This window comes from Salvia splendens, chromosome 15 (assembly GCF_004379255.2).
Source record: "Salvia splendens isolate huo1 chromosome 15, SspV2, whole genome shotgun sequence".
Classification (NCBI taxonomy): Eukaryota; Viridiplantae; Streptophyta; class Magnoliopsida; order Lamiales; family Lamiaceae; genus Salvia; species Salvia splendens.
This window is the reverse complement of record NC_056046.1, coordinates 21,860,136-21,932,224: the sequence shown is the minus strand read 5'-3', so window position 1 is coordinate 21,932,224 and position 72,089 is coordinate 21,860,136. Positions and strand designations below refer to the sequence as shown.

The 72,089-nt window shown below is 41.8% G+C and overlaps 2 protein-coding genes across 2 annotated transcripts; one reads left to right on the top strand and one right to left on the bottom strand.

Annotated features, from left to right (window-relative positions):
* Positions 1-31,904: 31,904 nt before the first annotated feature.
* LOC121767609 (transcription-associated protein 1-like) lies at positions 31,905-55,461 on the bottom strand. The gene is made up of 35 exons (XM_042163928.1): positions 55,129-55,461; positions 54,263-55,032; positions 53,878-54,003; positions 53,714-53,799; positions 52,856-52,964; positions 52,562-52,657; positions 52,379-52,441; positions 52,157-52,216; positions 51,521-51,589; positions 48,881-48,962; positions 48,724-48,776; positions 48,545-48,643; positions 47,238-48,470; positions 45,878-46,873; positions 45,471-45,806; positions 44,202-44,460; positions 43,869-44,091; positions 43,403-43,787; positions 42,711-42,860; positions 42,387-42,608; positions 41,188-41,409; positions 40,122-40,775; positions 39,148-39,408; positions 38,710-39,057; positions 38,116-38,528; positions 37,609-38,038; positions 35,957-37,255; positions 35,516-35,776; positions 35,146-35,436; positions 34,607-35,059; positions 33,957-34,388; positions 33,437-33,715; positions 32,621-33,172; positions 32,332-32,538; positions 31,905-32,236 (listed from the first exon to the last, which is right to left on the bottom strand). Exons 1-35 carry the CDS (start codon positions 55,184-55,186, stop codon positions 32,117-32,119), a joined length of 11,697 nt encoding a protein of 3,898 aa, XP_042019862.1. The 5' UTR covers positions 55,187-55,461; the 3' UTR covers positions 31,905-32,116.
* LOC121767610 lies at positions 49,962-50,658 on the top strand. Its single transcript, XM_042163930.1, has 2 exons — positions 49,962-50,336; positions 50,406-50,658. The coding sequence occupies exons 1-2, from the start codon at positions 50,013-50,015 to the stop codon at positions 50,532-50,534; spliced, it is 453 nt and encodes a 150-aa protein (XP_042019864.1). The 5' UTR covers positions 49,962-50,012; the 3' UTR covers positions 50,535-50,658.
* Positions 55,462-72,089: the final 16,628 nt, after the last annotated feature.

Genomic DNA, 72,089 nt, shown 5'->3' with positions numbered 1-72,089 from the left:
CGACTCTTTCTTCGACATGAGGTATTTGATATCCGCATGGTCCGTGTAGACAATCACCTTTGCACCCAGCAGGTAAGGCATGAACTTCTCGAAGGCATGGACTACTGACAGCATCTCCTTCTCGGTCGTATTGTAATTCTTCTGTGCTTGATTAAGAGTCTTTGAAGCGTAAAAGATAACATAACTCTTCCCATCGATATTTTGACCCAAGACCACCCCCACTGCGTAATCACTTGCATCGCACATCACCTCGAAGGGGTGACTCCAGTCGGGGGCGCGTATGATCGGAGAGCTGATCAGTCTGTCCTTCAGTAGCTGGAAAATGGCCTTGCAGGCATCAGAAAACTGGAACTCCACATCATTCTGGAGTAGCCTTGTCAAGGGTTGGGGTATCTTTGCAAAATCCTTGATTAATCGCCTGTAAAATCCCGCATGACCCAGGAAGGCTCGGATCTCCTTTTGATTCGTCGGGTATGGGAGCTTCGCTATAACTGCCACCTTGGCTTGATCCACTTCTATCCCTCTGCTTGACACCACGTGGCCTAGGACTATGCCTTCAGTGACCATGAAATGGCACTTCTCAAAATTTAGAACCAAGTCCTTCTGCCGGCACCTTTCTAGCACTCTATTCAGGGTATGCAGCCCTTGATCAAATGTGTCCCCATAGACGGTAAAATCGTCCATGAAGATCTCTATGCAGTCCTCCAACAAATCAGAGAAGATGCTCATCATGCTTCTTTGGAAAGTGTCTGGGGCATTGCAGAGGCGAAACGGCATCCTTCTGTAGGCGTAGGTGCCGACAGGGTAGGTGAAAGTGGTCTTCTCTTGGTCCTCTGGATTCACCGCGATCTGGAAGTAGCCACTGTACCCATCAAGGAAACTGAAATATTGCTTCCCCGCCAATTTCTCAAGCATCTGGTCAATGAATGGCAGAGGAAAGTGATCCTTCTTTGTGGCCGCGTTCAGCTTCCTGTAATCAATACACATTCTCCACCCAGTGACTGGTCGTGTCGGAATCAGCTCATTCTTTTCGTTCTTTACAACTTGGATTCCGCCCTTCTTCGGCACCATATGTACTGGGCTGACCCAGTTGCTATCAGGGATGGAGTAGATGATTCCTATGGAGACCAACTTGACTATCTCTTTGAGTACCTCTTCCCTCATATTGGGGTTGAGTTTGCGTTGCTGGTCACGATGGGGCTTAGCTCCTTCCAGTGTGATATGGTGCATGCATAAATCAGGGTTGATGCCCACCAGATCGGTCAGCTTCCATCCGATGGCCTTCTGATTCCGCCTCAGTACTTCCAGTAATTTGTCTTTCTGCCCCTGGGTCAACTGACTGTTGATGATAACGGGCTTTGTTTCGTCTTCCCCCAGATAGGCGTACTTCAATGTGCTGGAAGGGGCTTTAACTCCTTCGCGGGTTTCGGCACTTCAGTAGGCAGATGATTTTCTTCTGTTTCTCTTTTCAGTGGTTTTCCTTGATTAGGCAGCTTCTCGATGCTATACACTTGAGCGATCCTGCTTGACCCAGCTGGTCGCGGTCGCTCGCAAAAATCCATCACCGCTTTCGCGATGGCTTGATCATCCATTTCATCGACGTTCACGGCTTCATACCATTCGGCGACTCGGTCATATCCTCGTCCGCGGCGGAGTCTGTGAACTGCCTTTGTAAGAACTCCTCTTCCAGATACTCCTGCACCAGCGGCTCGGTCATATCCACTGAATACACATTTTCACTGTCTGTCGGCCTCTTCATTGCTTTGTCGATGTTGAACGTGAATTGCTCTCCGTTGAAATCCAAACTGATCGTCCCATTACGGATGTCTATTATAGTGCTGGCCGTTGACAGGAACGGTCTTCCCAACAGGACTCCACTTGACTCCTTCGTCGTTGGCTCTGTCATCTTGATGAAGAAGAAGTTGGCTGGGTATAGAAAGTTGTTCACCTTCACGATTACATCTTCCAAGATTCCCTCCGGGTGAATGCAAGATCTGACGGCTAGCTGTATCATGATGTCGGTATCGACCAGCTTAGCCTCCCCCAGCTTCTTATAGATAGCATACGGCATAACGTTGATGGATGCCCCTAAATCGCACATTGCGTGCTTCACTTGAATATCTCCAATCGAAATTGGGAGTGTGAACATCCCTGGGTCGGTTTTCTTTGATGGGAGGTCACTTCGCTGGATCACTGCGGAGACATTCTCTTCTGTAATAATTCTTCCTTCTTCATTTACCTTGCCCGCTAGGTAGTCCTTAATGACTTTGCTGACGGGGGCATCTTTAATGCCGTCAAGAGTGGCACCTTGACTTCCACGTCTTTAAATAGACTGGCCACATCGATCGTGGCGTCTTTCTTCCTGGTAACCATTCTGCGGTATGGATATGGCTTGACCTTCTCGGCTTCTTCTTCTCGACATTCTCCCGAGGTCTCGCCTCCCGTTTTCACTTTGCCTTTATCTCTTCCTTTAGCCTGATCAGCTCCACTGGACTCTTCTTCCTATTGGTGGCTCGGTCTAGACAAAGATACTGGAGACACCGCAGGTGGGCTGGGGCTCAGGTATACCTTCCCTGACCTCAGGGAGACTACGCTTATATTCTCACGCCCAGGCTGCTGCACCGTGGCAGGAATTTTCCCTTCGCTGCTTCTCAGCTCTCCCAGCGACATGGCAACTTGAGATAACTGCTTTGTAAGCATGTCCAGCACCGCCCTCTGCTCCTCTGAGCCTCCTGAATTTCTCGCATCGCATCATTAGGCTGGTGTGGAACCATCATTTCTCTCGGGCCTTCATTGGGGTGTCGGTTATATCTTTGGTTTGAAGGCCCCCCACCGTTGTTTGGCTGAGCGTAGTCGGACGGCCCATAGTGCTCTGGCTGGTACTGTGGCTGGCTGTGCTGTTGATTCCCTTAGTGGTGCTGATTTCCCCGTTGATGTGGCGGAACGTAGCTAACCACCTGGTTGTTTGGTTGTCTCCCCTGGTTGTTTGACTGAGGGCCTTGATGTCTGTACCCCCAGTTACCTTCCTGTTGTCTTCCTGACCAATTAGGTAGTCCTCCACTGGACCAGTTACCCTGGTGACCGCTTGACCAATTGCCTTGTGGTCCACCTGACCAGTTTGCTTGACCACCTTGCATTCTGTTCCCTCCGTTGTTTGATCTTTCCTGGTTCCGAGAGGGCCAATTGGGCTGCCCTTCAGAGGGTTGTATCTGCTGTGTCGATGGTTGAGGCAGTTGGTTTTGGTTCTGATCACTCCACCTGAAGTTAGGATGATCTCTCCACGGAGCATCCATCTGCTTTCCCTGGATCCAGTTGCCACTTGCGTTCCAATAGCCGACGGCATTCACCTGAGGTTGCGGTTCCACCTCAGGAGGGAACTCGCAATAATAGTAGTGGTGCTCTTCCGGTGGTGGTGGCACATATGGTTTCTCCTTGGGTGCAGGCGGTGAAGGCGCTCTGGACTTCTCCACTGCCTCTAGCAGCTTCTTCTACATTTGCTCGAATCGAGCCTCCAGCTTCTCATCACTTCTTGGCTTCGATTAGCCTCTCCAGAATACTCTTTGCTTGACTGAATGGGGTTTTTGAGAAATCCCCTTGGGCTGCTAAGTTGAGATCATTTTTGCTGTCCACCGTGAGTCCGCCATAGAAGGTTGAGTAAATCTCCCGCTCTCCCATCTTGTGGTTGGGGAATGCTTGAAGCAGTCCTTGAAATCTATCCCAGTATTGACCCAGAGGCTCATCATACTCCTGCCTCGCCTCTGTGATCTCCCTCTTCAGGGCGCTCGTCTTCGACGCTGGGAAGAAGTGGTCTAAGAATGTCATGCGAAACTCGGCCCAGGTTCTAATCGAGCCTTCTGGCAGCCTTCTCAACCAGATTCTTGCATTACCTTCCAAAACAAAGGGTATCGCCTTGATCCTGTAATCTTCTGACGTGGATCCAGCTGGTACTGGTTGAATGTCACAATATCTGCAAAAATTCCTCCAAAAACTCATAAGGGCATTCCTTCGAGAGTCCATAGAAATTTGACAACACCGCGAGCACCCCCGATTTGATTGCGATTGCCCGTATCCCTAGGGTAACTGTGATCGCATGAGTGGGCTCCTTCTCGTCATGAGCGTGTAGGGAGCCAATTCCCCAATCGCTGTCTATACGGCCGTCTGCTTTTCTGCTTCCTCGAGTAGTGGTGGTTTAGGCGGCATGGTCTGTTCTCCCTCTTCCTCGCTGGTCAGTTATTCAGCGGCTACTGCTTCTAACGTGGCTCTGTAACGAGTGGTTACTACACCGGCCTCCTAAACTCGCCACTGAGCGTTTGTGTTTTTTTAGATGAGAGGATGATTTCAGTCTCCTCCGCGGTGGTACCTTCTCATAAAAGGAAAGAAAAACAAATTAGAAAAGAAGGAAATAAAATATTTACACCTATGCGCTAAACACATCCATGTAATAACACCATGCTTCCGCGGCAACGGCGCCATTTTTTGATGGAGGTCAAGAGAGCGATACGCGCAGATTGGATCAAGTTATATGGAAGATGACCGTCCAGGTGGATCAGTTAACAAATGTCGTTGCCACTTGATCAAGGCGTTCTCTCTCGATTCATCGAAATATATTTATAACTCCCATACGTGCACTACTTTAACAATAAAGCGGCAAGTACGGGGTCAATCCCACAGAGAAGCTGGTGCGTTGAATGTGTGAATAGTGAATAGGGGTCGGCTGCTGCCACACTTTAAATTGGGAGTTTTAACTATTGTATTAAGCTAGGTGGAATGTAAACTAACTACTGGATCAAGTAACTCATCATGCTGGAAAACAACTGACGGATCAAGTAAGCGATAATCTCAAATAAAGACCTAACTACCTAAACATGCTTCGGAACTACAAATCACTTTGTCATTCAACATAGTTAAACACATGATCGAAAATTTTAAAGTTGAAGCTAAACTGGAACAGTAGACAAGATGCCGAAAATAAAATAACTACGGTTTTTATACTCAGAACTAAGAACAGTACTGTGAACATGTGGAATACAAAAAAGATCGATTCTTTAACTACGGAACAACACGGAATTAAACTTAAACAACCAAAACTGGAAAGTAGGAAAGCGAATAAAGCTGAGAAGCTCTCGGTCGGAACTCGAGACAACGCCGAAGAGATATTGATTTCTCTGTCGCGCTCCCTTCGGTCGCTCTCTTCTAACTAACTGATAAGTCGCATTCTAGGCCTTGGTTACTGGTCAGTATAACGTGCGTAATTGGATTATATCTGCAAAACAGTTGCTAAAGTGTATAGGAAAAAGGTCCCAGTCAGTACGAGAGGGTTCAGATAACTCAGGTGAAAAGAGTGCCAGAAGGGTGCAATAATGACCAGGATGCATGCCAAAAAGGCTCGAGATGGAGAAGAAGGATTACTGGGAAGGATCAACCACAAACGAGGGCAAAAGAGTCATTTCACGCAGAGAGTCTATCCTAAAAAGCGAGGGTATGCCTCCCTATAAAAGGAAGCCACTTGGAGAGAAAAAAAAAGGAGGATCATCGACATTCACACTTAGTTAGAGTATTCTCTCTCGGTAGATTAGTTCCTTCAGCATCGTCCAAATCTTCTCATTCCTCGCCACAACCATGGTCACCTGAAGTTCCATCAGTCCACCTGAGATTCGCATTCCATCGTTCCAGCCAATTCATTTCGTAGTTATAGCAGTTTCATCGCCCGGAGTGGCAAAACAATCTTTATTTGCTTTCCTAGTTAATCTTTACTTGTTTTCCTTTCATTGGATCTGTTGCGTTTTCAGTACTTGCTATCATTTTGAAGTGTTTTGTTGTGATCCAAACGTTCTATGCAATGAAGTTATTTTTATGCATCTCTTTCGGTTTGAATATATTTCATTCTGCCTATGTAGATTAGATCTAGTTGTTGCGGTAATTTCCAAGTATTGAAAGCATGATTTCATTTGGAGTTGCTTGATCCGAGATTGTTAGTTAAGTTGCTGTTTAGATTTAATTTCTGAAGTGATTAAGTGCAAAATCTGAATTTACGTAATTCTGCCACCTTGCATGTCGTCCAGTATGTGTAGTTCTTGATTTCACTCGTTTAATCTTTAAATTCTAGTGAGTTAATTGTGGATCTGATTTGTGAAGTTGTTGATCTGCAAATGTTAACCATGGAATCTGAGTTTGTTTGATTTTCTGCATTCTTGTTGAAGAAGATAACATCCACATCCAAGTTTGGGACCACCTTTACTTTTTAGTTACTTTTTGCTTTTGTCCTTTGCTTTTCATGCTGATACCTTACAGACCTGACAGTGCAGACACCAAACCACCACTTATTTTCTGATATTCCGTTTAGCCTTTTATAGTAACTATCTACTTTCCACATGTCCCTGAAACACCTTGTCCCACACTCTCACGTTCACAGCCACATGTCGTTCACTTTCACACCACCCAGTCAGTAGAGTACCACCTTTAATTCCTGTCTAGGTAGAATCTCAACCCAAGCGTGGTAGCTAATCAACCCCCTCCAAACTATCACCACAATTACCCAAAGCGCATCAATCTCTGTGGGATTCGACCCTTACCTCCACTATACTAGCCAGTAGAAGTGGGTTGAGGAATTTCTTTGATGCCAGGTTCAGGTTAGCTGGGACTTCTATCCTGATAAGGAGGATACACCCTTGATTAACACGACACCTGCAAGCCTGTGAGCTTTATTCATCAAATTGGCGCCGTTGTCGGGGATGGATGGCGTTATTAACTGTTATTGTGTTTGATATTTTGGCGTATATATTGTGCATAATTTTTTTCTTTTCTTTTTATTTCAGTTTATTAGAAGCAGTTCGGCTCCTGACCATTGGAAGCCGAAGATACTCCAACGAGGGACTATACTCGTGACCACTTGTTCTGGCCTGTCGACAGCCCTGTCTGACCTAGGCACGAGTAGTGACGAAGAGCAAGACACCGTAGAAGGAAGAATACCATAACCGGTGCTATAATTGGAAGGTAACCCAAGGAGGATGGCTGCCAACGTAGACGATGACCCAGTGATCAGATTGTTGAATGCTCATGCCGACGGAGAACCGCCGTAAGCCATAGTTGTCACTCCGGGATAGACAGTTTGTGATGTGAAGCCCCATGTTATCGCAATTCTACCCACGTACTGTGGAAAGAGCTATGAAGGGCCCTACGAATTCCTTCATGAGTTTTGTAAGATTTGTAAGGCACAGAGAAGGCCAACGGGGGCGACTGAGGATGACTACATATTGAAGGCCTTGCCGTTCGTCCTAAAGGGGGAGGCCAACACATGGTTCATGTGCCTGCCACCCAACTCCATTGAGAGTTGGGCTGATTTCAAGTCAGCCTTCCTAGGCAAATTTTTCCCGTCATCGAAGACGAGTGCGCTGAAGAGAGAGATAACCAGTGTGAGGCAAGGGTACGACGAACCCTTGAGTGATTATTGGGCGAAGTATATGAGCATTTTGGATGCATGTCCAAACCATCGCATGGCAGACATAGAGATACATTACACCTTTTATGAGGGGATGAATAAGGCAACATAGGATCTGGCAAACTCGTTGTCAAAAGGAAGCTTCACGCAATTAAGGGTCAGCGAAGCGAAAAAGGTCCTAGGGAAGCTTCTGAGCGCGAAGAAGGAGTACGATAATTCGAGAGATGGATACAGCAGAGAAAGGATTGCAAGTGCTTCATCCACTGACCATGAGCAGAAGATAGAGCAGAAGATGGACTTGAAGATGGAAGAGCTGAAAAAGGCGCTCCTGAGCGCGATTGAGAAGAACACGCCATCACCTTCCCCAACTGGGGGCAACAAGGGTGCAGAGCAGGGAAATCAAGGGCAAACCTACGATCAGTCGAGTTACTTGGTCAATATAGAGCAAGTCAATGCTGTAGGATACTATAACTCCAGTGGGAATTGGATTCCGGGGAGACAGTGAGACGCACCATGGAGGGACCATCCAAATTTTCGATGGGGCGATGGGAACCAAAACCAAAACCAAAACCAAGGTCAAGGTCAGAACCAATACAACCCCCACCCGAACCAAAACCACAACCGTGGCCCAGCAAATCCCGACCACCAATCCAACTGGTCAGGAAGGAACCAACAACCCCACAACCAAAACCCACAGAACCAAAACTCAAATCATATTTATATACCACCCCACCAGAGGAACTACTAAAATTACCAGAATCAGCATAGTCAAGGTCCCCAACACCAACAAAACCAGAACCAGTTCCAAAACTAGAACTAGAATCAATATCACCTAGACCAATACAACCCTCCTGCCCAATATAACCAACACCCTCCTAACCAGAACAAGCAAAACTTCGAGAATTACCAACCCAACCAAAACCCCCAGTATAACCAGCACCAAGGTCCGAATCAGTTCCAATATCCTAACAGGTCAAAGAGATCTATGGAGGACATAATGGGAGAAATGCTAGCTTCGCAGCAGAATATCAAGGGTGAATTGCAGTCCAATAATGATGTAGTGCAGGGGATGCAGAATGCCCAGAAGGAGCATAAGGAAAACATAGATATGATGAATAGGCAATTAGCCCAGCTGGCGAATTCGATGGGTGAATTGAAAGGGAATTCAGAGAAACTCCCTTCTACAGTCCATGTACCTGAAAAGGCAAACGTGAGCAAGGTCACATTGCGGTCCGGTACTGCCTATGATGGACCCCAACCGAAGAAGCCCAGTGGAGAGCCCAGTAAAACGAAGGTACTGAGCGACATCGTCTCGGAGAGAGAGCTCAACAGACCTTTGCCTCAAATGCAAGATCCATTTTTCTTGGGCGAAGCACCATTGGAAAAAGATGAAGCTAAGGGCGTACCACCCAGGGGAGACCCTCCTAAAGAAACAGAACCCATGAAAGAGACTCAAGCCCAGAATGTGCCCAAGAGAGACTCCGGAAAGGCTATTGAAGAACCGGTGGACGAGGCGAAAGGAAAAAAACCCTTCCCTTACCGTTTCGTGACTAGAAGGAAGAAGGAGAACCCAGTGGATTACATGTCACATTTTGGGAAGCTGGATGTCACCATACCATTCCTCCAAGCCGTAAAGCTACCCCCGCTTGGGAAATTCATCAAGGAGTTCATAGCCGGAAAAGCCCAGGAGGATGGAAAAATCATGGTGGAAGGGCTCGCGTCAGCAATTGTGCAGGAGAAGCTACCGCTCAAGAGAGCCGACCCAGGTATGTTCACTTTACCTATAACTATAGGAGATGTAAAAGTCAAGCATGCGATGTGTGATTTGGGAGCATCTATAAATGTTATGCCATTAGCAATCTATAATCAGTTGAAGGGAGTAAAGTTGTCAAACACTAGGGTGTTAATCCAACTGGCTGATAGGTCATACACAAATCCTGAGGGCGTGCTAGAAAATCTATTGGTAAGAGTGTATGATTTTACTTACCTTGCTGACTTCTATGTGATCAAGATGAATGAGTCTGAAGCTAGGGAGTCTAGAGGTATATTGTTAGGGAGACCGTTTTTTAGAACATCTAAGACAATCGTGGACATGGCTGAGGGGACAATTTGCATTGATTTTCATGGAGAGAAATTCACCGTTGACATCAATGAGGCCATGAAGAAGCCTATCGATTCTGAAAATCTATGCTATGTTGATGTAATTGACCCCCTAGTCCAAGATTTTCTTGAGACCGAATTATTGCAGGAAAAACTCCAAACATTGGATGTATATGGACAGGCTGATGTAGAAGCAGCTGCATGGTGCGACCTAATCAGTAGCCAAGGATTGACCGATGAAGAGATAGAAGGAGCAATTAAGGACTTTTGTCAGAAATCAGAATTTATTAGAGCCGCGGGGGCTCAGCTACCAGCTAGTACAGAGGGACTCTCATATGATGAGTTAGAAGAGGAGGGGGATGCTGCAAAAAGCTTTCTACCCGCAGACACACTTCCCCCACAAGTCGAATTGAAGAAACTACCAGCAAACCTGAAGTATGCCTTCCTCGGGGAAGAAGACTCATATCCTGTGATTATCAGCAGCAGCCTTACGGAATAGCAAGAGGCAAGGCTACTGACTGTGTTGAGCAAGAACAAAAGAGCGATTGGGTGGAGCCTTACAGATTTGGTGGGAATAAGCCCCGATGTCTGTATGCACCACATCAGGCTGGAGGAAGGAGCAAAAGCACATCGAGACTCGCAAAGGAAGGTGAACCCTGACATGCGGGAGGAGATATTGAAGGAAATTTTGAAATTGCTATCATTGGAAATTATCTATTCGGTGCCCGACATCGAGTGGGTCAGCCCCATTCACATGGTCCCCAAGAAGTCAGGGATCCAAGTGGTTAAAATGAGAGGAATGAGCTAATACCAACAAGGCTAGTCACTGGTTGGCGGATGTTCATTGACTACCGCAAACTGAATGAAGCAACCAGGAAGGATCACTTTCCCTTGCCGTTCATCGATCAGATGTTGGAGTGACTGGCTGGGAAGAAGTACTTCTGTTTTTTAGATGGGTACAGCGGATATTTCCAAATCTACGTGGATCCTGAAGACCAGGACAAAACCACCTTCACCTGCCCATTCGGAACCTACGCGTAAAGACGCATGACGTTCGGTCTGTGCAACGCTCCGGGTACATTTCAACAATGCATGATGAGCATTTTTTCCGATCTGATCGGGGAGTGTATAGAAATATTCATGGATGACTTTACAGTCTATGGAGACTCTTTCGACTCGTGCCTTCATCACTTGGACGTAGTTCTGGAAAGGTGTCAAGCAAAGAGTCTAGTCTTGAATTTCGAGAAGTGTCATTTCATGGTCACAGAAGGAATCATCCTAGGACACGTGGTGTCGGAGAGAGGTATTCAGGTGAATCAAGCCAGGGTGGATGTCATATCCAAGCTGCCATTCCCTACTGACCAGAAGGAAATAAGGGGTTTTCTGGGGCATGCAGGATTTTATCGATGATTTATTAAGGACTTCACCAAAATTACCCAACCCCTTACTAGACTCCTTCAAACCGAGGTGGATTTCATTTTTGATGAACAGTGCAAAGCCGCTTTCAACCTTCTCAAAGAAAAGCTGATATCCGCACCAATCATCCGGGCTCCTGACTGGGATCATCCTTTCGAGGTGATGTGTGATGCCAGCGACTATGCAGTGGGAGCTGTTCTGGGTCAGAAAATCGAAGGAAAAAGGTATGTGATTTTCTATGCATCCAAGACCTTGAATCAGGCTCAACGGAATTATGACACCACTGAGAAAGAGATGCTGGCCGTGGTGTATTCATTCGAGAAGTTTCGGCAGTACTTGTTAGGATCCAAAGTCATCGTCTATACTGACCATGCGGCCATTAAGTACCTGATTGCGATGAATGAATCAAAGCCTCGACTATTCTGATGGGTACTCCTGCTACAAGAATTCGATTGGGAAGTGGAAGACAAAAAATGAGTCGAGAATAAGGTAGCGGATCATTTGAGCAGAATAATGCAAGATGGGAGCAGCGAGGAGGTGCACAACCGGTTCCCGGAGGAACACTTGTGTGAAGTGATTTTTACCGTCAGAAAAATTTATTTGCAAGAGGTAATGAAGCTCACTGGCCAGGATACAACAGCAAAAGGGAAAGAAAAAGTAGGGCAGGAGCCATGGTTAGCGGACCTAGCCAACTACCTAGTGACAGGAGAACTTCCAGAAGTGCAAACGTCACCAAGGCTCAAAGAATGAAGATCAAAAGTGAAGCAAAGTACTATTTTTGGGACAACCCATACCTGTGGAAAGTAGGAGCAGATCAAGTGATAAGAAGATGTGTTCCTGACTGGGAGCAGAGGGACGTACTGACACATTGCCATTCCTTGGCATGTGGAGGACACTTCGGGCCCAAGAAAACGGCAAGAAAGATTTTGGACAGTGGATTCTACTGGCCAACTCTCAACAAAGATGCTTATGAATTCTGTAGAAGTTGTGAACGTTTCCAACTGACCGGTGGGATCTCTGCACGAGATGAAATGCCACAAGTACCGGTTATTGTTTGTGAGCTGTTCGACATTTGGGGGATGGACTTCATGGGTCCCTTTCCCTCGTCCTATGGGAACCTGTATATTTTAGTCGCAGTTGACTACATCTCTAAGTGGGTAGAAGCCAAGGCCATGAACACCTGTGAGGCGAAAGAGGTGGCCAAGTTTCTCAAGAGTAATATTTTCAGTCGGTTCGGAGTACCAAGGGCCATCATATCCGATCAGGGAACCCACTTCTGTATCCGCACTATCGAAGCCTTGGTGAAGAATAAGGTGTTCACCACAGATTATCTAGCCCCTACCACCCACAAGCGAATGGCCAAGCAGAGATCTCTAACCGAGAGATAAAGAACATTCTGGAAAAAACTGTCAACCCTTCCAGGAAGGACTGGAGTGTGAGGCTAGAGGATGCTATGTGGTCGTATCGGACAGCCTACAAAACTCCCATAGGAATGTCCCCATACCGAATCGTTTTTGGGAAGATGTGCCACTTACCAGTGGGGATCGAACATCGAGCATACTGGGCAGTACAACAAGTTAATATGGATGCTAAAGACTGTGAGGAGGAAAGGAAGCTGCAGCTACAGGAGTTAGAGGAACTTAGATTGGAGTCGTTCGATTATGCCATGTGGTATAAAGAGAGAACTAAATTGTGGCACGACAGAAATCTAAGGACCAATGACCTCCATGTTGGCCAGAAAGTACTACTCTTCCAGTCCAGATTGAAGCTAATGCCTGGGAAGCTCAAGTTTAAGTGGACCGGACCATATGTCATAACTGCACTCCGTTCTAATGGAGCAGTGGAGATTTCAGGGAGTACTCCTAACTCTGAACCCTTTTATCGTAAATAGACATAGGTTGAAAGTGTTTAGGGACAATACTGATATGTGTGTAGTGGAAGAGATTCCACTACAATCACATATTTAGGTCTCGTAATGACCAGTAGGATGGGAATTTGGAGTTCCACTGGGTTAGTTTTCTTTTTGGCAAGGTTTGCATATGCTGGCCAAGTAGAATTCCAAATTACCTAGAGTAAAATGTAAATATTGTAAATACTTGGTAGTTAATAGTTTAATTTCTACATCCAATTAGAAATTAAAATTCAAAAAAAAATATTTTTCGGACCTCAAATATTAATTTGGAGAATGTACTGACCATAAGAATATCAATTCGGTGAAACTCCAAATTGTATTTAAGTGTCCTTTTTACTTTGTTTCCATACTTAGAAAATATGGGGGGGGGGAAATGATAAGGGGGAGATTTGAAAAGGATAGGGTGAAATTTGAATTTAGTGTTTGGTGCAGCTTTGCAGGAGAGGACAGCGACTGGGAGGGCGCGTGGTGCAGAGACCGGGCAGGCGACGTCCAATCAGAAGGCAGCACTCCCAACCGTCTCCCACACGAAGCGGCACGACCTGGAAACCGCCTATTGCCGGTTAAAACCCTCAACTGCTCCATTCCACTCTAAAACGCCAACCGTCCATTCCCCTTCACCTCACAAACCCTTACCTGCATTCTCTCTTCCAAAATACCCACCATTAATCACGAAATCAACACCCACACTACCACCAAAATTCACCAAAAACCACCGACTCAAACCATGGGGAAGAAGAAGATGGCCAGAAAACAAGCCGTGGAGAAACCCCCTTCAATCCTCCGAGATGAAACCCCTGAGTTACAACCGCCGGCTGAAGAGCGGCCGCCAAGCCCACAACCACAACCACAAGAGCCGATTCCTCAGGCTCCGGCGATGGTTCCCTTGAACGTACTGGCGGAGTTCCTCAGGCAACAGGACCCGAATAAAGATTGGACGGCACCGTTGGCGGGTTTTAGCCAAATCGGAGGTGGATCGAGCATGACCGGAAGAACCCCGGTAGTACCAAACCCAGAAACAAATGTTCATCCCACGGTGCACCCACCAACCTCCATTCCGACTTCCTCAACAACCCCACCAGAAAATAAATCTCCCTCGACGACCGCACCATCAGAATCCTCGAAACCCTCCCCAACTCACCAACAAATCGAACCAATGGATGTTGACCCCCTTTCCGCCTATTATGACTCGGGCCTAGAGGAAACCGAAGGGAAAGAAAGCGAAGGGAAGAAGAGCCGGGAGGATGGAGATGAATCGGAGAGAACACCGGTAGCGGAACCCGTTCCCCAAGGAATGGGAAGAGAGGAGATAGATCTGAACGAAATGGCTAGAAAGCATGGCCTTATGACTGATGAGGAGTTTGAGGCGCTTTTAGATGAGGTGATCAGGATGGAAGATGGCACTGCCGAGATGGCTGAGGGTCTGGACCTAGTACAGTAAGTGACTCAGAAGGCATAGCCCACCAACCAGGAGACAAGGTGGAAGAGAAACAGACCGAAGATGAAGAGTCGAAGTCAGTGACTCCCCAGCCAAAAGCAGGGGAGAGTGATACACACATCGAGGAGAAGGAGACCGAGGTACAACCAGCGGAACCAGAGCAGGTGGTACCACCAGTATTGAAACCGAAAGCAGTTAAAAGAAAATTGGTGTTGAAGGATGATCCGAAGACAGAACGGTCGAAGCCAAAGAGAGTATCGCAAAGATGCCTCGGGAAATGGACATCCAGCAAGGCAGGAGCAAACACGGTAGCAAGTGCAGTGGAGATCTCTAGGGAAGAATAAAGGACTACTCCTACAAAACCTAGGGAGGAATCCTTGTCAGCTACCAACTTGAAAGATGCCTCGACAGCAATCGAAGTGGTCTCACCCACGCCGAGTGACCAGAGAGAGGAAACTGACAAGATGACTGAGGGTCTGGAACTCGCATCGGAGTCAGTAGGTCACGCAGAGCCAGTAGATGACAATACCCATATCCGCGTGGAGACCCAGCCTGCTGCCCAGAAGGAGCTTTAGACACCAATAGAGGAGAAACTAGAGGAAGACGAAGACGGAGATGAAGATAGGTACCTCCATGAGAGGAAAAGGAAGGGGAAAGCCCCTGTTACAAAGAGGCCAAGCAGCAAGAAGCAACGCACGGTCAACACCGGCATCGTCATCACAGAGTCAGATCAGAGAGCCCCACCACGCCGAAGGGAGCCGAGTGACAGTGAGTATACTGCCAGCGAAGAATCGGGGTCAGAAAGCGACGTCTCCCTAGAGGACGAGGAGTATGGCGAAAAGCAGCTCCCACACAACCATCGTGAGTTGATGCATCCTCCGGTGGAAAGATTGAAGTACCGGCGTTGGAAAGTGGAGCTCACTGACGAGCTAATAGAAGACATGAAGCATTTCAACACCAAAAAGCTTCAGGATGCGTTTGATGAAAAAGACGATGGCAGCAAGCAGGTTAAGAGCAGGAAGGTACTCTATTTTCCCTCTCTTGATGAACTGAATGCCCGTGAGCCTTTCTTGTCACATTTGCGTGCGTTGGGTTTCGACTGTTTGTTGGAGAATAGAGACCCGAGTATACCTATAAGGTTGGCAAAGGAGTTTTTCATTACCAAGGTCACTACGGATCTGGATGAAGAGTCCATAACCTTTAGGGTATTCGGGAGAGAAGTGAGGATGAGCTTGATCGAGTGGACGGTCAGATTAGGAATGTGTAGCTTAGAAGAGGCCATAGGGCACAGAATGGAGAAGTAGGGAGAGGGGGATTCCCCGGAGGCACATCGAATTTGAACCCCAGGAAGCGTGGGTGGAACTAACTCACCCAGCTGCCGGGCAGTTTTCATCTACCATATCCCGCTCCATTCATTTCAACAACCCCATCTTGCGCCTGGTCCAACTCTACCTGGACTTCAATCTGCTAGGGCAGTCAAATTCGGCCGTCCGGACGTCCATGACCGAACTCTATCTCATCTGGTGCGCCAAGCGCGGGAGGAGAGTACATCTGGGGTTATGGACCGCTTATCAATGCCACCTCATTGCCACACACCCTGCAAGAAATATATCCCTCTGCCACATATTAGGAGCCTTCGTGAGGAACAACATTACTATTTTGGAGGTAGAAGGTTTATCTCCCTTGTATATGGTAGACCCTCCTGGCCCGTTTGATACGTCTTTCTTCGTCCGCACGAATACTGTCTACATCAGAGAAGGAGCCCCGCGTTTTTACGCCATGGGTGAAGAAGTTATCCCTGCTGGATGCGTAGCAGCAGGCCAAGGCACGCAGGTTCAGGCTCAGAGGCAAGCGAACCTGGAAAGGGCGGTAGCAGAGTTAGCAGAGGAGAACAGGCAAGCCAGAGCAGAGTTGACCCGTCTGACGAATGTGATGGAAAGTATTCTGAAAGAGTTAGCGAAAGGGAAGACAGTTAAGGGAGCTAGAACAAGCGGCCATGGAGGCCAGACTGATGTACCACAGGTAACCAAGAAGGAAGGAGAATCAATCCGATACCGAGGAAGAGGAACCCGAGGAACCACCTGCACCCAGCCCTGCCCCGCAAAAGAGCAGAAGGAATATGTGACCACCCCACTGACCAGTTAGTTTTCTTTTTCAGTTTTAGTTTTTTTATTTTTTTTTTGTTTGTTGTTCTGTTGTTTTAGGTAGAGTAATTTTGTGTAGTATGCAAACCCCATTCATAACACTTAGACTATTTAATAGTCTGGGTGTGAGAAGTACAGGGTTTGCTACTTTGGTGCATGAGTATATGTTTATTTTCTTTTCGTATGCATGTTAACTCACACTTAGCCTATTGCTTAGTCTAAGTGTGAGGAGTTTGTGTATATATGTGTTTGTATTTGTTTAATTTTGTTTAGGTTTTCAACTCTCCCACTTAGCCTATTGCATAGTCTAAGTGTGAGAAGTTTTAGACTAAGTATGTTTTGTTCATGTTTTGTTAATGCGTCTGTATGTCGGTCATACTCGTCATTCCCATTTTCCACTTCACAGCCATATCTTAGGGCAGACACTTGTGAAGTGAGAGAGGGGAGACAATGGCTAGTATGACATGTGTATATGTGTGGTATGTGTTAACAGTATGTGCTAGTGTTTGTTTAGGTCTAGGATTTGTATATATGTGTTTATGAATGGGCTTAAAACTCAACTGAAGGTGAGGGGAATTGAGGGAGATAAGGCATGCTGGACAATGGAAAACACCCCCCTTAGTATCTCCTAGTCAGTATAGATGATGCAAGTATGAGAGAAAAACTCATCCTTAGAGCCAGATATAAAAGCCCTCTTAAATGGTGAGTTATAAGCCTAAGTGGAACCACTTTCCACCAATTTAGAAAAGAAAAGAGTGGCTGCCACATGATGCCCAGGGTAAGGTGACCGCACGTAGCAAGTCCTGAAGGCAGTAGGAAACCCCTATCCAAAAAAAAACATCCTTTAGAACCCCTCTTTCTAGCCAAATCTATACCCAGATATAACTCACTAGCCACTGCGACTGTGTGTGCGAGGCATAAGGAAATAAGGCGACTGGCCAGGAGGACATACAGGAAAAACCAACCGGAGAAAGAAGTCGATGGGCAAGGAGAAAATCGACCAGGAAAAATCCCAGGTCCAAAAAAATAAGAAGGAATAAGGGTGGCGAAGCCACAATAAAAAAATGTTGAAGAAAATGGTCGAAAACACTTGACCACAAAAAGAAGGAAGAAGGAATAAGGGTGGCGAAGCCACAAAGAAGCTTTTGACCAGTTGGAGTCCAATATCAGGAAACGTCCATCCGAAAGAAGCCCTTCAGGAGCCGCACGTGAGATCTGAGTCTTAAGCATCTGTGGTTCAGCATTTTGAGAGAAAACAGTCCTAACATCCTCGGTGAGGAATGAGTGACTGAGCGAATCTGGTGTTTGGCCGAGAGTTTGGGTGATCTTCACGAGCAGATATACTGACTGGAAAGGAAAAGGGGGGCGGCAGAAGTTCAAGGCTGATTAAAGCCGGATTGCACCTGATCCCAAGGGGAGGGATGGTTGAAAATATAGCCCGTTCAATGTGTTTAAGTATTGTGTGTCTGTTTATATGTGTTTGTCCGTTGTTTATGTGTTTTTCTTTGTGTCAAAGTTTATAGTATAGTTTAGGATAGAGTCGGTCAGGGGTGTAACCAGACTAGAATTCGACTTATTTCTTTTGTTTGTTCTTCACGCTTGAGGACAAGCATGTGGTAAGTGTGAGCAGTTTCATAAGTCGCATTCTAGGCCTTGGTTACTGGTCAGTATAACGTGCGTAATTGGATTATATCTGCAAAACAGTTGCTAAAGTGTGCAGGAAAAAGGTCCAGTCAGTACGAGAGGGTTCAGATAACTCAGGTGAAAAGAGCGCCAGAAGGGTGCAATACTGACCAGGATGCATGCCAAAAAGGCTCGAGATGGAGAAGAAGGATTGCTGGGAAGGATCAACCACAAACGAGGGAAAAAGAATCATTTTACGCAGAGAGTCTACCCTAAAAAGCAAGGGCAGACCTCCCTATAAAAGGAAGCCACTTGGAGAGGAAAAAAAGGAGGATCACCGACATTCACACTTAGTTAGAGTATTCTCTCTCGGTAGATTAGTTCCTTTAGCATCGTCCAAATCTTCTCGTTTCTCGCCACAACCATGGTCACCTGAAGTTCCATCAGTCCACCAGAGATTCGCATTCCATCGTTCCAGCCAGTTCATTTCGTAGTTATAGCAGTTTCATCGCCCGGGGTGGCAAAACAATCTTTATTTGCTTTCCTAGTTAATCTTTACTTGTTTTCCTTTCGTTGGATCTGTTGCATTTTCAGTACTTGCTATCATTTTGAAGTGTTTTGTTGTGATCCAAACGTTCTATGCAATGAAGTTATTTTTATGCATCTCTTTCGGTTTGAATATGTTTCATTCTGCCTAGGTAGATTAGATCTAGTTGTTGCGGTAATTTCTAAGTGTTGAAAGCATGATTTCATTTGGAGTTGCTTGATCCGAGATTATTAGTTAAGTTGCTGTTTAGATTTAATTTCTGAAGTGATTAAGTGTGAAATCTGAGTTTACGTGATTCTGCCACCTTGCATGTCATCCAGTATGTGTAGTTCTTGATTTCACTCGTTTAATCTTTAAATTCTAGTGAGTTAATTGTGGATCTGATTTGTGAAGTTGTTGATCTGCAAATGTTAACCATGGAATCTGAGTTTGTTTGATTTTCTGCATTCTTGTTGAAGAAGATAACATCCACATCCGAGTTTGGGACCACCTTTACTTTTTAGTTACTTTTGGCTTTTGTCCTTTACTTTTCATGCTGGTACCCTACAGACCTGACAGTGCATACACCAAACCACCACTTATTCTCTAATATTCCGTTTAGCCTTTTATAGTAACTATCTACTTTCCACATGTCCCTGAAACACCTTGTCCCCCACTCTCACGTACACAGCCACATGTCGTTCACTTTCACACCACCTAGTCAGTAGAGTACCACCTTTAATTCTTGTCTAGGTAGAATCTCATCCCAAGCGTGGTAGCTAACCAACCCCCTCCAAACTATCACCACAATTACCCAAAGTGCATCCATCTCTGTGGGATTCGACCCTTACCTCCACTATACTAGCCAGTAGAATTGGGTTGAGGAATTTCTTTGATGCCAGGTTCAGGTTGGCTGGGACTTCTATCCTGATCAGGAGGATACACCCTTACTTAACACGACATCTGCAAGCCTGTGAGCTTTATTCATCACTAACCATTGCTATTATCTAACTAAGCTATCTTTGGAACTGGAAACTAAATTAAAGAGAAAAGCTAAACTAGATGCGGAAGGAAGATCTTTTTAATGGCGCTGCATCCTCTATTTATAAGCTTCTCGCAGCAATCTTCAGCTAGGATAATAACTTTGCAGTGAATATTCGTCCTTGCTGGGATTGAGCGTCTCATCGATTGATACGTGTCTTTCTTCTAGAATGCAGCGGTTCTTCAGTAACGGAATGGGGATTCGGCTTCGTCCTTGCGCCTTACGCATCAACACGCGCCCCCTTCTGGAATGCAGTGGTCCCCCGTCTAACTGCTTGATCACCCCTTTGATCAACCCTCGCGATTTTTTACCTTTTTCGCCTTCTGCGCCAGCTTGATCAGCTTGGCCTTGTTGCCTTTGGTCAAGCGGCATTCCTACGCAATTAACACTTGCTTTGTGTGATAAACTGATCAAGTAGCATACATTTTACCCTTAAACCGATGCATGAAATAGGCCTTATCACTCCCCTTGTGGTTGCTATAGGAGAGATGATTGGCAAGGTGGTCAAAATTGACTATAATACGAGCGCAGCAACTAGAGGTTGTTTCGCCAGACTTGCAGTCATAGTGGATCTATCAAAAGCATTGAAGTATGACATAGAGTATGAATCTCTTCCTCTAATATGTTATGGACACCTCAAAACCGACTACCAGGATCTGAGAGAGAAGGAGATGGATAAATCTGATAAGGATTCCCATATCAAGGAAGTGGTGACAGATATATGAGAGCCTCGCGGAAGAAAAAGCATAGAAGAACTGGCCGGACAAGGTTATCCCCGAAAAGGTTTCCGATGGCAGAGACAAAAATCTATTTTCAGCCATCGCGACAAACGAGGAGGATGCCATAGCGATTTCTAAACCCTTTCTTGATTTTATTAGTCTGTTAATCCTTTTTATTTCCATAAGACTGTTTAAGGAACTTTAATGCATAATGATGATGAAATTTATTTTTAAAAATTTCATTAAATGTATTGATATATTTGAAAGACTGAAACTGCCGTGAATCACATAATTAATAAAAAATAAATTTAATCAAATTATAAATTTTATTTAAAATGGCAATTCTGCAAATATTTTCAAAACTCCCTTTTTATATATGAATAGATAAACAAAATTAACTAATACAAATATAAAGACATTAAATAAATAGCGAGATTTTATCGGACAAAGAAAGAATTCTAGTGTTGATTTCATTAACTCAATAGTAATTCAATTATAAATCCAACATCTAATTATGATTTATTAGGATGATCATCAATACCACTTAACTATCATTAAGATCGTTGATTACAACTTGATATTATTACGAATCATGACTATTAACAGCTTCTAGGATCCCTCGTGCCCTCACACTTAGTCTCAAGGATTCTTGATTATTGTTGACTTGACGTTAAGAATTTTTTCTATGTTCAGCATGTTGATATACATCCCTCTGAGTTTTGTAGAAACACAATAGACCATTTAATTATTAGCCAAGTAATCAAAACCATAATCACAAAAATTTATAGAGTAGAACGTGTTCTGGACGTTGGATAAATAATTGAAAAAAATATTCGAGTCAGTTACTTTAAAAACCTTAGCATTATATGAGTTTAAATATTCATAGAAAAACAACTTTAAAAAATAACGAAAAACAATGTAAACATTAAATGGACTAGTTAAACACACGGGGAGAAATCTGTTTTGTTCGTCTTCCTTCAAATTCTTGCATTCCCTTGCTTGATTGTTCCAGAGAGCTCCCAAATTTATGAATGTTAATCGGGCCAACCCTACTCCGGGTTGCCAGTTAATTAGGTGCAAACTAATCAGGTTAGAATTTTACAACCCTAAGATTAAACGTTTGGGTTTCGGGTTAGCCCAACGGACTATTAACTTGCTAATGATAAAATTAACACGTGATTAATCCAATGCATAATGATGATAGTCATATTTATAGAATGTTAGTGGAGTATTTAATTATGATAATTTTAAACTATATGTGTAAACTCAAATATCATTAAATACAATACTTATTTAAAATTTGTGTAAATAAAATGAAACATAAAAAATTTAAAATGTTTTTAGAATTCAAAATATTTCTTATACAGTAATTTGAATTTTTCTATTCATTTATTTATTAAGTAATACTCCCTCCGTCCCTAAAAAATAAACAACATTTGAAACGATACGGAATTAATGTACAGTTGGTAAAGTAATAGAGAGATTGAAATAAAAAGTGATTGAAGTATTGTTAGTAGAGAATTTGGTCTACCTCATTAAAGAGAAAGAAAGTTTCCTTAAATAGAATTAGTCTATCTTTAAGTAACATACCTAAATAATAAATATGGTCTATTTTTAAGGGACGGAAGGAGTATTAATAGAAATATAACACGTATGTATATTTATTTAATATAAAATGGAATGATAATTATTTTTTTTTAGTTATTTGTATTATAATTATCAATACAGTGGAGAATTATTTGTCGAACAAAAAACAGACAATAGTTAACTCGCATCCTTACCCAAAATTGTTAAACGAAGGCTTCGATCGGTAAGAAAGGATTATTATTCATTGATAATGATCATCATACATTGGGCACAATTATATACGACAAGGATGGGCTATACAAGGAAAACATTCATTAATTACATTGATTGATATCTCCTATTTTTGGTAAGATATAATCTAGCATATCTCCCGTGTGCTTTGGAGCATATCTCGTGATCTTGCGTGATCTTCTCCAACACTCCCCCTCAAGTTAAGTGATGGGATTCCCGATACTTAACTTGCACAATACTTCCCGAAATGACTTCGAATTCACTGCCTTTGTCAATATGTCTGCCAGCTAGTCCTCGGATTTGACATAGGGCATCTCGACTATCTTTGCCTCAATACTGTCCTTTATGAAGTGCCTATCAACCTCCACATGTTTAGTCCGGTCATGTTGAACTGGATTCTCCGAGATACTTATGGCCTCCTTATTATCGCAGAACAACTTGCATGTTTGAGACGACGAAAGTTCTAACTCCCTCATAAGCTTCCGCAGCCATAGTAATTCTGTTAGTCCACTCTTAATTCCTCGAAACTCTGCTTCTGCGCTAGAAAGCGCCACCACCTTTTGTTTCTTGCTTTTCCATGTCACAAGATTACCTCCTACAAAGGTGAAGTATCCTGCTGTGGACTTCCCATCATTTGGGTTGCCGGCCCAATCAGCGTCAGCAAATCCATGTATCTATAGGTGCCTATGTTTTTCAAATAGAAGCCCATGTTAGACTGTCCCTTTCAAATATATCACGATCCGCAAAACTGCTTCCCAGTGCTCTTCTTGGGGTGCGTGCATAAACTGACTTACGATCCCTACAGCATACGCAATATCTGGTCTCCTATGTGATAGATAAATTAACTTCCCGACCAATCGCTGGTATCTTCCTCTGTCAGTCTGTCTCGCTTCTTCCTTCATCTGCAGTCCATGATTCTGGACCATCGGAGTGTCTGCTAGTTTACAATCCACCATCCCGACTTCAGCTAGCAAATCCAGCACATACTTCTTCTGGTTGATAAAAATTCCCCTCCTCGATCTTAGCACTTCTATTCCCAAGAAATACTTTAATGGTCCCAAATCTTTCATCTCGAACTCGCTGAACAGATTCTTCCGTAGTTCGGCCATTTCCTCTATGTCGTCCCGTAAGAATCATGTCATCCACATATATGATCAAGCATGTAATTTTATCTCATCTCTTCTTGATGAACAGCGTGTGGTCGGAATTACTCTGCTTGTACCCAAACTTATTCATTACCTCTGTGAACCTTCCGAACCATGCTCTCGGGGACTGCTTCAGTCCATATAAAGTCTTCTGCAGTCTACACACTTCTCCTCCTTTAAACTCGTCAGTGAACTCGGGTGGAGCCTCCATAAAGACTGGTTTTGGTAACTCTCCATGTAGGAAGGCATTCGTCACATCAAATTGATGAAGGGGCCAATCCTTGTTGGCGGCAATCGAGAATAGCACCCTTACAGTGTTAATTTTTGTCACGGGTGAAAAAGTCTCCGCGTAATCGACCCCATAGGTTTGGGTGTATCCCTTTGCCACCAGCCTGGCTTTATATCTCTCAATTGTGCCATCTGGCCTCCTCTTTATCGTGAACACCCATCTACACCCGACAGTTCTTACTCCTTCAGGCAACTTGTCTTTGACCCAAGTATTGTTTCTCATCAGTGCCTTCATTTCAGTGAGCATAGCCTCCTTCCAGTGTTTGTATTTCATTGCTTCCTCATCTGACTGCGGGGTCTCTCTTCTTCATATAGAGCAGCTTCAAATGCTCTTGCCATTTTTGATAGATTCCCTTGCACAAAATTTGTCACTCCGTATCTGCTCTTTCTTCCAATTTTTTCGGGGGAATATCTCTTCGGTGGGACTCCTCTTGTGCTCCGGGGGGCAGAATATACTTCCCAGTATCACTATCAATCGCATTGATCTCTTCCGATGATTTTGCACCTACTGGGTCAGTAGAGACTGTATGGAGATTCGGTTCAGTAATTACCTCGGATATCGGTGGAAGAGAATCGGGGGATCGTGGATGAGATGACTCACTTGGCGAGACTTGCTCGGCGGTAGTGACAACTGGTTCTGTTAGATCCTCAATCGAGGAATTTGGAAGTGGCACGACCCAACTTAGATAGTCCACGGAATTACCGGAATCACTCTCCCCCTGACTACTAAGGTGGGTATAGGCATGCACAAACCGACCCGGCCCGGCGGTTCGAAACCGCCGGTTCATGAACCGGAACCGGGCCTGGAACCGGCGGGTTGAACCGGCAGAAGGGTCGCAGGGTCGGAAGGGCCGGTTCAGGTTCGGTAATATATTGAACCTGAACCGGCGGTTCAAAACCGGCGGTTCGGCGGTTCGAACCGCCGTTTCAAAGGGTCGAACGGCATAGGGTTCGTAGGGGTTCGTAGGGGTTCAAAGTAGGGATTGGTATGAACCGGCGGTTCGCCGGTTTTGGGCGAAAACCGCCGGTTTTGGACGAAAACCGCCGGTTTGAACCGGCGGTTCCGACCGGTTTCCGCCGGTTCCGGAAGCTTTTCAGGCGTAGGGGCTAGGTGAGGTCAGAAACCGGCGGTTTGTGTCGGAAAACCGTGGACCAACCCGCCGGTTTTGTGGAAAAACTGCCGGTTTTGTGGTTGAACCGCCGGTTCAGGCGGTAAACCGGCGGTTCGGCCGAAAATTTGAAAATTTGAAATTTGAATTTTTTTTTTTTATTTCTTCAAATTTTACTCCTATAAATACCCCACTTCTCCTTCATATTTCCTTACTCCATTCTTGTGTTAACAAGGATTTCATTCTCAATCTCCATTTCTCTATTCTCTCCTCATTCTCTCTAATTGCGCAAGTTTAATTCTACACTTTCTGCTCACTACTATATTTGTTGTGCTCATAATTTACCACTTCTTTTATACTTTATACATATTTCATTCCAAGTCAATATTACTTTTCATTTATCAATATATTCAATATGTCTTCTTCTCGTGGTGGATCGGGACGTGGTGATCGGGGCAAGGGAATAGCCCAAGATCAAAGCACTACGCGTCCCTTGAAATCTCGACGACCTAGTCGTCGAGATGTTATGGAAGAGGTTTCCCGATTGGCAGCCGAACGCATGCAAGTAAGTAATGAAAAATTTGTTTTCCAATTCACATGCACAAAATTTCATTAATTTTTTTTTTTTTGCGTTCATACTTTTAACTTCTACTTACATAATATTTGTAGATGGAAGAAGATCATAGGACCGCCATGCTACTTGCTGAAATGCAACAAGGTGGGGGTAGGGGAGGTCGTTCCCAACAAGATGAGGAGTTCGACGTTACTATATCGTCGGACTCGGACAACAACGAGGATAGATCGCATTCTCGTATTCCTTCTAGCACCGGCGGAAATGAGGAGATGCCTCCCCCTGCACCCACTAACACGGCAAAAGCTTTGAAATCGGACATTTTTATCAAACACTACAAGAAGGTGGCGGTGGTGATTCCAAGTTCTCACGATCCGAACTCTCAAGAAGAGACTTCGGACTTTCATGTTTACTGCAACTATTGCGATAAAGTGTACAAATGGTCCGCCGGTGGTGGATATGGCACCCTCCGTCGCCATTTAGTGGCAAAGCATCCGGTAGAATGTGGCACTGCCTCTACCCAAAGCCAACTAAACTTCCAACCCGCCGGCTCGGGTTCGTCAGGTGCGCCTCTATTTAAATATGATAAAAAGAATTTTGATGATACAATGACTAGATGGGCGGCTATGAAGCATATGCCCTTTAATGTTTTTGATGATAAAAGTTTTGAGGTTACTATGCAAAGTGGGTTGAATGTAGCAATCAAAAGAATAGGTCGAATGACCGTGCAACGATCTACCGTTCGGCAGTGCTTGGAGAAAAAGGTAGAATTATCACGTTATTTAGTTAACATGGGCCACAGGGTGAACATTTGCTCAGATGTTTGGACGGATTGTTTTAACCGTCATTCATACATGGGTATTACGGTTCACTTTGTGGACAACAGTTGGACTTTGAACAAGCGTTTAATTGGTTTTAGAGAATTTGAAAGTCCACACACTGCACCCGAAATTGCTTCTTTGATTATACAAGTGTTGAATGAGTTTCAGTTATGCAACAAGATATTTTCTATTGGTTTTGATAATGCAACTGCCAACACCGCAAGTATTGCCGATTTGATTGCGGCTTGTACACCGGTAATTGGAGGTAAGTATTTTCATCAAAGATGCATTTGCCATATTTTAAATTTATGTGTACAGGATGCGCTTAAATTATGGCAAAAGCATGTCTCTCCTATTAGAAATGCAGTTAGATTAATCCATCAAAAGCCAGCTATTGGCAAAGCATGGAAGAAATATTGCCATCAAAAGAATGTCAGGTACACGAATTTTACTATGGATGTGTCTCATAGATGGAATTCGACATATGATTGTCTGAATTCTACCTTGACACATAAAGATGTTTTATGTGATTTTTATAGAACTAACCCCTACCGTGATTTATATCTTTCGCATAGTTGTTGGGATAACAGTTTGGCTTTATTTAAATTGTTCAAATATTTCAAAAATGCTACTGTTGAATTGTCGGGTGTTTATTATTGCATTGCTGTTCGTGTTTTGGAGCATTGCATGTACATATCCCTTGGTTTTAAAACTGCAATGAAAAATGTTTCATCTTCTCCCGAGTTAATGTGCGTTTTGTATTATATGATTGAAAAATGGCTCAAGTATTTCAGTGAGATTCCTAACGTATTTTTGATTGCAAAGGTATTGGATCCAAAATGGAAATTAGCAGGTACCTCTAGAATTTTAGATTTTTATTATAACAATTTGAGTTCAATTGATCTTGGTCCCCTTCAAGCAATCCAATCGGATACCAGTGACGAATTTGGAGTCGACCTCTCAGAAACCTTTCAAATAAACCTCCCGGACCGGTCAGTTGTGCAACAAAATCTCGAGTATAACTTGCGCTCTCTCTACACCGAATATGAAACCAAGTATAACACCACTCACCAAGTCAGAAGACCACCTCCTCCACAACATAACTATGGCTTTGCATTTCAAGCCGATTATGATGACCCCGACGCGCAATCCCAACTAGCCGACCTATACAACTACAGCACCGGCGGAAGGTCCTCAGGTATGGTCAGTGAATTAGATTTATATTTTGAATCACTCTTTTCCTTTGGTGATGAAGGTCCTACTCCTCCCGCCCAAATCGACGTCCTCGATTGGTGGGGAACCCACGACAAAGATTTTCCCATCCTTGCTTCAATGGCCAAGGAGATTTTTTCTGTTCCGGCTTCCACCGTCGCCGTCGAGTCCGCTTTTAGTGTTGGCTCGCGCGTTTTGGATGAATCACGAAGTAAGTTCTCGGCGAAAAATATGGAAGCCGTGATGTTACTTGATGATTGGGCCAAAGCTGACGTCCGAGAACAAGAAAATGATTGGAATGATCGTCAAGAGGGATCACAAGATGAATTCACCGGGGATGAAGATTAGGCCAACCGTCAACCGCCGTCGGCCAAGCCAAATAGGTAAGTAAGGTAAGAGAACTACGTGGACTTTGATTCCCTAATGCAAATGAGCAATTGGGATACGTAGGCACCTCAACTTAAATTTTTTAATTTAAGTTGAGCTCAAGTCCTTTTTCTTTTATTTCTTTTTTTTCCCATTAATTCCTACTTTAAAAATATGCAAATACAATTACATAATTGTATTTGTATATACTCTAGTCGATGAAGTATATTTCTCTATACGGCTAAATGAGGGAAACTTTTGGCAATTCTACTATAATTGTTGATTGTTAGACGAAACTCAACATTTAAAGTTGAATTGCTAAAGGTGTCCTTAATGTAGTTATGTAGAAAGATCTTCTTCGCCGGTTAAGAGTATATATATAATACACTTATACGTTTAAGAACTTCAACGTCATTTCTTGTCATTTGTAATTAGTTCTTCACTAGTAGTCTCATTTGTATTTAAATTTTGTTTAAGACTTCAAGACCGCCATATGTTTTCAATTTGTAATTGTTGTAACTTGTCACGTGTAATTTGTAAACATGCAATTTCAATAAAATTGCAACTTTAGCCGTATTTTTTTCAATTTTATTTACTCACATTGCATACAAAAACAAACTTGAAAAGTGTAAATTAATTTGATTAAAATTGAAAAGTTGAAAAATGCAAAAAAAAAAAAAATTTCGTCGAACCGCCGAACCGGCCCGGAACCGACGGTTTTGAACCGCCGCGTAACCCGCCGGTTTTTTGAACCTGAACCGGAACCGCCGGGAGCTAGGCGGGCCGGTTCAGGTTTGGCATTTTCTCGACCCTTGAACCGCCGGTTCGGGCCCGGAACCGCCGGTTTACGACCCTTGTGCATGCCTAGGTGGGTATGGTAGAAGAATTCAGTTTCTAAGAAATTACAATTCATGGTGGTGGTGATTTTTCTGGTATGAGGATCATAGCACCGATAGCCCGTTTGGTTAACGCCATACCCGACAAAGAAACATTTGGTAGCACATGGGGATAATTTGGTTCTTTTGTGTTTGGCGATGTGAACATAAACTGTGCAACCAAAGACTCTGGGTTGAAGGTTCAAGTGTGGAGGGATTTTGGATAGAGAGGATAGGATATCGAGGGGGGGTTTTGTTTAGGATTTTTGTTGGTAGGCGATTCATGAGGTAGACAGATGTGGCTATTGCTTCCGGTCAAAAGTGTTGTGGAACTTTGGATTCGATCATTAGGGCTCGGGCTATTTCTAGGATCGTCCTATTTTTCTGTTTGGCCACTCCATTTTGTTCTGGTGTATAGGCACATGAAGTCTGGTGAACTATTCCCTTTTCTTGGAAGAATTGGGTCATGGGACTGTTAATGAATTCCCTCTCATTGTCGGATCGAAGAGTTTTGATTGAGGTATGAAATTAGGTTTGAACCATTTTAAAAAACAAAACAAGCTTATCCATAACCTCAGACTTATGTTTCATAAAATATATCCAGGTCATCCTAGTGCAATCATCAACAAATATAACAAAATATCGAAAACCATTTCCCCGGCAAAAGGTGTGGGACCCCACACATCAGAATGAACTAATGAGAACATAGATTGCATACGAGTGTTCGAGAGTTTAAATGATTGTCGGTGGCTCTTTGCCAAAACATAAGTTTCACAAAAGATATCCGTAGGAACATAAAGGTTCGGAAAAAGTAGTTTAAAATAACCAGGGGAAGGGTGTCCTAGTCTTTGGTGCCACAGCCAAATTTCTTGTCTCATGGATCCGTGAGCCAGCATCGCACTACCATGTTGAGCTATCTCGTCCACATAGTAGAGTCCACACTTCTTAGTGCCACGCCCAAGTATCCTCTTCGTCCGAATATCCTGTAAAATACAGAAGTTGGGATGCATCAGAAGAGTGCAATTTAATTCCTTTGTTACATGACTGATAGACATCAATCGCTGAGATAAAGTCGGAACATATAAGCAGTTTTGGAGACGGAGTGTAGGGGAAATTTCAATAGTGTCAGACCATTCAACAGTAATCAACTCCCCACTTGTTGTTTTAATATAGGTTTTAGTGATTCTACTCATGCTAATCATTTCTATTTGGTGTCATAGTATATCAATGGCCCCACAATCAAAAATCCAACCCTTTGACATACTAGTCTCTTTATTTACGTGAAATGCAGCGGAAATATTTTCTAAGGGAGCAAATTGGTTTTCTGTCACATATTCACATATATTGGGGCTAATATCAGAATTTCCAATATGAAAGGAGTCAATATTTAATTTCCAGCAATCTGGAGGTCTTCTTTTTAAAGGATGGGGTCGAAAAACTAATTTTCCATAGTTAAGGGGAGGCGGACATAATTTAAACAAGTTTCTAGGGTTTGGTTTTAAACCAAACCCTATACCTCCATTATCCGGCGCCGCTCTCTCCCGTTCGGCAAAATTGCCGGCTCCTCGGACATTGCCGCCACCGGTTGACACCTCCTGGTTCACCGCCGGTTCCATACCGGTTGTTCCCCCACGGTAATTTTGATTATGTGGTTGCTCGTCCTCGGTAACTCCGACAGCCATTCTCGCCTGAGGCTGCGCCGCTTTCGTCCTCTGCCTCTCCTCCTACCATTCGGGGTATCCTAGTCGCTTGAAACACGTCTCGTATGTGTGTTTGGGTCTCTGGCAGTGGGTGCACCATAGGCTGGATTTATCGGGATGGCTCCCCGGTCGGCTGGCAGTGGCTGCTGGGCGCGGTGCTCCTCCATTCCGGTATGACGAGCGTTGGCTTTGGGCAGCGAATCCACTCCCGATGTCTCCGGTGTTGCCGCCAGCGGTTTCAAAGGCGGGGAAGGACGACACCGGTGGCATGATTTGACGTCGAGCCGCCTCCGTTTTCACCCACCCGTAGGCCGCTTCAACTGATGGGTAGGGATCCTCCTTGAGGATATCCCGTTCGGGATTCAATCTAGCCAGAAACTTGAAAAATCTCTTCTCGTTCGAATGGGTTCGGTATTGGTTGACTCCCTTGTCACAACAAGTAATCGGTTGCTTTTGGCAGCGGTCGACATTGATCCACAGCCCGTGGATCCTTCGGTAATACGTTTCCAATTCCATATTGCCTTGTTTGATCGTGATTATTTACTCCTCTAGGTCGTATATGAGATATTTGTCGGCCATGTTTTCGAAGGTTACGGCTAGACTATCCCCCAATGCCTTTGATGTTTGATGATGGGCGAAATCGGCGATAATTTCATTCTCAATGTTATCGACGATCCACGAGAACACCACCAAATCATCCTCTTCCCAATCATCGTATCCCCTGTTCCCCGATTTTGGGGGTTCTTTCCGGATGTGTGAGTAGGCGCCTCGGCCTCCTATCTTGACTTTCATAAGTCTCGACCACAATGGGTAGTTCTTTCCGTTGAGCTTGAATGCCACCGTGACATTCTTGTTATTCTTCAATTTTGCTGGTTGTTCTGGATCGAATTTATTGTCCTCTGTATCTGACATTTTGTGTTATAGGATTGGTTATTCTGGTTCTTGGCTAAGGAAGGTCGGGATTGGTATCGGCTATGATGAGAATTTTCTGAGCCGTGGTCGTTTTTCTGGCTCTGATGCCATGTTAAACGAAGGCTTCGATCGGTAAGAAGGGCTTATTATTATTCACTGATAATGATCATCATACATTGGGCACAATTATATAGGACAAGGATAGGCTATACAAGGAAAACATTCATTAATTACATCGATTGATATCTCCTATGTTTGATAAGATATAATCTAGCATATCTCCTGTGTACTTTGGAGCATATCTCGTGATCTTCCGTGATCTTCTCCAACAAAAATAATACTCCATCCGTCCAAACTAAGTTGAGTCGTATTCTTTTTTCCAGTCACTCTTAATTTATTCCATCACCTACTTTACTCTCTTACTCCCTCAGTCCCTCTATAGTTGGAACGGAAGGAGTATGTGTGGAAGAGTAATCACGTCATAGTACATCGTATCTACAAATCTAGTACTCCTTTATCTTCTACCAAACAAAAGAAAAATCACTACGACACGATTTATGAAGAGTAGGTATTTTGCATTTTCCTGTCCATGAACCAAAAGGGCCCTTACGATATACCCAACAAGTGCACGATTTATCATCTTTCAAGACTTCAAGCTCAACTGAGAGCTTGAGAAGACATTTGTGTTTTGGCGGCTTGAAACTTGGATAAGAGGATGGCGCTTAGACAGGTAACGAAAGGTCTCCAATCAGAATTAGCATTAATTTAGAATATTTACAGCTTAATATTCATTCTGATCAAAAGGGCTCCAATCATATCCACAGTGGTGTAGCTATTATAGAATGCACTATCCACGAGATCAACAGATATACATATATAGTTAACCGAGCAGACCTATACATTCATAATGCAGGATACTGGCTGAGATCATTGAGCACAATTTAGAACCAAGGGTGCCATGTCGGATCCATCATGCAAAGGTTTCTGGGTGTGAGAGCAGCCTCAACCAACTCTGCTATGCTTCGCTGCACTGATTGTGGTGGATCGACACCGTTTTCCTCCTATTCCCCAAGAACAACCATAGTCACAACCACAGATTCTATTTCATGCACGCAATAAATGAATTACTAGTATCATAGGGCGTGGAAAGCCATACCTCTTCAGAAACGTATTGTGGGGCTATGCTGTTGATCCGGCCTATGACATGCTCCACGTTTGTAGCGACTTTCTGCTTCAGGTCCACATTGTTTAAGCTGCCGCCTCCAACAGGAGCCATTGGCATGCCAGGTGGTCTTCTCCAAGACCACGATATCAGTTCATCACGGAAGAACATTGCCAAATGATGCCAAAGGTGCTGGCTTTGCTGCAGGGTAGAATTTCAAGACATTACTTACCAAGAGTTCAATAACAGGCTGAATATAGTTTGTTCACAAGTACGAACTTACTTTTGGAAAAACCACAGCCTGTGCAGCTGCACACATTGCAGAGACAATAAGGCCTTCCACCCCAAAGTGAGAGAAGAATGCCTGCAGATTCCTTGTCAATCGGAAAGGCACAGGCTCATTGAACTCGATCATTCCATTTGCATCATATGCTGGATGAAAATCTGTCTGGAATATTTTTCCTGTGTTTTTCGCAAACAGAATCTTGTTTGGGGACCTTCCTCCAATTTGTAGCATGTAGGACATGAAGCTGGAGAGTGCTAATTGGACTGCAAATTGTTTCTTGAAAGCCCAAGTATGATTTCCATTCAACAAAGTTTTATACATGTACTGAGAGAAAATGCTCTCGCTCACGATATTTTTGGTAATATCATTGTATGCTTGCAGACGAAGATCTACAACAGCTTCTGGCGATATTTGACCACATATGGCTTGGTTCAGTTGCTCTTTAAAGTAAGTAATTGGCAAGTCTGCTTCTCTGTCATTTCTAGCACAATGATTCTCGTATACCTCAAGGAAGGTGCTGTACATAAGATCATCTTCAACCATACGCACCTGTATGAGAGTTGAGTCAGAATTAATAAAATGTCAATTCAGTCAAATAGTACAGAAAAATAAAAGAAAAATTAAAACCTTTCCAGACCAGCTATTGAAACTTTTCTAGTTGTACTCCAGAAAGACATATAAAGCCATATTCATATGCTAAAATATGTTAGAGCTAGTGATTTTAGAGAATGCAGTAACAGAATATCTTATCGATTTCTGAGATTTCTGATACAATACAATCAAATGCACACACAATACGAGCAGCTTCATTACCTGTGACCAAACAGGAATAATAATTGGAGTGTGTATGCAGATGTGGCGACGCCTGGACTCCTTATGCTTATCAAACATCCGATTCATTAAGCGGAAGAGTTGCAAGATTCTCTCATCGCTTCTAGCATTTGGAGTCAAAGATGTCTGAACTATAAAATGGCGCTGAGAGCCATCAGAACCTATCAGAGTTAAACGGCGGAAACTGCTACCATGCCTTCTAACAATAGGAATGTCAGGACCCACCCTATCTAGCTTCACTGTATGATCAGGTGCGACTTCCTGAAATCAAGCCAGGACGACTCATTAAATGAAGCAATAAAGAGGAAACTTAAAGATTCTTGGGAATGGGATTCGAATCCTTTGTACAGCATTGAGAACAAGTACTGAGGTAGCTTTTCATTCCCAATCTGTATGCAAATCTAAACTTAAAAAAGTGTGACAAATAATATAAATGTAGTACATGTACTCTCTTATTTATATTTTCCAGTGGAAAAGACAGCTGCACATTATTGGCACATACCTGATCAGCAAAATATTGCCCCGGAACTTCCACATCAACAACATAGAAATCCCGCAATACCCTGCTTTCATCTTCCAACTTCAAAACAGCTGGAAACCGATCTTCAACATTGCTCTGCAAAATATTTTTCCAGTGCTTCAATCTTTCAGTTAGATCTGCAAGGGTAGCTGGGAATGTTGCAGTACTATCTGGATCTAGGTCGCGCTCAAAGTCCTGCTTGTATTCTCTCACGAATTCAACATGCTTGTTCACGGCATCTGCAGAAAAGCAAGCTCTGCAAACACCAGATAGCTCTTTTTTGAGAGATTGTGGAACTTCTGCAGTCGTGGCAGTTGGATATTTGTAGCAGCGATGGAGCAAGGCATTAACTACAGCCAGAAGTCGCTCCTCAGGTAGAGTAACAAACCTAGACCCAATTTCAGTAAGTAGAATCTGCAAAGAAAATGAGCCACCATAATGTCAAAAACTATTTTACTAGAAGTGACAGAATCAACCAAGAAACATCACATTGCAGCATAAAGTCAGCAAATAGAAAATTAACACTTGCAATTCTTATTCTAGCATTACTATGAACATGTAGAGAAACAGATTATGGATTACCAAAGAGATGAAAGGAATGGATACCAACTCAAGAAAAATCTCAAAAGTACCTCAAGTTCACTAGCAAGATTGTTGTGCTTGCTCCTAAGGGTCTCCATTATGTCTTTTGCAGCATCAAATGCACTGGCAGCAGACGCAACCAATCCCATGGCACCATTTCGCCTCATTGCATTCTGTCCTTCATTGTTGGATGTGCCTTGATGCAGTGATTGGTCATTCCCAGAAGCCATGACACCTTCAGCAGTAGCTGACCTTTCACCCTCTTGCCCCTGAGAGCTATTTCCATCATGTGACCCAATACTTCCAGCAGGTTGGTTTTCAGAGACTATTGCACTTCCACCCTGAACTCTAGCACTTCCATCAGCCAATCCAATTGACCCTGCTGTGCCAACACCAGAGACACTTTGCTGCATTCTTTGAGCCATTGCAATTCTACCATATTCAGATTTATTAGCAACATCCCGGCGTTCGAGCAAGTATGTGCGAAGCCAGTAATACAATGCCTGCATGTGCAAAGGCAACGGTATTCATACTAAGATCAACCGTTAAAATTGATTTATGAGTCATGACCTGTATTATTGATATCTACCTGAGGATATATAGTTGCAACTTTAAGTAAAACAAGTTTGCAATGAGGAGCTTCACTTCTCTGAAGGGACAATAGTAATTGCGGAATCCAAGAAAGCCAAACCCAATGAGGTATCTGATCCAAGAACTTATCAAATGCTCTCCCCACAGGCTCATTAGGAGTATCAAAGCTGAGTAGATATAAAACACGGGCTAGGTGGCTTCTTGAATTTGGAATACCGAATTTAATGGCCTGAAGAAAGCAGCTCACAGCATACTCCAGCCAGACCTCTTCGTGAGTTTCCCTGTAAGCCTGGAAATAAGAGCAAACTGCAAAGTTAGTACTTAATATCTGAAGCAGACATATTTCTAACCAAGTTTGACTCTCGTACCATATCACAATAATTTCCCCAACTAATCCACCCTTTAGGCAAGTTCTTGAAGAGAGAGATAGCATTGGAATATGCAAGGTTGGCACCTTCACAGTCACTAAGCTTCAACAGAAAATCGCCTTTAAGGCGAAAAATCTCAGCCTTGTTTTTAACAGGAAAATATTCCAGATTAGTACTATTAATCAAATTAAGACCACTGGTAAGCTCTCCCTTCATTTCCAAGTATGCTTTAGCTTGTTCTCTAATTTTCACAAAAGCTTCCTGCATACAAAAGAACAAGAAATTCAGTACATAGTTAGAAAAATGGACTGCATATGTTCAAGTTCTAACTGCAGTTTCTGCTACTCCCCCAATACCCCCACATGGTCAAAATTAAAAGATTTCAAAAGAAGTGGGGTCAATAGTAGCCAAGGCCTGGAACTGAAATATGAAACTCTGTACCTGAACTTCCATCGTGGAGTGACCATACATTTTCTCTAGAATAGAAACACAAACGTCATATAAGCCATGCTTGCGAGAAATGTGAGCAAGCTTATTGACATTCCAAGCCTTGTCCCGGAAACCAAGATGATGCAGTTGTGAATTTGTATTGCCAAAATCTTTAAATGCTTCTATAACTGCATTGTACATCTCATTTCTCCATTGAAGCAAATCATACCAAACAGACATATTGTCCCATTCATTCGGGGTCCTCAATCTCCATGTCTCCAGAATATCCTTGAGATCTGCATACAAGCTACCATGAACACCACCAACAGAATTGCCAGAAAGTTTGTTACCATTTGCAATATCTACTATAATCCTGGTTGATTCCTGGACTTCAACTAGTTGCTGAAACTGCTGTAAAAGAGGTATCCTGGCATGAACAGACATTTCAGGCAAGTGCCACCACTGTTCCAAAGCTAGATCAACTCCTTTCCCCACTATGTTTTCTGCTTCTGGTACCCCATTGGTATTCTTCTCATGAAGTGCGAAATATGCCTGAATGATACGAAGTTTTGGAGTTTCTTCTAATTGTGCCTTAGGAATAATCTGTTCTTTTAAATAAACCCAATCTGGCTGTTTCCACAGACTGTCAAGCAGTATCTCATAATTCTCGACAAGTTTTCCAAATTCAGAAAGAGCATCCCATTGACTAAGTTGAGTAGCACACTGTAGCCACTGCTCTTCCCAAAGGCACATCTCAGCTTTTGGTACAGTATTGTTGTATGTGCCTTGAGTTGCCTTCACCATAGCCTGATAGAAAAGACTTTGTGCCCTTTGCCAATAGCCATGCTGAACAAGTGATAGCCCAGCCCTAGTTTCTGCAGTGATTGAACGCTTCATCCACAAACCACATCTCATATCCTCCTCATTAAGTAGACGGTAAAGCTCAGCCAAAGATTCAGAACATTTTGTGTCATTCAAGAACAGCATTACGTGGCTTTCGAGCAGTCCCAGCGCAATATGCCATGCATTGTATGTCTTTCCTATGTACTTAATTAGTTCACTGGGCATACGTGGTTGAGGGTGACTTAATTGAAGTCCTTCTAAAAGAGCTTGCACGACATTTGGCCGATGTGATTGCTGCTTTTTGTGATAATCTTTTGATAAGAGAGCTATCATAGGCTTAGCTAGTGCCACCTGCTCTTCCTTATGCAAGGTTACCCAAACAATGGGAAACACCAAAACCCACAAATGATATGCAACATTTGCATCTGTATGGGCCAGCTCTCTAAGTGGGATGATAAGATCTGCCACCTATAGCAAATATCAACATTTAGTCACTTAGCTTCTGAAGGAAAGAAATCATGAAACGTACATAAATGCCTAGAATGACAGAAGTTTACAGAGACATAAGAAAGAACAGTTAACAGCACATTAATGCCAAAATTTTTGGCAAGAGAATTCGAGAGGAAGTCTTGAGCCATAAAAACATAATCAGTTGGAATTGAATACTATGGAAGCATAATGGTAAATGCCACCAGGGCGACTAAACATCACTACTATTGTGTATCCTTACCTTATTCATGTTTCAGGCCACTGGTTTCTTTTGTTGCTTAGATTAAAAGAACAAGCCAATACACAAATAAAATAAACATTGAAAACACTACCTTAAGTTTGCTCATTTCATTAAGGAAATTAGCATGCTTCAAGACAAGGACATCAAGTGTTAAAGGAGCTTCTTCTGAGCCTTCGGGAATATCAATAGCCATTGGCTGCACACCAGTACCATCAGGAACTGCACCTGACACTGAAACAGGTCGGATCTTTGCAGAGTTTGGGGGCAGTGTTATAGGCTTGTCCTCAACTAATATAGCCAAAAGGAGATCAAGACCCTGTTTCAGCCAGAAGACATCACTCAAAGCCTCCCAATCCTGATACTGAATGATGTACTGAAGCCTTGTAAACAATGTTTTCCCAAGGGATTCATGGTAAAGACCAAAAAATTTCATGCGCACTTCAGGATCTTTTGCCCGTAAGCCCAGTAGATACTGCCGCTCTACTTTCTGGAACACTTCTTGACGCATCGAAAGAGGATATCTGCATGGCAACAACGATAACATATTACACTTATATTATGGTGCATAACCGAATATCGATACAAGAAATATAATTACTTATTTGAGTCAGCACAAAGCCCATATAGAAGTTCAAGGTACTTCTGATCCCATTCTTCTGCAGTGCTAGGAGACAAGTTCTGCTTATCGACTTGTGAAAGCTTCTGGAGGAAAGAAACAACTTCCTTGGGGGTAAGAAAAGTACTAGATGCTACAGGATTTCCAGGTTTACCAAAATCATCTTCGATCCAACCCTTTATTAAATCTAGAATGCAGATAAGCACAGAAGGATCGGTGCCCTTCTCAGACAGCAAGGAGTTCAGAATCTGAGTTACAGATCTTTTACAATCAGGTACAATCATAACTCTTTCAGTAATAAGTTTCAACACAGATTTTAAGTTTGCAATAACCACCCCAACATCAGCACCTTGACGAGAGGAAGTGACTGCAGAATCTGAGTCTGTTCTTTGACCCTAGACAGTTAAACAAAGTCTAGGGGTAAGAAGCACAGCAAGATGCAAAAACTTTTATCAATGGATGCAACAAGAAATTCTTGGAACACGAAAAAGATAACCTTCAGTTGTTTCTTCTCTCTTAAAGAAACTATGCAAGCAAAGTTAATCTAATATGAGGTAATTGGATGAAGAAACGTACTTGTCTGTTATAAGTGGCACTAGACAATCCCATATCACGTGCCAGACGCTGAAGGACACGGACCAAATTGATAGGGTCAGCAAGGTTTTTATGCACCTCTGCCAAGGATTTAATCACATAAAGCACAAAGCTAATCATGCTAGCAGAATTATCTTCCCCTGATGTTTGAGGAGCAGCAACCATAGCAAGATGCTTTTGTACGAGCTCTTCAACTTTTTGATACAACATCTTCACATCTTGTGGCGTATTTAATGCTTCAGGAGGAAATGCAGCAGAAACCATCTTTAGGAGGGAGCACAAAGAATTTCCAGCATCAAGCATCTTGAACTTGAAACATGGCTCTAGAATCTGTCAAAAGTTACAAATAGAAAATATTAATATAGAACCATCAGCCATTTACAAAGATATGCAACAAATCAGATCTAGAACAGAACATACTTGGGAAATCTGGTTGATATTATTTCTCACAAACAAATGTGGTTGTTTTTCAAGAACCTTGTTCATCACATCTAGACCCTGGGATAGAGCAGTAGATGGGTCTTTTGATTGAGATGACGGAGTACTGCTGAGGAGCTTCTCCAAATAATTGAATTTGACATTAGCATTCGGCCACACTTCCAAAGCTTGAGACAGAAGCTCCAAAGCTTGCTTGTACATAAGACTTGCTTCCTTATCTTTAGGTTCTATCACCAGGGCTACCTACATACACAAACCAAAAGAATATGATAATAATCCTTGTCAGTATAACCAGTGGAAACAGCAAGCCCAAAAATCAGATTGTTCAGCATACAAGGCAGATGAACACGAGGGAGTAACTCATCAAACATAATTCTGATTATAAAAGCAAAACAGAAAACAAGAAAAATAGTGTATTGAATGCCTAATGCACTACTCACTTAAGGACTCTTGCATCCTTTAAATCACATTTCACCTTTTAGCTCTAAAGGCTCATTTAAGCTGTCAAAGACTCAAAAGGTACAATATGTTCCCTGAGGAAAAGAAAACTGCTTCCAGTTGCTTCTTAGTAGACACATTTACCAATAGGAGGTATATCCAGGTAAGACCACGTCTTGAAAGAAACCGAAAGCATATCTAAAATTACATTCAACTCTTATAAAAACAGCAAATGCATGCAGAAAACGCGAGCAGACTGCATGATTAAGAAAAGGAAATACTGTATAGAAAGCAAAACTGGCATTGCAATATGAGACATTAGCAAGATCTTGTACCTAAATAGCGAGGTGATTTAAAAATATTTCTTGCACCACGAGAAAGAGAAACCCATTTACGAACAGAATATTAACTCTTTAAGTGGATTTAGAAGCTATATTACACACATGATTACGAAAGTATGCACTCACAATATGCGTGTATGTATGTGTGTTGCATATCAAATGTGGCATGAAACATACCCTTATAAGAAAATTGATGATCATCTCTTCCATTGCTGCATTAGGCTTGAATTCCTCATCAGGCTGTCCAGCAGACCCAGGCGTTTCTATGTTCGGAATTGATGAGGCGCCTCCAGGTGACATGACACAGAGAGATTGCAGACCAGGCTCAACCTTTATTCTCTTACTTGAATCATCAGAAAATGTAGAGCCGTCAACAGAAAGCTTAGAATCTCCTACAGCAGAGGTAACATTCAGTACATCATTACTCTGGCTGGTGCCATCATTAGTAGCTCCTTTCCTCAAATCACTCTGTCTTTGTTTCTCCCAGTTAACAACTAATCCAGCAAGTTCGATAGCTAGGCGCCTATTTTCGGCAGTGGTATTGTATGGAAGCCCAAGGCGACTAAGCGAATTTACCATCTGCGGGACAAACTGGGCCCTACAGCTGTAGAAAAGATCTGAATGGCGGACAATGAGCTGGAATATGTGAATAAGGTTAGGAATTGAGTGGCCTTCCTCCACTAAGATTTTTTTCGTATAGCGTATCCATATAGGCATACGTGAGTCACCAAGCGGCAATCTTCGTGGAAGAGCTGGCATTAGAATATCAAGAGCTTGTTTCACCAACATTTTATTCTCCTGTTGGCATGTCCTTAGAAGTGCAACAAAGACCTGCAGTTTCAGATGGTAAATCCATTCTGGAAAGAATGAAGTGAAAATATACAAACATCGCAAAGTTAGACCGTACATAATAAATACAAAAGATTGGCCAGATATCTTATGGGCTTCATACCACTTGACATATAATTGTGAGCAATACCTATATTTCGCAGCATAATCGCTCCTTTACACCTTTTATTTTATTATACAAGCTATTTCAAGCAAAAACTATGTCATGAGGAAATCAGTACCACTTAAAGAATATCAAGTTTTAAATCCATCCTAATCCTTCTCATAACTATTTTCATAAACTAAAATAGGTAAATATGTCAATAAAATCTAGGATACTTGTAAGTTCCCACGATAAGCATAATTATATACACCAGGATAGATCCAAAGGAATTCATATAACTAGTACAAGAACCTGCAAGATAATTTTCTCTGGAGCTTGATATGCCTCCAGAAAGTGGCAAACATTGACAAACGCCCACTGCTTACTAGCACTATCTTCACGCTTGAGATGGTTCCAGCCAAATTTTATAAGTTCCTTTCGGTGATGAACAAGATCATTCTGGAGATACTTGAGAAGAAGGGTAGCAAGCTGCAGAAGCTCAATCCTGAGCGGCTCATCATAGTTCGCAGATATCTGGAAATATAAAGATAAGATCATGAGATCATACACACAACCAAGAAAATAAACCATCAAATTATCTGAATACTGTATGACATGGCATTTTGCACAGAAACAAATAGCAAGAATAATTAGATGAAAACATCATCACCTGACTTTTAAGAATATAATTACAGTACCTAAAACCAACAAAATAAACTTAAAGGCAAAAAAGTTCTTAGATCTCAGTATTCCTACTCCATATCTTCAATTACCTATCCACTCAGACCTCACTAGACACCAATTCACCCCCCACCGCCCCGACAAATGCTTCCTATTAGCAACATTATAGAAATCAGAACACCACTTGCTATGTTCTGTCATTTCCTAGTACCATCAACATTCTCACACAACCCACAGTTAATGCTGCTCAATCCCCTTATAGCATCTCATTTCCATCAACCTAATCAGAAGCCATCAAACATGAACACCAAAGTATTGCTTAGCCAGTACAAGGAGAAAGGTAACCAGTTATGCAGAAGTACATGGTTGTAACTGGTAAGTGTGATTACAGGTGAAGAGCTGTTGGTGCAGGGTGCTCTAGCAAGGGGAGAACAAGGTGAACATGCCATGAGGAAAGGCTCCTTCAGATAACAGAAGGGCTACTCTGTTTAAGCCTCACTCTATTTTTTTTTCTAATTACCTACTGACCTTTGGTAACTTTTTTGGGTTAATAGATTCATCCAACGGATCATGAAAATAGTGAAATTACACCATTACCCAATCTAAAAGGAGAGTTAGTGACATCCAATACGATTCTTACCTAATGTCAAAAGAGAGTTAATGGGATCCAATATATTACCATATAAGCATACTGAAATTTTGAACACTTCTCTGAAATTCCATTTATTCAAAAAATCAACATTCACCAATACAAAAGAGCCCAATGCATGTACACAGAGACAACGACAATAAATCAGGTTCAATCTGGAGAACCCATAACCTAAATGTACCTCTTCAGGGGGATCAAGCAGCTTGTCCACAATTGTCTTGATTGTAGCAGCATCAATGACTTCCCAGGTTTGGCCATTCTGAAAAGCATGAGCTAACATAGGAAGAATAAGCATTTGCATTACAATTACCATATGATCGTGGCTTAATTGTTTTATCTGAAAAAGATCCAGAAAATGGAGCAGCAGAGTCTTCTTCAAGTTGGGTGGATAGCCTTCCGCCACCTATATTAGGGAATGAAATGATCATACAAGCACCCATGAAAGAAAATTAACTGGAAGATACTACTTGTTCCATGGGAAGCTTGAGATGTGTCATTCATGTACCTCAATGATGTAGAACTCCTTTAAGAAAGTAAAGTCTATGCGTGTGCGATACAGGAAGATGGCAAGAATATCAAACAATACATTAACTTCCATTCTGTCATGACGCAAGTAGTTCAAAAAACATTTGACAAGCCATTTGCTTTCTTTTACCTGCATGTTTTATTGTTTTAAACAGTTAGCAAGCTAGCAAATGGAGACATGCAGATCCAAACAGTGGGATAAAAAAATTGCATAATTCTCAACCTAGAAGATCTACACTATTTATCACCAACACGAACACAAACTAAATTCTAATACTCTACTGTGAAATACTGAGTTCACGGAAATGATAACAGAAATATGCTTATTATGTGAAAGATATCATCCATGCAGTTTGTCAGTTGTCTTTCCAACTTCAATTATACAAGCTGGTAAAAATGGACTGTCAAGAAAAAATCCACCAGGGCAACTGTTGGATTACGACAAAACTCCCCATACTCCCCTGCTTATTGGTGATCAAACATATTACTTGCTTAATCAACTTTGCTTCCACCGGGAATAATATTATCATTCACGGATTTACCAACCAACCACAAGATGGAAAATCAACGCAAATAACAGGAACATATCAATTATAGAACCAAACATACTTCTCAAGAATATATGTGCATATATAAGTTCCACATTATACAAATATTAACTATTTCACTTACTTGCAACAAGTTCAATTCCTGCTCATTCTGTAAACGAGATATTCTGGCAGGGGACTTCCACAGCTGAACCAACGTATCAAATACAACACGGTTGCTTTGCAACCAGACAGGCATCAATTTAACAAGAGTCTTAACTAGGGCAAGACCTTGAAAATAAGCATCTGATGTTGCCATGGAATTGTTTACTGCATGAACAGAATTTTCAGATTCAGGCATTACAAGACTTTCATCACCCCCAACAGAACCAGAAGGATTCGAAGATCCTTGAGCCGCCTCACTCTTTATTGCAAATTCAGGAAATGCACTGGTTATTATTTTATCAGGAGACTTTGCAAGTTCTTCTCTCAACGGCTGGCCAGCATCGGATCGTATTATGTACATGAACCTGCATATTTCGAAAAACCAATCAAGACAAGGGATAACAACTTGCAAACCTAGCCTGGGATGGACTTCCGTTTTTAATTACCTCCTGAAATACTTGGGCTGTGATAGTCTAGTAAGAAAATAATCAACAGCAGTGGTGGGGTAGCGATTTAGGAATTTAGTCAGCGGTAAGCGATACGGACTGTTGATCTCACTATAAAATTGCCCGGGTGGAAGGGCAGCCTCCAAATCAATAGTTAATGTTACAAGATCATCAAGGAACTTTCCAGCCGCAGAAGGAAGCAAGTGAAAAAGCTCAATGATTGCTGCAAGATGTTTGAATGGATTAAACAGAAATCATTATTACATGCTGCAATTCGGTACATGATCTATTATGTGGCTAGAATAAGGATCAAGAAGCCTAGGAAGTACCCACCAGCAGCTATTTTAGGTTCCTCGCCAGCCTTCCAAGCCTTCTGAGTCAGGGCAAGTTTTTCAGGTTCCAGCCATTTCTTTAGATGCTCCAACAACTTACCACCTAAGGTAACATTGAACCAGTTGGACAGGAGTTCAAGCAGCCGGGCAAGACCTTGCAAAAGAGGCATGCTGAGGTTCTTGGTGTGTGCCAAGTTAACTAGTATTGGCCTCAAGCTGCTTTGCAAGAGTTCTTTTGGCATCCTCTGCTGTAGAATAACCTATGAAGTGGTACACCAATATAAATCTATCAAGAAAGTAGCTGGAAAATCATATATGGCCACTCATACTAAGTAAATAAGCACTTGCAATCCTACTATTTGATTTAACGTGGAAGAAAATCTCTAAATCGTTTCTACACAAACATCTATCAGAAATTAAATCCCACAAGAGGTGAAGGCCGGCTGACAAATCAAGTTAGTGGAACAATGAGTTCAAGTATCAAATGAACATTCATAAATAATCTCATCGGAATAAACGATTCTGTCTATAGAAAGATCCACATCACAAAAAAAGCAAATATTAAGCATCACAAGATTTACACTGGATAAAGGCACATCCTCCCCAGCAGAGATAAGGGCACAATAATATTTGCTCCAAGTGAATAACAGAAAGCAGAAACTAAGTTTGAATACCTAATGGAGTCAAAGGAATGCCATAAGGTACAGATGATAAAAGCTAATAAAGCTTCAGATAGAATTATAGAAACAAAAAAGGGGCAAGCATGGATCTGGATTCTAGATCACCGAACAAGATAACCAATTGTTTAACTAAATCAAGGAAGTATTCTGGGCAAACACACATGTCTAGGGACCGAATATTACATGGGTTGTCATTCTTCAAGGTACATTATTCCTAGTGGAATTCCCTATTTATGAGCTATAAGTTCTATGTACTAAATATATAATCATACTTTCAACCCAAAAATGTTCGTTCCTATCTCCTTGAGCTCATTAATGAGGAAATGAACATTCTGCACTCTACAAGCACGAACACATACAGAGAACTGAAAGCCTGGTTCAACCAGCAGTGTGTGCAACTGACAAACAAAGTATCATGACAACTGTAATCTTTTAATTTTGGATGCATTGATGAAGTAGGAGTTAACCAAGCAAATCATCTAGTATACACAATAACATACTAATGATACAGGGAATGTATCTTAAATAACAACTTTTTGACTGAAATTGGGAGTAGCGTTGTAAACATTAAAAAGCTAAGCGAAATATACCTGACGCAGACCTTCCTTCGCAACAGCAACAATTTCAGGACTCCTGCTTGTCAACGATTTGAAGAACATGGAAATTACTTTTGCTCGCAAATCTGAGTGATTCTGAGTTTTAAAGTCTGCCCATGCCATGGCAGTACATAAGAGTTCAATGCAAGCAGTTCGGAGCTTATTCAAAGATGTGGCCATTTTTGGATTCATATATTTCACAACCCACACAGATTCATCGGATTCTGCTATTTGCAAAGCTTCTTGCAGAAAATTAATGAGCTCTGGTGTTAACTTCAGAAGCGGAGGCCTCAAAGCCAGGCAAAAATTCAGTGCAGTCACGGTGCCAACCTGTAATAATACATAAATCAAATAAAATAGTACACATGTGAAACTACTCTTCAATGAGAATCCAACTTTACCTGTTGTTCCACAGTTTTAGACCGCAGTGGCCGCATGATAAGAGGCTGTAGCAAAGGCTGGTGCAAAGGTTCAAGTAACTCAGAGACCTCACTCCCTGTCCTACTAGCCAAAAGTGCCAAAGAAGACTGCACGATCTTTCTCACATTAATAGAGGAGTTGGCATTAAATAATTCTGAAGCCAAATACTCAACAACACCCTGGAAACTTTGTCTGCGAGCTTCACTGTTGGCCTCATCGACGTTATTCACCACACGCAGAACTTGCGTAAGCACCTGACTAGACTCTTCTTGTTCTTTAGTAGCATATGTAGGAAGTCTTTTAAGAGCATAGACTAGCCCCCGAACAATTCGTACTTGAAAAATACATAGAATTTCAACTGTAACCTTTCCAATCAAAGCACCAAGCCCCATAACTCCCCCCATTCGTGCTTGCCAGGTACTCCCATAACAACAGTGTAAAAGGCGTGGCAAAAGTTGCTCAAAACAAGGGACCCGAATGCTTGGAGGAGGTGAATATACAGGGCTCATTGAGGGGCTGGATACAATCATAGGAGTGCTGGGACCCCCTCTAGACATTAGCACATCAGAATGTTTAGAGTTAGCAAGAAACAGAAGTGTCTCAGAAAACATATTCAACGAATTCAATGCGGCTTTTGCATGCTGTCTATTTTCATCTGCCAGAACCTCTACCAAAGCATCTAAAAATATCGAAGGATCCAGCTCTTTCAGAGAAGCGTTATTTCTCGACTTTGAATTCACACTGGAGCTGGAAGAAACCATGGGACCGCCAATTGATGTAGAAGGAACTGAACTCTGAGAAACAGGAACCTCGACATGGAATATTATAGCAAAATGACGACATATGTGGCTGACAAATTCATCCTTAGGTTCCTGTAGATCAGGCTCCACACTTGCAGCAATTATTGTCATCAAAAGAATCTTGAAAACTGATTTCTCAGCCATAAGTTGGGTCTTCGTCTTGACACCTAGATCAGCCTACATGAATTAAAAAATTCAAGTTCGACTGTTAAAATATCATTCCAAAGGAGTTTTACACTATCGCCCCTCCCTACGTGAAGAACTTACTCCTACTCAGAAATTGCTTTGGCATTGTACCCAAGCAAGTAAACGTACAAAAAAAAAGAAGAAAGTCAGGAGATACAAAAGTACAAAACAGCCTTTTAAGGAGAACATACTTCAGCTTACATAAGCTTTAGAGAACCCAAAAGAAGAATACAGCAGCATACCACTTAATATACAAACCAAATTGATAAACAAACATCCTGGTTGTTTGAAATAAAATAAGCAGGAGAAAAAAAAAATGAAGAGTATGCAAGTGCAGATTATATGAATAGCCAACCTTTATATCAGATGTATCAGATCTTCTCCAGGATGGATCAACAGAAGAACTTATAAAAGATGACAACAGCCTAAATGTTGACCCATCATCATTCAAAAGTCCAGGTAAATTAAGCTGAGAAGATAAGCATACACGAAGAAATTTTAGTGCTTGCTTCCTATAGAAGCTATCAACAGAACTCCCCTTCTGCATGACAGCTCCTACAGCAAGATTGATACAGCGATCCAGTGGCACCAAAAAAGGGGTGGAAGGCTCAAAAGTGAGGATAAATCGAAGCCCGTGCTCTGGATTTTCTTTGGATTCCAGTGCTAGAGGCTCTTTAAGGAAGCGTCTGTTTCGACCACCTAACTTACCAAGAAGTTGCAATGACTTTGCACCCCAAGGATAGGGTGGAGGTCTTAAATGAGACCACAATGCCAAAATAACCTCAGACATGACATTTGCCATGCTTGGCTCCAGGAAATCTGGATTCAAGCTATCAATCCAAAACTCGAGTGTTCTCAAACCAAGGTTGATAAGTTCATCACTTCCCTTCAGACACATAACAAGAGGTTTCATAAGACGGGGTAGGTGAGGTAACAGTGAGCTCAAACGTGATGGCAATGTCAGAGAAAGCTCTAATAGAAGTTCTCGCATATCTTCGCCAGTAGGTCCCTCAAGCATAGCTAACAGCATATTTAAGCATGGTTGTAACATAGGAATCAAGTCCCGAAGCAGAAGTTCAAATTTTCCTCCAGCAAGCGCACGAAACATTGTGCGAAGAAGTTGCAAATATGCAATTGGTCTCTCAACCTCAGTCGCGTTTTTCATGCAAGTTTCCATGATCACAGGCACATGTGGTTGAAGAATGCGCTCACAATCTGATGGAGCCTTTGCAACTGCACCGAATAAATACCGGAAGAGATGCAAAACAAGTTTTGCGGCAGGAGAATCAGGATGCTTAAGGACATCGAGTTTGCTATTCACAAGAAAATTCACTAAAACATCTGCAAAAGGGCGAAATACTTTTGCTGCTTGCAGAAGAGTAGAGAAAATGTGGACCAGCTGGCTGTTAGAAATCATGCACTCAAAAAGCTCGGGTATGCATAAAGAGAACATGTCCATTAAGTCCCTAGGTTCCATGATGGCCAATATATTGGAAAAGAGATGGACCATATCTCTCTCTTCATCTTTCTCCTTAAACAATGCTAAGCAATGCACACCACTCTTCAGAACACCTGATGCTTTACAGACCTGTAAAGTTCAAAGTGATAAGATAAAGACCATGGCACCATACAAAGACATGAAGCTACTATGAAAAATTGTACCTCTTCTTCTCGCATTCCCTTAAAAGCCTGTGGTACAGAAGAACCTGATGATGTCGACGGAAGCACTTGCTGAGGGGCACCATGCGTGGAAGGTGAAACCTGCGTAAATAGTACACTCATGTCGATTAGGCATTAGGATAAAGCCTTGCATATTAAACTATCTTCAATTTTGTAAGAACCTGTGATCTTGGTATGTGTGCATGGGTTATGCTCCAGATTATCGTCTTCATTCCTGAAATTGTGGCACTGACATTAGAACAATTCAACATATACTTGTAAGATGTAAACCCAAAAGAGGAATCATTAAAATTTGGATATCGGAAGAATGGACATTACCCATAACTAAAGTCTTTATCAGATGCTTACAGTCATTGACCTCTTTAGAATGCTCTACAGACATCGGCAAATTAAGGACTGCCTGCTACATCAAAGCCCATAATCAGGAAAAGGGGGAAACCCTGGAATTTCACGTTATCAGGTGCTATGCAATTTACAAGATTAAAGTGATATACGACTAGAGTAGGTATCAATCTAAAGCTATCCAAAACTGGTAATTTTCCATCTAGCTTGATAAGTTGAAAATGTCCAGAGCAATGTTATTAAAAAGCGGCCATGGCGCCGCCGTGGCGCCATTGCGTGGCGGGTTTCGGAAAAAACACCATCGCCACGAGCTGCCACAAAACTTTTTTATGGCGACCGCCATTTGCCGCCATGAGTGAGGCGCCATGGCGGTGCCATGGCAGTTATGGCGTCACTTTTGGTTGCCCCAAACCTCAGCCCAATTACCAAATAACACGGCCCAAATGATTTTTAACCCTTAACCCGGCCCAAACCCGGCCAAAATAATGAAATAAAATGCCAATTAAGTAAAAATCTAGGGTTTTTTTCATAGTATCTCTTTCCCTCTCAAACAAACCCAACCTGTTGCGCCCCCAGTCCCACTGCCCTAGTCACGTCGCCGCCGCCCGCCGGTCCGCCGACCGCCGCCGGTCCGTCTAGAGCAGCCCACTGCCCAGATTTTGAAGGTAACCGAAATTGTACCAGATTTTCTAATTTGCATGCCCTTTTAATTATCAATTTTCTAATTTGCATGCCATTTTAATTAGGAATTAGGGTCAGATTTTTAATTAGGATCAGATTTTTATAATTAGGGTCACATTTTTAATTAAGGTGTAGTTGTGCAGATTTTTAATTAGGATCACATTTTTAATTAAGGTGTAGCTGTGCAGATTTTTATCATACTTCTATTTTTATAAATTTAGTAACTGCAGTAGATTTAGTAATTAAAAAGCATGCTTCTATCTTTTGAAATACAATTATTGCCATTTGCAACAATGTCTAACGGAGAAGAAGCCACATCCGGCGGCTAGTGGTGCAGATTCTAATATAATATTATAATTACAAACCTATTATTATATTTATGTGACAGATTCATTCGAAAAAGAGAAATAGGCTCGAGCATCAAAAGATGCATGATTTGGTTTACGTAAAATATAACCAAAAATTGAATGAGAGGTACGACAAAAGACATACACTCGATCCTATTTCACTCGATTACATTGATCACTGTAATGAGTGGTTGGTTGGAGAGTTGGATGGTGCTGATGGTGAAGGCAGTGATAGAGTTTTTGATGGAGATTCACTTGATTGGGATACTGTCTACGAGTCGTCGGGGATTGGAGAGCCTATCACATATACTAGGTCTAAGAAAAGAAAAGAAGCTTCTACATCATCAAGTTCTAGGAAAGCCTCAAGAACCACAACCACATCTAGAAAAGGGAAAGGCCAATTAGAGAAAGGCAGATTGGCGACGGTGGTTGAAGAAAGAGAGCTTGTGGATGAAGAATTGGAAGATGAAGTTGGGGATGAAGAAGAAGGATCTACTTCGTTGGGGGACGATGATATCGATGAGGATGAGGATAACTATCTTGTGGAGGATGAGGATAACTATCTTGTGGAGGATGACTATGTTGGGGATGGTGATGATTGAGGATGGTTTTAATTTAGATTTGATATGTATTATGAATTTGTGATGATGACTTTATATTTTGATTGTTGAACTAAGACTTATTATGGTAGGCATATTATATAATTGCTTATGACTTTATGCTTTATTTATTGTTTTAATAGTTGATAACTTGATATATTACAATTTTTTATTATTTTCTAATTTTTTGAATTTATATATACATGTATTACTAATATTTTATTAATTTATTTATCGACCGCCATATCCCGCCATACTTATACGCCATATCCCTGTGGCATTTTTGGGCTCACCGCCGTAAGCCGCCATACGCCATCCATAACATTGGTCCAGAGATAAGCAGGCAGAAAACTCTCAAAGAATGCCGATCAGAGGCTCTGAGCATCTTACACCATATATTTTGTCAAAATAATCATTATAAAAATAAATAAATTAGAAAAATGAAAGAAACAGAAGGGAACAGTCGATCATGAAAAACCTAAAACTAGAATACCAAATCATAATGATAAAAAAATATCCATGAGCACATATCAACCATATTTTAAAATTTTGACAGGAAGAGCAAGCATCACTGATATGCCAACCTACACTTTAGACAAGGGATCCCCAGCAAGAAACTAACTAAAGAGCAGTTCAACACATCCTAAAAGTTACATAATAAGTGCGTTTGAACTCCTTGAGTGGACACCTCCAACCAACTCTAGTTTTAGTCCTCTCCCAAACCTCAACAACAAAATCCTCGAGAGTTTCACTTCCTTTTTAACTATAGGAGAAACATCGGTTCCCCAACCCAAATCCCTGTACTACTGAAGGTTCTGAGGTTTTCTGAGTACAACAGTTTTAATCATGTAAGGAGAATATAGTATACTACAACTAGAATTAAGAGACTCTCCAATGACTTGTATCTAAAGCAAAAGAAGTGAAAAGGAGAAAAAAGAACCACAAAAACAAGAAGCTGCATCAGGAAACTGTGATGTGAGTCAAATGACCTGTACTGGTACTTCAAGTTTTGACCTCAATGTTGACCGATTTTTTCCCTCCTCTCCCTGCTCTAGTAGCTGTCAGACAAACAATCATACAGGACCAAAGCCATAATTAGTCAATTTATAAGAAGAAACTATTTGACAAGTAAAGGTAATTAGAAGTACACCAACAAAGCAGCTTTACAACAGCTGGAAAAATAGCATCTTCAAGGAAAAGAATCTAATGTGGGATATATGACAGGCAACACAAGACCACAAAGGAGTGATAGTGTCATTGTCTCCGCACACGTATATATTTCAGTTTAACAGATCATATTCTACACAGAAGCATGAGGATCAGTTCCCAAACTTTCAATCTACAACCTAATTAAGTAACCTATCTTTATATTATTTGAAGTAAAAAGCATTATTTATTAACGCCAATATGTAGTGATTATAACTGTGCCCCATAAACCCTAAAACTAGTAAATATTTATAGGAAAAAATATTGTTGATGAAATAGTATGCTGATACATTAAAGTGAATATACTATACGTTAAGTATGGGAAAACATGCATGTCTGTCAATTATTCATATGTGACGTAAGACTGTAAGAGCAAGATTCCAATATAAAATAAGCACACGATGTTAAAGCCAAAGTACCTGAGGTATAGTACGCTTGAAGGTGTTAAATTTCCCAACAAAAGCATCCAATATTCGACCCTGCAGTATAAAGGAACATATGAATATGAATATGAATATGAATATGAATATGAATATGAATATGAATATGAATATGAATATGAATATGAATATGAATATGAATATGAATCCTCAAGTAAGAGAAGGTTCTTATCAGAAGAAAGACCACTAAGGGAGGCATACCAATAAAACTCGTGCCTCATCCATTGATGCCTGATCATTACCTTTCTCAAAAATAGGTTCCACCTTTAAGGTAAAAAAAACAGATTGGGATCTCAAGTCATACACAAATTAAAAATAGATCTGTTTTATGAAGTAATGTGCATTTTCAAGAGCTTTAAATGAAAATTTATTCTGAGAACATACCAGATTCAACATCAAGCGAGCACAGGTAGTATGAATGCTCAAGGTCAATGAGGCATCATGCATGTTGCTTGAGAATAGGTAAATAATCCGTGATAACTGCAAACCAATTTATAAAGATTAATAAAACTAAGCAGCATAAAAATTGAACTATTCGAGAAAATATTCAACCTACACGGCTCAAACATATTATAAAAAGAAGTCTAATTTTCAATAGAAAATAAGGGAGAAGGGCATGAGCCCGAAATCTAGGGAGATTCTACAGGTTCCTATAAAATAAAAAAAATTCTGACTCACCTGGGACAATGAAAGATCTCCCCTGACATGATGAACAATCTCTGCCAGAAGACTATAGGCCAAAGGCCGCAATGTTTCAAAGCATGCTCGGCCCGTTCCAACGAGCACCCTGGGACAGTCCAAACATAACTTTCAACAGGACCAAAAGCATAATGTTGAACTCTGAACTTTGTATGCACATGTTAAATGGATTGGAACTAAATAGCACAAAGAGGATAATTTTCTCTATAAATGCAAACATGCGACTACTGTCACATTTGCCAATTAAAGCTATAACTGTTATATTTTGACAAAGCATGTTTCACTTGCCCTTATGCATATTGCATGCTTTTTAGGTTGGTGTGAGGATCCAAGAGTATACATAATAATCACCCTTGTGGAAATAGTACAAAGCACCTAATTCTGTGAAGCCTCACCAGGGAATGATAACAGAAACACATGTAACAATGCCTATCAGTGTAAAGAGAGGAGGGTGCGATAAATAAGACAACATGCTCTTTTCTATTGGAATCAGTCTCTAAAGTTGATAAGTTCACCACATCCCAGTTCCCAACAACAAGTTACAATACCAGCATACCCACATTAACAAATGAACACGAAGTCAAGGAAAAATGATGACAATGAGGATGCAATTTACATGAAGATAATATCACAATAACATAAGTAAGATAACAAATACGGTGGAACCATATAAGTTCTATAGTAATACTTTTTACCACTTTCATACAGCCACATAAGATCATCCATCATTTTCAGACTTCAGAGAATGACCTCGAAACCGTGGGCATAGAGTAGGGAATAGTTCTAATTTCTAAATCAATAAAATGTTTCCATAACCTATTTCATACATAAGCATACCTCTCATCTAAAAGTGTATCAATTAAAGGAAATAAACCCCTTTTGAAGTCCGTCCCAAGAACATGTTTCAGAGCTACCAACAATTCCTGTAGTGAACAACTTCACACGTCACTGTTCAGGAGATTAAACAAACAAAAAATAGAAAAAATGTAAGAGCAGCCAACCTTCCGAATTGAAACTGAGTCAGAGCATGTGACAAGCAGATTTACGATGCTTTTACATATGCTTTCTTCATGTTGTTTAATATAGTCGGCAAAGCTCTTCAGCAGGTAAGTCAAGAAAGATACAGTCTGCAAATTAAGAGTGGGAAAATGGCTAAGATGTGGGGAAAAGTCTTTCTGATATGCATTACTATTATTTGTCTATCTGGGAAAGAGGGGCATAAAGAATTATAAAAGTGGGATTGATGATAAGCAAATAATTAGTTAGCCACAATCTTGAAAAGGGTTATGATATGAACTAAAAATGATTGATCATTAGGGTGGGATAGACAATCTCATGCTTCGTGCTAATGCCAAGGAAAAAATCTATGCACATCTTAAATTTTACCTTAACTTGTGCACCCTTCAGCTCGATAAAATGAGTCTTCACATGAGGTGGTACCTTCTCTGGGCCTGGGACTGATATTGCTGCCACCATCAGTGGCAACAAATGCGGGATATTAGTCTGAACAAGTCGGCCATACAACTGAAACAGAAACATAACAACCAATGGAGTCTCTGTGACAACCTTAAACGACCTTGTGCTGGGATTAAGCTGCCCAGAAACCCCAACATAACCACCTGAAGGACCCACTTGATCAGTCACTTCCAGAGCCTTCACATCATCACCACTAAGAGAAGACCCCATGGAGCCAGAGGTCGATGGCAAAGGTGGTGGTGGGACCATCATGGCTCCATTCTCAAAGAAGTAACTAACAGTAGCCCTAAAATTCTGGTAAATTTTGCAGACAAAATCCAGGAATGGCTGTACTTCAGTCTCCAAACTCGGCCTAAAGTTTCTAAGCAAATCAAAAATAATCCTGATGCAAATTAAACCATTCTCCTCATTGTCCGTTGTGAGCACATGCATAGCTACTTTGAGAAGCTCCTGAACAAAGGGCCTCAGAACCTCACTGTGGGGCAGGCGGTTAAGAATCTCAATTATAATGTTACGTAGTTTGTGCTCCTGGTTGTCGACAAACTGGGGTTTGGTAGTTTGATGTAGAATTGTGGAAAACGCCCGGAAATAGCACTTCAAAAAGTTCAAATACTCCCCTGTATGGCAAATTTCCAAACTGTCCCTTACCTCCATCGCCATTTGCAGCCTTGCCTGAATTGCTGAGCCATAGAAAAAACAAACAGAATCAATGCACGAGTTTTACACGTAAACGAGAAATTGAACAGATACAAGTGAGCAAAAAAAAATATGCTTACGGAGGTCAGGTTCGATCAGGTGCCGCGAGTGCTGCTCGAAATTCTGAACGGGACTCATTATTGAAAAATATACTCTAATCAAATAGGAGCCTTCGCGCCAGCAATCAAATTCTAGGGTTTTATGAGCAGTTGTTAGCGAAATGAAGTTCGAAGAGCGCTAACGTCGCAGATGGGGGAAGGATACGTACATGTGATGGCGGTAGGGTTGGGATTGAGGAGCCTTTTCACAGAAATTGTCAATTTAGGTGGGTTAATTTAGAAACCTAGGGTTTTAATTTGGGGAAGAAGCAGTATGAAGAAGGGTTCTTCAGTTAGGTGATCAATGAGAAGCACCATCGCATAATACGCATTAGCAATTTAGAACGTTTCCATCTATTTATAGCGCTCAACCTTTAGAATTACTGTAAGAATTTTTAAAAACTAGTGTAATTTTTATTTTAAGCATATTTTCAGTACATTTTTTAAGGGTTAATAACATCTAATGTCACAAAATTGGTTTTTACCACGAATTTTGGAGTTGGTAAATAACAAGTACTATTGTATATCACAAATTTGCCTAGTGGTATAATTGGTAATAATCTATCTATACCTAAAAAGTGAATTTTGGTCTTCTTATAAAATACTTATAAGTTTTATCTTTATTCGAGAATATTTATAAGTTATGGTGTCAATTTAAATATTTATGAAATAACTAATTTCTTCCAATGGTCATTACATGCAAAATCGTATAATTATCACCATATTATATTCATTTATATTTAAGTTACTTTAGCAATTACTTTGACAGATTATTAGTCTCACTCCAATTTAGGAGTTACTTTGTTGACTCACAATATTTAAATTAGTGATTAGACGAAATATAATTGTCCTATATTAATTTATAACCGCCACATTAATTATTCATTTTCAATACTTTATATCTATGAATATGTTTCATTTGCAAGATTCTATTTCACTTCTTCATTGTCTCCCCTTACTCTATCACAAATTTTCGGCAAAAGTAAGATTTGTTCACATCATGGAATTCACATTCCTTAAACGATCTACAGCCTAACAAACTTCGTCATTGATTCGAGTGCAATGCATGAATGTTTATGTTTATTAAACGTGGACAAACCAATGTAATCTTCTTGGAATGTGCGCTCCACGATCGGATGGTATGCGTGTCATTGCTTAGTTTATCAGTACTCTTTTCTAGTTATCTATCTAAAACTAAAATCATTCATTGTTTATTTTTCCATGCATGGAACAAGGATTCAAGGCACGGTTCCAAGGAATTTACATAATGCTTTCAACTTTTTGTCTATAAATATGATCATTTGCTAGCTTATAATTCATTCCTCATTGTCTTGTCCCATTACATCACAGATTCTTTGCAAAAAGAAGAATTTTTCTCTATATTGTTATTACTCTTTACCTATAGTAGTACATTTATATGAGAATAATTTGTGTCAGTAATGTTAGTTCATAATTAAGTTTTTTTCTTAATGTTAGTTTGTTTTTATTTTTGTTAGTTTTGGTTTAATTTTTCCGTCATGGCTATAATAATTCTTTTTCTACAAATATAGAAATCATATAAGCTTCTGGCTATCTATAATATTTTGAAGCTACAACCTTACACATTTGTCACCAACTTCGTCACTCCATAGTTTTCATGCAAAGAAATCACCTAAAGCAACGCAAAAGGAAGCAAAGAAGACGAAATCATAAACTATTACATATATTTTCGTGCATATGCATAAATCATTAATTTGGAGATTAAGGAGGAAAATAAGGCCGAAGAAGAGTCATCGGGGAAGTGGAGTTTGTGTTTTATTATTTACTACTCCCTCCGTCCCCAAAGAGTACAAATTATTTCTTTTTTCGTCCGTCCCTACAGAGTATGAACTTTCTAATTTTGAAAAATTCAAACAACATACTACCCCTACACATCATTTTATTTACAACTTATACCATTACCATTAACACTTATACCATTATAATAATGTGGACCCCACTCCCCACTAACATTATTTCCACTACCCTTTCTCTCTCTTTCTTTCTCTTACTTTTCCCCTTTATTTATTAAAACTCGTGCCGAACCCAAAGTTCATACTCTTTGGGGACGAATGAAGTATTATTTTCTTTATTTTGCTATTCGTATTATTCTATAATTAAGGTTGTTCACATATTTCATGTCTTACAAGCTATTGTTTTATTGTTTTAATGTTTATATATGTTTGTTTTTTTATCTTTTTATGATGATGTTATTGTCCTCATTATACTTTATAGTTGTATATTTAATATTATATATCAATTTAATATTGATAGTATTTTAGTATAGAAGTATGAATGTTGTACCGATAAGTGTCGTAATTAACAAATATTTCATGTTGGTTTAATTTAAAATTTATTTAATTTTATATCTATAACTATCTAATATATTGTTACTATATAGTACTACTATATTTTAAATTTTTTAATCTTGTGTAACGATGTTATTTTTTAATTTGTTTATTTTATTTATTCACAATATCTAATTAATAGAACAAAAATTTTATGTGTCACACATTGCGCGTGGACTAACACTAGTGTAAATAAATTCCATCTTAATTTAAACTATATGGCAATGAAGTGATGAGTATGTCCGATTTTTTACAATTAGAATACTAACTCAAATTCCACAGTCATTTTAATAAATTTTAAAAAAAACAGAAACCATATCTTCTTTCATACCATCATCTTTTTTTCTGGAAGAAGTGGGGATTGTAAAGCTTGGAGTTGGAATGCTAATATAGTTTTGTTGATGACTCATTCTAAGGGGTATGAGAGGCTAATTGAGATGGACGCTCTATGTAGATGTGGAGAGGATGTAGCTCCCGACATAGAGAATGTGACAACACTTAAAGTCGCATTTCACCTTAGAAAGCGGACACATCTCATATTATCGTTGCCCCGAAGAGTTCTTTTGAGTCATTGATGGGGAAATCGCAAACATTGACTCCAAGTAAAAATGAGAAACACCATGGTCTCAAATATGGACACTTTGGGCTATGAAGCCAAGGAAGAGTGCAAGCTTAAAGTGTATGATCCTGAGAGAGAGAGAGAGAGAGAGAGAGAGAGAGAGAGAGAGAGAGAGAGAGAGAGAGAGAGAGAGAGAGAGAGAGAGAGAGAGAGAGAGAGAGAGAGAGAGATGCAAAAGTCAAGAAAAAGTGGTTGGGGAGAAAGAAATTCCAAACACCAAACAAGAGAAAAACCACAAACACAAGTGAGTAAAGAGTGCTAGTTAGAATCAAAGATCAATCTTGGATGGACACTAAATGATCTTTTGTCTTTTTGCCTTGGTGAGGGATATACCCTTTACCCACTAACACTTATGTTTTTTTTTTGTGTTGATGAATTTGTAGGGAGTAAAATTGAATGCATGGAAGTGAAGCATCATGTTGCACTTGACTTGAAAACTCTGCTACTTCTGATGGATCAAGAAGAACAAGGGCAAGTGGAGGAACTCCTTGCCCAAGGTTCAAGTGCATTATCCTTGTCCCCTTGTGATACTCCCTTGAATGTGATTGAATTAGAGAAGTCCATTTGTTTTGATAGATTTTTCATTGGTGACTTGTATGATATGCGTTATCAAGAGCCGGAATTGTTAAATCCAACGCCCATTTTTTTTATCATATGTTGATCCATTATCGATCAATCCAAACATTGATGAGTATGTCATGTCTCTTGTATATTCAAACTTGAAATGACTTCCTTTCATGCTAAAATAACTAAGCTTTCATTTGTTGGTAACTAGTGTTTACCATCATGCAATGCACGATCCAAACATTTTTCAAAAACGAATAATGAGAAGAAAGAATCGAAAACTAAATTTGATAGCAAAAGGGTAAAAAAAAACGAAAAAGTAAATAGTATTACACTAAGAGTAAGCACGTGTTATTAAGAGTAAAAACTCAATTATTATAAGGGCATCTCCAGTGGCTTTCGCCCAGTAATAGCCCAACCACAAACTCCTTCTGCCACATCATCAGCACTAAAAATCCTCCTGCCACATCATCAGGACAAGCAAATAGCCCAGCAATAACCCAGCAATAGCCTAGCCACATCACCCCTAATTATATAAAACAAATAATTAACAATCACATAAAATACGGAATTAAATGTACGACACAGATACGGGAAAATTCAATAATATTATTTAAATTAAAAAAAAGTACAATAAAAAATACATTAATTTTTAAAAATTACATTATTTTAAAAAAAACGACCTCCGCCTCACTCCTCGTCTCTGTCGCCCCCTTCGCCACCGTCACCGTCGCCGCCGCCTCCGTATCCGCTGGAACCCCCTGGTGCCCCTCGGCATACTCCCCCCCGGCATACTCCCCGCGGGTGCCATCCTGGGCATCATCTGCTGCCACGGGTACATGTTGTAGTACCCGGGCATCGGACCCCATCCACCTCCCACGGGTACCGGGGGAGTTTGAGACCCGCTCGTCACTGGAGTACCTTCGTTGTTGTTCTCCATTTCGCGTTATTGATCTTGTACAGAAATTAAGATAGACAGAGTACTCGTTAAAACAAGTGGCGTGAATGAAAATGACGTGCAAATCGCGTATATATAGTCTTTCGAAAATTTTTAAAAAAAAATTAAATTCGCTCGCCGAACGCTCACCGGTCCTGAGCCTGTAATGGCGGCGAGCGGACCGGTGAGCGCACCGGTGAGCGCACCGGCGAGCGGTTCCAATGGTTCGGCGAGCGGATCGGCGAGCGCCGAAAATCGGCTAGCCGGCCCGCTCGCCGCCATTGGAGATGCTCTAAAAGAAAATAAAGTTTATAAATTTTTAAAACTTGTTTATACATAACATTAAGAATAGTATTCCCTCCGTCCCACAATAAGAATAACACTTTGCCATTTTAGTCCGTCCTACAATAAGTGTCACACTTATTTTTACCATAAATAGTAAGTAGGTCTTACGTTCCACTAACTCACTCTATTCTCATTTTATTATAAAATCAATATAAAAAAGTGAGTCTCATATTCCATTAACTTTTCCAACCCACTATTCTTTACATTTCTCACATTGTGATATAATACGTAATTGTTTAACTTATTATATTTTTGATAACTTTTTCATATCTATTAGATTTTATGTTATTCACACAAAGAATAAAATTATGACACATTATTTCGTCACAATCTTATCCGATGAACACAATCACCCAAACACTATCATTTTGTGTAATAAATTTTTTAACATTTCTAAAAATAAAGTATAATATAGTTTAGGGAATTTGCTTTTGATTTTCTCTAAAATAAGATTATACTAAAATTTTATAAAATTATAGTATAATGCTATCTTATTAACAATCAATAAGAAAAAAACTAAATGTCTCAATAAAAAAAATAGCTTTGAAAATTTGACACAGGAAAAAATCAATTTCTTATTTATTTTAAAATGAGAAGAAAATAGATAGTAATCAAACACAATAATTTGAAACGGAAAATTTCAAATCTAAGTAATAAACCATAGCTCATGGAAATAAAAGTTTTCACAATTAATTTGTTCACTTTTACCAATTTTAATTCTACCTATGACAACATAAATACACACTTAATATTTTGAGAAGCTTAAGAAAGAAACAAGAGTTAAAATCTGGAACAACAATATACTATTATTTATTTAAAGAAATCAAAATAAACTCAATTTTAATTATGTATACTACCTTTAACAATTTGAATATAAATATATCAATAATTATATAACTTGAATATTAAATATACATAATTGAATTTAATTAAATATTAAAAATTAAATAAATTTAATATACTAAGATTAATATATATATATATATATATATATAAAGAATTGAATTTATAATATATGCAACTATTATATAAAGTCCAATAAATTAAATATCTCAAATTAAAACCAAGCTAAAATATTTATAGACCAACACATAAAAACCCAAACTAATTAGAGTCCAATTATATACATATCAAACATTCCCTTAACCCTGATAAGAAAAGTGGAACCTCCTGCTCCATAACATCCCGGAGCTTTCTGCCAAACATGTCGTACCACACCCTCCGCCTCACCGTCGCTGGAATATTCACCTCCACTCCACAAGATAAGCCTCCAATCAGAATATAGATCACATGACGTCATAAATGCAATCTTAATTAATGGTGCAGCTATTTATAAGCATTTCAAAACTTCTTTCACAATTCTGCAACGCATTTGATTGAACCACTATTTGATTAATTAATAGTTTAATCCACCAATAATGATTCAAAACTTCTTTGAGAATTGTTGCTTTACTATTTGACCAATAGTTACTGCATCTTAATCCGCCAATGGTTTTGTTTCCCGCCTAAATGGTGAGGTCTTTCGTTTCTTAACCATTATTGACATAACATTGAACATATGATAATATTTGAGAATTAATTTGACTTATCAAATGGAGAGGGTCTTTCGTTACCCAAGAATCATGGTAAATTGGGTAGTGATCATTATTATTTAGGCACTGATAGTAGTGTTTTCGCAATGCAACGTGTGTTAGAAGAGTCCAGTTTGATAATATCCGCAACAAGTGTTTAGAAGAAGTTTTATTATTCTAAACCTGGCCAGGGTGGAATTTATTCCATAAATAATAAATAAGAATTTCTAAACAGGATTACTCTTGGAAAAAAATATTAATTAATATATGTCATGAATATTAATTAATGGATATTTCTATCTTCAACACGGAATATGATATAATTAAAGAGGAAGTCCCAAATTACTTGTAATTTTGGTTTGGACGGGCAATCGATATTAAGTCTTTAGTGGATGATAATAATATTTCAGTTTAGGAATAAATTTAATTGGTATGCTAAACCGTGGCCCAAATCAAATCCTCCATAGATCCTTGATCTGGCCCAACAAATGACTTAATATAAAGGGGACAAGTCCAAAAGACAGAAGATGAGATCAGTGAAAATTCACTCTCTCTCTCTCCTTGAGATTTTCGAAGATTTTAGGGTTTTTCCCTAGGTTTCTCTATCTTCAATTCTTGTCCGGATCCAATGAAATTGACAAAGGTCAACTCTTAGTCGAGGGAACATATCATAAGATCTGTAGTTGAAATCAAGTTCAGATGACAAAATTAAAGTGGTTATTGGATTCAGTTCCTGAATTCTGCGGTACGCTTCATGTGATTATATGCATTGATTGAATATTATGCGATTACTGTAGAAATTGAGTATTAGGGATAATTCTTATATGTTTACACTAACTTGGTACACTGTTAATATAGGCCTAATGAGAGCTATACAAGGTAAGTTTAATTATGGTAGAACCGTGTATAATATCCCTAATTGGTGTGATTGATTTCCCCCAATCTTCTCCCTTGATTCTATGTAATCCTTGCTTCAATTGTGCAGGATATTCTGGGGATCTTCCTTCCAACACTCCCCCTCAAGTTAAGCGACGGGATTCCCGAAGTTTAACTTGCTCAACATTTCTTGAAAGATCTTGGCTGATACGGCTTTAGTCAGGATGTCTGCCAATTGATCTTCGGACTTCACATATGGGATTTCTACTATCTTCTCTTCAAGATTCTCCTTTATGAAATGCCGATCAATTTCCACGTGTTTGGTTCTATCATGTTGCACTGGATTCTCTGAAATGCTGATTGCTGCCTTGTTGTCACAGAGTAATTTGCACGGTTTTTGTGATTCGAGGTTCAGCTCCTTCATCACCCTTCTAAGCCATAAAATCTCCGTGAGTCCACTTTTAATGCCTCGGAATTCAGCCTCTGCACTTGATAGAGCCACTACTTTCTGCTTCTTGCTCCTCCAAGTGACTAAATTTCCGCCCACAAATGTGAAGTATCCTCCTGTTGATCGTCTATCAACTGGGTTTCCGGCCCAGTCTGCATCGGTGTATCCATGGATGTTAAGATGTCCATTTTTCCGGAACAGTACCCCATGTCCGGCCGTTCCCTTCAGGTAGCGCACTACTCTAAGTGCCGCCTCCCAGTGCTCCTCCTGTGGGTTATGCATAAACTGACTAAGTACCCCAACTGCGTAAGCGATATCGGGTCGAGTGTGGGATAGGTAGATAAGTTTTCCCACAAGCCGTTGGTACCGTCCTCGATCGGTTGATAATGCTCCTTTGATTATTTGGAGGCCATGATTCTGTACAATGGGAGTATCTGCCGGTCTGCACTCTAGCATCCCCATTTCCGTCAAGAGATCGAGAACATATTTCCGTTGGCTAATGAAGATTCCTTTTCCGGATCTGAGAACCTCGATCCCAAGGAAATATTTGAGATCTCCTAGATTCTTCATTTCGAACTCTGCAGCCAAATGTCCCTTGAGATCGTTCATTTCTTCTGTATCATCCCCTGTAATAATCATATCATCCACGTAGATTATAAGGCAAGTGATCTTCTCTCCTCTCTGTTTAGTAAATAAGGTGTGATCTGAGTTACTCTGCTTGTATCCATAGCGCTTCATTACATCCGTGAATCTCCCGAACCAGGCCCTTGGTGATTGCTTTAACCCATACAGAGTCTTCCTTAATTTGCACACCCTGTCTTGCCCAAATTCCTCTGTGAACCCAGGTGGAGCATCCATATAAATAGGATCCTTCAGTTCCCCATGAAGGAAGGCATTGGTGACGTCATACTGATGGAGTGGCCAGTCTTTGTTTGCTGCGATAGACAGCAATACACGTACTGTGTTCATCTTCGCAACGGGGGAGAATGTTTCAGAATAATCCACTCCATGGGTCTGCGTGTATCCTTTTGCTACTAAACGCGCCTTGTATCGTTCAATACTCCCGTCTGGTCTTCGTTTGATTGTGAAGACCCATCTGCAGCCCACTGTATGTTTCCCATCGGGCAGAGGGCTTACTTTCCAAGTGTCATTCCGTTCCAGTGCTTTCATTTCGACTAGCATAGCTTCCCTCCAGTGCTTGATTCTGAAGGCCTCTTCAAAGGTTCTAGGAATGTCTTCGTCACAGAGTGCTGCATGGAATGCCCGTGCCATTTTGGATATATTGGCTTCGGCGAAGTTGGCCACTGAGTACCTATTTTTCCTCTCTCTGGGTTCCGGGGAGTATCTCTTGGGCGGAATTCCTCTCGTGCTCCGCGGCGGAAGCACATACTGCCCTGTATCCTGATCAATAGTAGTATCTTCCTCTTCTTCTTCTTCTGTACCAAGTGAGTCAGAAACAGTATCTGAAGTTTCATGATTCGGACTAGATATTACCTCGGATTCCGTTACGGTTGGATCAGAGGAACGCGGCGGAAGCGTTGTCGGGGTCGTCCCTGTGGACGGGATCGGCTCAGGAACAGTGCCAGCTTGTTCTGTTAGGTCCGAATCGAAGTTACTTGGCACATACCACCGAAGGGAGTCATTTTCTCGGGTCTCCCCCTGTCTCACACTCTCCCCCTGAGTCCCAAGGTGGTAGTAGAATTCGTTTTCAAGAAAGTTGCAGTTCATGGTGGTAATCACTCGTTTGGTTTTCGGGTCATAACACCTATAGCCTTTCTGGTTAATCCCATACCCCATGAAGACGCATTTAATGGCACACGGTGAAAATTTATTCCTTTCATGCTTGGGAACATGGACATAAACCGAACACCCAAAAGTTTTAGGTGGTAAGGATAGGGCAGGGGGAATTTTGGTTAGGGTGGATAGGTGATCGAGAGGAGTTTTTCGGTTTAGGGTTTTTGTGGGAAGTCGATTAAGGAGGTAGACGGATGTGGCTACGGCTTCCGGCCAAAAAGATGGTGGTACTTTCGAGTCAAATAGGAGAGCCCGGGTCATTTCTAGGATGATTCGGTTCTTTCGTTCTGCCACCCCGTTTTGTTCTGGTGTGTGGGAGCAAGAGGTTTGGTGTACTAACCCATTTTTTTCAAAAAAATTTGTCATTGGAGTGTTTAAAAATTCCCCCCCATTATCTGAACGAAGGATTTTGACAGATGTCTGAAATTGGGTTTGAACCATTTTGTAAAACAACACGAATTTATCATATACTTCAGATTTGTGTTTCATGAAATAAACCCACATAGTTCTACTGCAATCGTCTACAAATATCACAAAATATTTAAATCCAAAGCTTGTTCCTATAGGAGCTGGGCCCCACACATCAGAATGAACCAAAGAGAAAACAGTCTGAACACGAGTATCATTAGGTTTAAATGAGTTTCGGTGGCTCTTGGCCAAAACGCATGCTTCACAAGAAAAATCTTTAGGAACAAAAGTTTAGGAAATAAGGATTTCAAATAACCCGGAGAGGTATGTCCCATCCGACGGTGCCAGAGCCAAGTATCTCGATCGGTGGACCCGTGAGCAAGCATCGCCGCACCATCTCGTCGAGCGATCTCGTCCACAAAGTAGAGCCCACGACGTTCAGTGCCACGTCCAATAATCTTCCCCGTTTGGATATCCTGTAACATACAGAAGTTTGGATGCATCAGGAGTGAGCAGTTTAAATCCTTAGTTACATGACTTATCGACATCAATTTCTGAGACAATTTAGGCACGTAGAGGCAATTGGGAATATGCACGTTAGGAAAGATTTCTATAGTTCCTGCCCCTTCCACTGGTGTTACCCCTCCATTTGCAGTCTTAATATGTGATTTGGGTGTTTTATGGATTTCTAAAAAATCATTCCTATCATATGACATAGTGTCGGTTGCCCCACAGTCAAAAATCCACCCTGTCGCGTTACTAATTTCCCCATCCCGGGCTTCAAAAGCATATGAAAGATTTTCCAGGGGTGCAAATGAATTTTTGCAAACAATGGGGTTACTTATGCAATTACTAACAGGCTGGGGGTCAAGTTTATAATTATCAACATGCTGGGGTTCAATAATGGTATATTTTCTGAAGTGGGGTTGAATTTCGAATTTTCTAAAACTTGGGGACTTAATAGCAGAATCGAGTTTAATAGGGTTAGGGCTTGCAAACCCTAACCCTTTACCTCCTGTCTCCCCGCCGTCTAGCCTGAATGAGGCGATCATCGCCTCGGCTGGTTTCCCTCCACTACCGCTGCTCTCGCTGCGTCCGCCGCCGTCGGTTAGGAGACCTCCGGTATCGGTTTTCCTTTCTTGAAAGGCTGTTGCCTCTCGCCCCCCTTCTGTCTGATTTCGGCCTCCGTTGTTTGTCCCGATAGCGACCTTCGCCTTTCCGGCCTTCTCCTCTTCCCACCACTCTGGATATCCCACTAATTGGAAGCAAGTCTCCTTTGTGTGTTTTTGCATTCCACAGTGGGAGCACCAAAGTTTGGATTTGTCCGGACGATTGTTTCCCCGGCGGCTGGTGGTGTTGCGTTGCGTAGGTGGTTGTCCTCTGTTCTGTGGTGGGCGGTATTCGCGTGCCCCGAACCCAAATCCGACCCCCGATGATGTCTCGCTCCCGACAGCGATGGAGGTCGATTCGGACGCCGGCGACATGATCTTGAGTCGAGCTGCCTCCCGTTTCACCCATCCGTACGCTACGTCGGCTGAGGGGTAGGGATCCTCTTTGAGGATCTCCCGTCGGATCCAGTCGTATTTCTCGTTTAATCCGGTAAGAAATTTGAACAATCTCAATTCGGCCTTGATGTCTCGGTACTGTGCTATCCCTTTATCGCAGCAATTCACTGTTTTGTGTGGGCATCGATCAATGTCGATCCACAATCCGTGGAGTCTACTCCAGTATGCTTCCAATGTTGATTCTCCTTGTATAACTCTGCTCGCCTTGTCTCGCAGGTCGTATATGAGATACGAATCTGCCGAACTTGCAAAAGTTACGGCTAACGTGTCCCATAGTGCTTTCGCCGTTTGGTGATGCGCAAAGTCGGCGATGATGTTGGTTTCCATATTGTCGATAATCCAGGAGAAGACTATCAAGTCTATCTCCTCCCAATCGGTATACCCTTTCTCCCCCGGCTGTGGTGGAGGTGGGACACCGGATATATGGCGGTAGACTCCTCGGCCGCCTATGGATACCTTCATTAAACGCGCCCATAATGCATAGTTTGAGCCGTTTAGTTTGAAGGCTATGGTAACACTCTTGCTTGATCTTATTTTCTCGGCCACTGGTTCGACCGTCTCTGGTTTGCCTTCTGACATTTTTGGCTGGTTATTGTTCTCGCCTTCTTGGTCGAGAAAGGTATAGGTTTGGGCTATGATGATAATTTCCTGAGCCCCTGCTCGGATGCCATGTAGAAATTGAGTATTAGGGATAATTCTTATATGTTTACACTAACTTGGTACACTGTTAATATAGGCCTAATGAGAGCTATACAAGGTAAGTTTAATTATGGTAGAACCGTGTATAATATCCCTAATTGGTGTGATTGATTTCCCCCAATCTTCTCCCTTGATTCTATGTAATCCTTGCTTCAATTGTGCAGGATATTCTGGGGATCTTCCTTCCAACAATTACATGATTAATTGCATGATTTTATGTATCAATTATATGCATGTGTTTATCATGTTATGCTTTCTCAAGCATGCTAGCTTTCTGTACATGTGTAGATGTAAATCAAACGATCATCTAGAACAAATCTTCCGCTGCAAACCCATATTTGTGGTCTAGTTTTAAAATTGTTGGAGCAATTGCGAGTTGCTTATTTTGATAAGAATCTGGTGATACTTGTTGTTTTTCACAAGTTTCATATGCATGATATTGTGTTTATTCTACACGTTATGCATGAAGGTTTAGGGATATATTACACCTATGCTTTTTTTTTTTTATCATTTCTTGACATTGTTGGGGCAATGGGGTGTAATCCATTATGACAAACTTGATTTGTTGAGTGATTTATCTTTTTGCAAGATAAAAAGTGGATTCTCAGTTATCATTATTGTTGAATAGACAATAAAGTATTAAAGTATCAAACTCGATCTTCTCAGTCTCGGCCAAAGTTGACCAAGTTCCATGAGTTTTATCCGATAGCTACAATAATGGCTCAATTTTATTGGATTTTGGGGTTTTCAGCCTCGAGATTCAGTGCCCAGACTCATGGATCATATCATAATTTAAAGATCATCCATCAGTTTGAAATTATAAAATACTAGTTGATGAATCCGCGAATTTCTGATGTTAGTAAATGCTGGTAGAGAATACAGATCACGACACAGAGATTTACGTGGTTCGATTTACTGAAGTAAATCTACGTCCACGGGAAGAAGGGAGGGCAAGATTGTATTGCTTGATCTGGGATTACAGCTTACAACACAGACTTGCTATATGATGTTTTATCTCTAGAGAGCTTAACCCTTTTCTATCTGATCTAAGTTCTATTTATACATTGAACTAAGATCGTGGCTTGCATCACCACTAATGATGGTTGTGGATGTCGTGGAGGTCATGGAGGTCCTGCATGTAGCGTAGGTCATGGCCTACGATCGTGGCCTGAGTTGACACCACGTGGTAGTGGGTGTGTTGGAAGTTGTGGAAATCCTGTATGGGTCCACTAACTCCTTGTTCGGTCGAATACTGAGACCGAACTGCTTTGGTTGCCGATCTGAGAGTAGAGCTTGATGCCGACCTGAGAGCCGAGCTTGATTGGTTGGCTTTTACCGAGCTGTAGGCTGAGGCCGAACTCTTTGGTAATGCCGAACTGAGAGTAGAGCTTGATGCCGACCTGAGAGCAGAGCTTGATTGGTTGGCTTTTACCGAGCTGTAGGCTGAGGCCGAACTCTTTGGTAATGCCGAACTCATACTCTTCCTTGGGCTTTGGGCTGATGGGCCGTCATTGCTGTTGGGCTTGTTTAGTACGCACCCCATCACTACCCCCCCCGAAGGGCGAAGTGAATCACTTCGGCGAAGTGAGTCACTTCGGCATTCTGGATAAAGGCAAGGGGGAGGCTGATGTCAGGGGACGTGCCTTGCATTAAATGCGACAGTAAAATCCGGCCGTTGAATCCTGAAAAGGTGGGATTCGAAACGGTGCGACGATTTTGAAATCTTCGCCGAATCTGATAAATACCTCCTTTCTTCATCATTGAAGCACTTTTGCGACTGCTTCTTCTGCACTCTCTCTTTTTTGCGAAAATTCTCTCTCCGCTTTCAAGAATTTCTTCAGACTTTCTTCACCTTCAAAAAGTAAGAAAAATGTCTTCTTCTTCTTCTTCTTCTTCGGAGTCGGGTAGCGGTAGGAGAGGCGGTAAGGGGTCTTCTGGCCGGAAAGAGTCCGGGGAGAAGACCGTAGAGTATTTCCATAGTATTTTGAGTAAGGATACTGTGATATCCCTACCCGAAAAATACTTTTTTCCTGGGGGGAAGGCGGTGGTACCTGACGGTGATCATAGGGCTGACTCCCCGCCGGAGGGTTACGCCACCGTGTACGAGGCCTGCTTAGAATGCGGGCTTCGTTTCCCCCTCCCTTCTGCCTTTATAGATTTACTAGATTTTTTTCAGCTTCCTTTAGGCCAGGTGACTCCGAACTCTTGGAGGCACTTGTCGGCCTTCGCTGCCGAACTCCGTAATTTAGGAAGGGATTTGTCTTTGAAGGCGATCCTTAAATTCTTTCAATTTAAGAGGAAGGGGTCTTGGTTTTACTTGATCCCTGTACAGCCCTTTAGGGCCTTTTGTAAAACGAAGTGGCCGAAGTGGCAAAACCGCTTCTTCTACTATGATAGGACCGCGGCTCCTAGTTTTCCCTGGAGAGGGCCGAAGTCCGTTATCCGCCATCCTCGGCCTGAACCGTTGGACGAGCTCGATGGCGAGCTCAACAAGATTCCCATAGTTAGGAAACAATACACGGAGTCTGAGCTCGTCAAGGGCGACGTCGTGTTCGACATCTCGTCTTCGGACGAAGAGGCCGAGGGTGAGGATTTCTCTTTATCTTTATGCTCTACTGCTTTAACGAAGAAAACTAACCTTGCTTTCTTGCTTTTTGGCAGTGTATATGCTGAACAAGGCTATCCGAAAGTCCTCCGAGCTTGTGGAGCCGGAGAGGCAGAGAGCCCCTCGCTCGGCGTCTGAAGCCGAGAAGAATCCGAAGAGGCAAAGAACCTCTTCTTCGGATCCGAAAGAGCCGGAGCCGTGTTCGGCTAAAGGGAAGGGGAAATTTCATGAGTCCCCAAGAGTGCCGGGGAAAGACCTGGTCATCTCCGAGGTGGTTGCAGACATCCCGGAACACGTCCCTGAGCCTTTTCAATGGCCGACGAATTTTGTGGAGGTAAGCTTTCTGACTTGGCTTCTTTTCCACATTTTTTGATGGCCATTCTGTTGAGTTTTTTCCTTGTTCATCTTCAGAGAGCCAAGCTCGTCTCCGTGGAGCTCTCCAAAGCATCCCACGACTACGAGGAGATGCAGAAGAAGTTGCATCTTGCTCGTAGTCTGGCCGAACAGGCTGAGGCCAAATTTGAGAGGGCCCGAGCTGCTAGGATCTCGGCTCAGGATGAAGCCCGGTCAGCCAAAAACCAGCTCATCATCCTGCAAGAGCAGACGAAGCACCGGGAGGCTCAGAAGGAGGCTGCCGCCGTGGCTGCCCAGGGGGAGGCTCTCCGTGTTTACACGGAGAAACTCTTTTTGAGCAGCCAGTTCTCGGCCTTTGTCGGTAGTCTGGTAAGGCTAATTACCGATAAGGGCGAGCAGGGGGCCGACGTCGTGTTGCCTCTGTACAGCCGAGAGATAGCAGCTCGGCTTCAGAATCTGCCGCTCCTTGAGGAGCTCGCTTCATCCTCGGTCCTGCTTTCTGCAGACCGAGTCCGGAGTTGTCGAGCTGATCGGGACGAGAACCTGGAGGCTATCTTTGCCTCCGTGGGACCCGTTTCACCCGCTTCGACTTACAACGGAGAGGGTGAGGCCGAGCCGCTGGAGCTGGAGGCCGAAGTCGAGCGGGCCGGGCATCCGGAGAAGGAAGCCGATCAGGAGGCGGAGGCGAGGCCGGCAGGATGCGAGGCCGAGGCTGAGGCAGCTCAGGAGAAAGAAGTTGAACCAGACCGAGGATCCGGAGACGAAGCTGGCGGAGTATGATTTCGTCTCCCTTCTCTTAGTCTAGTTTCTTCCTTGTAAAATGGCCTTGAAGCCCTCCTAGTGTAAAAAATTTTCCTTGTGAATGAAAAATTCTCTACACTTGTCTTCGTATAGCTTTTCGTACTCGCCTTTATTCCTGTTGTATTTTACTATCTGCTCGGTACAGCTGCCGAACTAATATAGCTGCTTTGTACTCAAGGAGATGGAGATACTTCACTGGAAACGGCTGTACTCTTTGGCTTTAGACGAAGCTGAGAAAAGAGCTATAGCCGATCAGACGAAGAATGACGAGCTTCTGGCTCGTTTAGTGAAGCTGGAGGCCGATAATAAGGACTTAGAGTCCGATAAGAAGGATCTGGAGGCCGAGCTGAATACGACCATTGCTGAGAGGACTGCGTACGAGGATTACATCCGTGTGCGCGGGGGAGTGACCATATCAGATGTTCAGAGTCGAGTTGACGAACTGTGGGAGGAATATCATGTACTCCGGAGGAACAATGCGCTGGAGAGCTCGGCTTGCCAACAAGTTGTGAAATCATTACGGCGCTGGGCTTCTCGGTACGACATCATTCTTTCCCGGCGTCCCGCAATCGAGAGATTCCTTAGGCATTTCCCGCCAACAGATGCTCGCACTCCAGATCAAGCCTCTGGTTCCCTTGTTCAAAATCCTACTCCAAGTCAACAACGAACTCCGGATCAGCCGGAAACGTCAAGACGAGAACGGGCTCAGGAGCAACCGGAATCGTCAAGACAGGGACGGACTGAAATTCGCCGAGGAGTTGTGACTATGAGCGAGCAAGATCAGCAGATGCTTATTGCAGAGACTCTTCATCGCCGAGGGGTTAGAGCTTCTGGGGCTCGCGGAAGAGGTGTTGGGTCGAGGATAGCATCTCGTCGACCTGCTTATTCTTCATCTGCTCGGAACAACCGAACTCGGCTTCCAGAGGATTTTGTGAATAGGTGGCTCAACTTTAGCAACCCCGGACAGTAGAATAGTCCTTTGTAATAGCGT

Bases quoted from the DNA above. Each gene is read 5' to 3' on its own strand.
- LOC121767610 (XM_042163930.1), top strand. From the start codon at position 50,013: ATGCATGATTTGGTTTACGTAAAATATAACCAAAAATTGAATGAGAGG. The intron at 50,337-50,405 runs GAGAAAGGCAGA...GAAGATGAAGTT, and splicing joins GAAAAGGGAAAGGCCAATTA to GGGGATGAAGAAGAAGGATC.
- LOC121767609 (XM_042163928.1), bottom strand. From the start codon at position 55,186: ATGAGTCCCGTTCAGAATTTCGAGCAGCACTCGCGGCACCTGATCGAA. The intron at 44,092-44,201 runs GTGGGTACTTCC...AACATCTTGCAG, and splicing joins GGAACCTAAAATAGCTGCTG to CAATCATTGAGCTTTTTCAC. The intron at 42,609-42,710 runs GTACATGAATGA...TCCCTAATATAG, and splicing joins AGGAGTTCTACATCATTGAG to GTGGCGGAAGGCTATCCACC.